The following is a 72089-nucleotide window of genomic DNA, read 5'->3' as shown; positions in this document are numbered from 1 at the left end:
AAAACTAATAAACTACCTACTAACTAAATCAATACATGTACTTGTAAAAGAAACATTATCTAACTACTTACATTTTACCGGATTACTACTAATTCTTTTGGAATAAATTCGGGTATTTTCGTTTTATTTCATCTTTGAGTTCCCATGAGACTTCTTCTATAGCATGATTCCTCTACAAAACTTTCATTAGCTGAATTTTTTTAGTACGCAGTTCTTGTGTTTTCCTGTCTAAAATATGTACCCGTGCCTCTTCATAAGCTAATGAATCTTTAAGCTCTATCTCTGCACAGCTGATTATGTAGAAGGGGTCTGGGACGTATTTCCTTAACATAGTAACATGAAATACATCATATATTCTAGACAGAGCTGGAGGCAAAGCTAGCCTATAGGTAATTGGTCCTACTTTCTTTAGTATCTTAAAAGGACCAATATACCTAGGGCTCAACTTGCCCTTTTTTCAAAATCTCATAATTCCTTTCAGGGGAGCTATCTTCAAGAATATTCGATCCCCCACATCAAACTCTAACTTCTAGCAGTGAGTGTTTGCATAGCTTTTCTGCCGACTCTGTACGATACTGATTCTTTCTTTAATTAGTCAGACCTTGTTGTATGCTTGTTGTACTATCTTTGGACCCAAAACTCGCATTTTACCTACTTCGTCCCATAAAAGAGGAGAACGGCATCTTCTACCATGTAGTGCCTCATAAGGTGTCATGCTGATACTAACCTGATAGCTGTTACTAACAGCATAAACTGGGTCCAGCTACCCCCAAAATCAAGCACGCAAGCACGAAACATATCTTCTAGTGTCTGGATCATCCTCTCGGTCTATCCATCTGTCTGGGGGTGAAAAGCAGTGCTGAAAGCTAACTGTGTACCCATAGTCTCCTGAAAATTTTTCCAAAATCGTGAAGTGAATTGAGGATCTCGGTCATAAACTATGGATACCGGTACACCATGGACACGAACTATCTCCTGAACATATATTTCTGCCAATTTGTCCATGGAATAACCGACTTTAATAGGGATGAAATAAGCGGTCTTAGTTAGACGATCAACAACCACCCAAATCTCATTCAACCCCTATCGCATTGGTGGTAACCTCGCAACAAAATCCATCGAAACGTGATCCTTTTTCCACTCTGGAATGAACAATGGCTGCAACTGCCCTACTGGTCTCTGGTGCTTAGCTTTAACCTACTGACACATCAAGCACTGCTGAACAAATTTGGCTATCTCCCTCTTCATTCCACTCCACTAGAAGTACTTTTCAGATCCCTGTACATTTTAGTACTGCCGGGATGAACCATATACAGTGATTTGTGAGCTTCTTCTAAAATCATTCTTTTGATTTCGTTATCTGCAGGCACACACAGTCTGGTGCAGAACCTCAGAGCTCCATCATCAGAGATATTGAACTCTTCTCCCTAACCATCTTGCACTCTTGCCATTACCTATACTAATTCTACATCCTCACCCTGAGCTGCTTTAATCTTCTCGTATAGTGTAGGCTGAACCACCAGGCTGGTGATAAATGCCTGAGGAACTCTATGCTGAGTCTCTCCAAATCCATCAAAACTGAATGCAAAATCTCCATGGCTGCAAGTGTTGGTCCCATTTATTTCCTGCTCAGAGCATCATCTACCACATTCGCTTTCCCTGAGTGGTAACTAATGGTGCAGTCATAATCTTTAATGAGTTCTAGCCACCTTTTTTGCCTCATATTTAGTTTTTTCTAGGTAAAGAAATACTTCAGGCTCTTGTGATCCATGAAAATCTCGCACTTCCTACCATATAAATAATGCCTCCAGATCTTTAAAACGTATACCACCGTAGCTAACTCCAAATCATGTACAGGATAATTCTTCTCATATTCTTTAAGTTGTCTAGATGCATAAGCAATGACTCTTCTATGCTACATCAACACACATCTAAGACCCTTCAAAGAAGCATCACTGTAAATCACAAATTCATCTCCTTCTGATGGAATAGCAAGAACCGGTGCCGAAACCAACCGCCGCTTTAATTCTTGGAAACTCTACTCACACTCACTGGTCCAATCAAACTTTACATTTTTCCTCGTAAGTCGTGTTAATGGACCTGATAACCTGGAGAAGCCATCTACAAAGCGCCGGTAATAACTTACTAAACCTAAAAAACTTCTGACCTCTTGAACATTCCCCAACATTTCCTAACTTATCACTGCCTCTATTTTACTCGAATCAACTGTTATACCTGCCCCAGAGATCACATGGCCAAGAAAGGTAACCTACCTTAACCATAACTCACATTTCTTGAATTTTGCATATAATTTTCTTTCCCTCAATATTTGCAACACCAACCTTAAGTGATGCTCGTGCTCCTCAAAACTTCTCGAATAGACCAGTATATCATCAATGATCACAACCACAAACTGATATAAATATTGGTGGAACACCCGATTCATTAAGTCCATGAATACTGTTGGTGCATTAGTCAACCCAAGCAGCATCACTAAGAACTCGTAATGCCCATATCTGGTTCGAAATGCGGTCTTCGAAATATCCTCTGCCCTAACTTTCACCTGATGGTAACCCGATCGCAGGTCCATTTTAGAGTAAACTTGGGTCCCCTGGAGCTGATTAAATAAATCATCGATTCTAAGGAGAGGATATTTATTTTCGATTGTCAGTTTTTTTATCTCCCTATAATCGATACACAACCTCACAGTCCCGTCCTTCTTTTTCATGAACAGAATTGGAGCTCCCCAAGGTGACACACTGAGCCTAATAAACCCCTTGTCCAATAATTCTTGTAACTGATCTTTCAATTCTTTCAACTCAAATAGAGCCATCCGGTATGGTGTTTTAGATACCGGTGCTGACTCCAGTAACAAATCTACAGTAAACTCAATCTCACGATTTGGTGGTAAGCCAAGCAATTCCTCTAGAAAGACGTCTGGAAATTCCCTCACCACTGGTATGTCGACTTGTTTCAATTCTTCATTTGGAAATTCTTTTATATATGCGACATACCCCTGGCAACCATTCTATAGTAATCTCCTCACCTAAATAGCCGACACCAATTGTGGTGAGGCACGTACACGTGAACCCATGAATCAGTATTCTTGCTCGCCCGGTGGTCTGAAAATTGCTTCTTTCTAAAGACAATCTATGTTGGCATGATGAGTGGCTAGCCAGTCCATGCCCAGTATCACATCAAACCCTTGCATATCTAGGACCACAAGGTCAGCTGGTAGTACTTTATCCTGAATACTTACTCGAAAATTTCGAAGTACCCTCCTGCATCTTACCACAGATCCTATCGGCGTACCCACAGACAATTTTACATCTAATGGCTATGTCTCCATGTCAATTATTCTCACAAATCCCGCCGATATAAAGGAGTGAGTGACACCTGTATCAATTAAAACAATAAATTTATATGGTAAAGCAATAAAGGTACCTATGACCACGTCTCCGACCATCTGGGCATCACCCAGCGTCAACACAAAGACTTTCGTCGAGGCAGTATTCCTCTGCTGACCTCCGTGGGGCGCCTGGTATCCACCCCAAAATGGTCTAGGAGCTGGTGCATAATTCAATGGCATCTAACACGATCGAGCCATATGACCAGGCCTCCTGCAACCATAGCAAACATTCTCCCCCAACCGACACTTCCCTGGATGCCTCCGTCCACATCTAAGACAAATGGCAGGAGGTTGTCCACCCTGAAATCCTCTGTGCTCTACCATATGTCTCTGACCTCTGCCAAATCTACCCCCTCTCCAAGGGCCTCGGCTGGGACCTGCCTGAAAACTCGAGGGTGCTGTCCTCTTCTTTTGACTATATATCTCAATCTCCCTCAGTAGACTCTCCTCTGTTATAATGGCCCTATCAACCAACTCTAAGAAATCCTGGATCCTCAGTACTACCACCTGCCTATAAATATATCGCCTAAGATTTCTCTTGAACATTCTGGCCTTCTTCACTTCATTTGGGACAATATAGGGACAGAAACGCGATAGCTCGATAAATCTCATCGTGTACTGTTGAACGGTCAATGGTCCCTAGGACAAACTCAAAAACTCTTGTACTTGAGCCTCTCTAACTAAGGCAGGATAATATCTATCAAAGAACACGTCCCTGAATCGGGCCCAAGTCATCGGCGCTGGAATTGCCCTCTGCTCCTCTAGTAATTTGGTAGCTGTCCACCACCTCTCGGCCTCCCCCTCCAGTTTATATGTAGCATATAAGACTCTCTACTCATCGGTGCAGTGAAGTACTTCAAAATCTTCTCTACCTCCTGCATCTAGTTTTCCACTACAGTAGGGTCAACCGCTCCTGAAAATTCCAGCGAGTTCATCTTCATAAATTTCTTTATAGTACATCCCTAAGCTGGACATGGACCTCCCTGCTCTCTAAAGCTTCGAGCAATCTCAGCCATAACTTGCTGAGCCACACTACGTAACACAACATATGAATTCCCGTCTCCCGTACCAGAAGATCCAGCTTCATCATCTCCACTAGCATGAGCACTATTACCCCCTAGGTCCATCCTACAAATACATAGAACACCATTTCAGGATCCTATTCCTCACACAGATCTAGCTTATCCTATTCAACTAAAACTTTAGATTCTCTATTATCAATCCCTCCTAATCCTGACCCCATATCAAATCCTTCAACCTAAACACATGACTCGTCGATAGTTTACTATGATTTTTCTAAAATCGTCACTCTAGGAAAAACACACAAACCACCACGAAAGTCCTGTATTCAAACCACAGAACAAAACTTCAAATTCTTTTTCCTATATTCTGGTATTGTTTTTCTGCTATACTTTAGAGTTTACGGAACCTAGCAACCTAGGCTCTGATACCAAAAATGTAACGACCCAAAATTTTTATCATTTTTTTATATAAAACTATATATTTTACTCTAATATCTATGTGTAATGGGCACCCCTATGCAGCGGAAAAGAAATATAAATCATATAACCATATATACAAATATACAATACCATAATTCTATATTTCCATACCACAGCTATATATTACATCTCTCTCCAGCATCACCTACCCCAAAAATACAAAACTCTTGCACAAACTTACCCTATGACTAGGGTAATCAAGAAATCTTTATCCGCGAGCCTGATATGCTCGCCTAACTGGTTCACCTGAAAAATGTTAGAATAATAGGGTGAGTCGACGCTCAGTAAGTGGAAATATGCTATTACTAGTGTGTGGCAACTAAGTCGCATAACTTTAATAACAACATTTGATACTATAAAATCTGGCAAATCAGTAGAAATATCTTATATTTATTGTAGCTTAAAATATAACTATGTCATCTAAACTGTCTATCAATCACACTGTTAATATCATACTATATATATATATATATAAAACTGTGCTTTTCGCTGGAATTCTGTATGTCATGATTTGACCCCTCATGACAGGGCTGTGCGGCTCGTAGGCAAAACTTAACTCTAGTTGGCCCACCAGGTAAGTCACTATACCCTACACTACCTCAGCTAAGCCAAACTACAACCTCTCCTAGGCACGGAGTTGGACTGCTGCCTTGTCAAACCGGTCCCCTCCACCCAGCGAACTGGGGAGCTGCATCCACTCCAAGTACAGTTTGACGGTACCCACACACTATTTGAGATATGTGGTTGCACTCTATTCTGTAAATAGCAAAGGTACCGTGCTCTGTAAACTATATTTTTCTATAATATTTCACAGGGATCTGATACTATATAAATATATATACTATAATTATCTTTATTATTTTCATCATGTTTCCAAAATGACCATAACACTATAATTATGTACTGTAAATAATGTAATATCATAATTGTAGCATCTTGATGTTATAACTATATATCTTTCTGTATAAACTGCCTGTATAATCTGTCTTTATAAACTGTTTGTATAAATTGAGTGTTATGGTATTAGGAAAACATGGCATTCTGTAAATACTGTATATACTGATCTGAAATAAAAACTGTGATATACTGATATGAATAAATATCTGCATATGTTGTATAACATAACATGCTGGAAAAAGTTGTATAAGTTCTATATCAGATAAATATCTACTTAGGCCACGCAAATATTTAAAACTTCTTATTCTGTAAAAAATGGATAATAAACAGGTATTTATATTCATAAAATCTCTATTAACATTATTAAAACTCTAGCATAGCATATTTCCCTTACCTAGTTTCTAAAAAGCCCCCACTAAACTCTGGCCCTACACCCACAGGATTCTCCACTCAACACCCTGAAAACCACATCTCCCAAAACAAAATATGGTTATTTCTTTGCATACAACATTTCTTATAATTGTAGGGAAATAAAATACTGAATAAATTGTCTTACTCTGAAATTGGGATGAATTTCAAACCATCTCCACCAACGATCCGCTCCAACAGACTTGTAGAGAACTTCCCTAGGAGCGTCATGGTGGCCTCTAATCGTCGATCCGGTGAGAAATGGGGCTGGGATCGAAGATAGAAGGAGATGGAGCGTTTAGGAGAGAGAGAGAGAGAGAGAGCTTCCTACACAAGTTTTTGCAAAAAAATTTGGATTTTAGCTATTTATTGCCCCAGATTCGTCGATGAGACACGTCATCTCGTCGATGAGTCCCTGAAGAAGTTCGTCAATAGCCCTTCTGTAATAACCCAAAAAATTATTTCAGGATTTGTCGACGAACACAGGGGTCTCGTTAACAAGGGTTCTTCAGTATCTCTTCGACAAAGTCCCATCTCATCGATGAGAAGATACAGAGAAAGGGTTTAAGGCTGACTGAAACTCGTCGACCAGGGTGCAAGTTCATCGACGAACCTTCTGTAGGACTCATCGATGAGGTGACGTGTCTCGACGACAAATCTGGCCCTATAAATAACGAAAACTCATATTTTTAATCAAAATTTTCAGTGCATAAACACTCCTCTCTCTCTCTCTCTCATGACCCCCTCCCCTTCTTTCTTCGATCCCGACCCCATTTCTCACCGGATTGAAGATCTGAAGCCACCACGATGCTCCTGGCGAAGTTCTCTGCAAGTCTGCCAGAGCTGATCGTGGGGAAAGTTGGTTTGAAATTCATCCCAAATCCAAGGTAAGGTGTTTTATTCAAAATATGTTTTCTCTATAGTTATAAAAAAACATTGTATGTAAGGAAATACTGATATTTTGTTTTAGGGGATATTGTTAGGATGTTGAGCTAAGAACCCTACGGGTATAGGGCCAGAATTTAGTAAGGGCTTTTCAGATTTAAGGTAAAGGAAATATGTTGTGCTAGCAATTTTTAATATGTATATAGAATATTATGAATACGTATATACAAGCATGCGGATCAGATTATTTTTCCAGAGAATTATGAATATTATCTTTATAGCATAATTACAGAAGTTGGGCATAAGATTATGTTTACTCAAATGTGTGGCATGAGTTTATTACAGTATAGTATGTAGATTTTTTAGTATTACAGATATTCAGATATTTCAGATTATTAGCAATGAAAGAGACTTACAGTATTTTTCAGAATAACATGATTTCTAAACCATAACACTCAGACAGATTTTATAGATATTATAGACAGATAATACAGATATTACAGACAGATTATTCAGTTATAGCATCAAAATGCTATAATGAGATTATACATAGATTACAGATATTATACACAGATTATAAATATATTATATACAAATATTTTATACAGTTATTACAGATACTACAGACAGAAATCACAGATGATACAGACAGATATTTTATATACACTTCAGTCAGATATTTCAAAGAATACAGTTCAGAACTATAGTGTTATGGTTGTTTTTGAAATCATGTTAAAAGTGGCAAGATGATTATATATTTATATATGTATACAGTATTACACGATATCATATCCCTGTGGAAATTACAAACAGATATATACAGCAGAGCACGACACCGTTGCTATTTTCAGACACGTGCAACCACATAACTTAGATAGTATATGGATTTCGTCTAACGTGCGAGAAGAGATTGCAGTCTCCCCAGCATGCTGGGTTGAGGTAGGCAGTTAGACGATGATAGAGGTTTGAGATGGCCCGAAGTGATTGCAGTGGGCTAGATTGATATAGAGTGGCGGATGATAGAGATTGACTTACCTGGACGGCCGACTAGGTTAAGTCCAGCCTATGGGCCGTACAACCCTATCATAAGGGGATATATCATGATATACAAATCCCAGGGGATAGCAGCAGTTCCTATGTATAGATATATCACACAATAGAAGTTTATATTATTATATAAGTAATATGTTCAGATAGCAAACTCAGATACACTGTTGTATTTTAAAGATATCATGATATATATTTTGTACAGTTTATCAGTTTTCTCATATTACAACATCAGTAGTATTTCAGTATCTTATATGATTAACTCAACCGCTCCACACTAGTAATAGCATATTTCCACTTACTGAACGTTATCTCATCCCAGTGACTTAATGTTTTTCAAGAGATCCAGCTAGGCGAGCAAATCAATCTCGCTGGTAGAGGTTATCTTGAGCTACCCTTATTGGAAGGGCAGGTATTTTTGAGATACTAGTGTTTTGAGATAGTTTTCAGATTATAGTGACATCACTGGGTATTTTGTGTTGTAAATATATTTCAGAATATTATAATTTTCTGGTATTGTATATAACAGTTCCCATCTTTGTACACCGCGGCCTAGTTATGTATGACAGACATAGTTTCCTCAGTGCTTTTTGAGCCTGAGTTATATTCAGTAATATTTCATACAATTGATATTTATGATATATATATATATATATATAATGTATATATAAGTAGCAGGTCGTTACACCTTCATTCCTCGTCGACGAGTTTCAGTCTACCTTAAAACCCCTCTCGGTATCTTCTTGTCGATGAGACGTGTCTTCGTCAACGAGATCCTCATGTTCCCTCGTCAACGAAACCTCTGTGTTCGTTAACAAAACCCTGACTAATTTTTTGGGTTATTACATAGGTGCACCATCCTGGTAAGGTGCGGTTGCAGGTTGAGGTCAGTCCTGTTAATTGATCTAGTTGTAACAGGTGCCGCTCCACTTGTTAAGTGAGCATTAGTGGAATCCTTGTGCTGGTGAGCCAAAGCGGGGACGTAGGCAGTATTGGCCAAACTTCGATAACATATTTGGTGTTAATTTTATTTTTCGAAATTTATTTTTTGCACCTATATGTTTATATTTATTGTTTGAATATTTGATTGGGTGTACGATTACATAGAAAGACCCTAGGTTTGTGTAAATACTGATTGTTAGATTAGTTGAACCTATGACAAAATTTTAAATACCCAATTCACCCCCCTCTTGGGAATACACCAAAGTTAACATGAATCTTTTATTAAAAGACTTCAACTCATTACTAAACCTAAGATTATGAGAACTAAATTGCATTTATCTGTTTGGGGACATGCTATTCTTCATGTTGCATGTTTAGTTCGTATAAGGTCAACTGCTTGTAATAATCTTTCACCCATGCAATTAGTTTTTGGGCAACAACTTGATATTTCTTATTTAAGAACTTTTGGTTGTGCAGTATATATTCCTATTGCCCCTCCTCAAAAAACTAAAATGGGTCCTCAACGTAAGCTTGGTATCTATGTTGGTTTTGATTCTCCTTCTATTATTAGATATCTTGAACTTTTAACAAGTGATTTGTTTAAAGCACGGTTTCAAGATTGTCATTTTGATGAAGTAGTATTCCCTACATTAAGGGGAGTTAAATCAGTTCCTGAAGCACAACATGAAATCATTTGCAATGCCATGAGTTTATCTCATTTTGATTTTCGCACAAATCAAAGTGAACTTGAAGTTCAGAGGATTATCCATTTGTAAAGAGTTGCAAATCAATTACCATATTCTTTTGCAGATACCAAGGCCATACTAAAATCTCATATACCTACTGCAAATATTCCAGTACGTATTGATGTTCCTGAAGGAGAACAACCGGCTAATGAACCTAAACCACAAGTTAAGCGTGGAAGGCCTGTTGGTGCAAAAGATAAAACTCCAAGAAGGAGAAGATTGAAATATATAAACACTCCAGAAGAGGTTATAGAGGTGGATAACCCATTCAACATTCACCAACCCATTTCTCTTGAAAATGAAATCCCTATTGTGGAACCTCCTAAAAAGGTACCTCTTGAAGAGGAATCTCCTGAAGAGAAAACTCCTGAAGAGACATCCCTTAAAAAGGGACAAGTACCTAAAAATAATAATGAGATCTCAATTCATTACACATGAGAAATGTGGGATATAAATAAATTTGTTGTCAACAACACATTTGCATATGCAGTAGCTATTGACATTATTAGAAGTAATGAGGATCTTGAACTTAAATCTATTAATGAATGTCGATATAGAAGTGAATGGCCAAAATGAAAAGAGGCTATCACATCAGAATTAAACTCTGTATCCAAAAGAGAAGTTTTTGGACCTGTAGTCCAGATACCAGAAGATGTCCAACTCGTTCAATATAAATGGGTATTTGTGCGCAAGCGAAATGAAAATAATGAAATTACTCGGTATAAAGAAAGACTTGTGGCACAAGGTTTCTCGTAGAAACTGATAATTGATTATGAGGATATATATTCTCCCGTAATAGATGGAATCACTTTAAGATTCTTAATTGGGCTAGCAGTCGCTGAATGACCGAGCATGTGTCTTATGGACGTAGTAACAACATACCTATATGGATTTTTGGATAATGAAATTTATATGAAAATCCCTAAAGGATTTAAATTGTCTGAAGCAAAACTTAGAAATTTATATTCAATTATACTCCAAAGTTCTTTATATGGATTAAATCAATCTGGCCACATGTGGTACAATCGATTAAGTGAGTGTCTTGTGAAAGAAGGTTTCATAAATGATCCAATTTATCCATCCATTTTTATTAAAAGATCAGAATCCATATTTTCTATAATTGTTGTTTATGTTGATGATTCAAATTTAGTTGGGACTCCTGAAGAGCTCACTAAAGCTACTAATTATTTAATGGCAGAATTTGAGATGAAAGATTTAGGAAAGACAAAATATTGTCTTGGCCTATAGATTGAATGTAACGACTCGGAAAAAATAATGATATTTAAATATTAAAAGAGAGGAAAAGGGAAGCAAAAATAGAACAAGCTCATAGTTGCACACAGGGCTTCATCGACGAACACAGAGAGTTCGTTGATGAGGGCATAAAGGATTTCGTCGACAAACACAGGGCTTCGTCGACGAAAAAGTACCGAGAGGAGTTATGAGGGTAGCCTGAATTTCGTCGATGAACACAGGGCTTCATCGATGAATTTAATGAAGGACTCGTCGACGAGGTGATGTGTCTCGTCGATGAATCTGGAAGTATAAATATTTGAAAATTGGAATTTTTATCCATTTACCAGCACCCCCCTCTCTCTCTCTCTTTACGAATCCTCTCCCTTCTCTCTTCGATTCCGGCCCCACCAGTCACTAGATCGACGATCCAAAGCTACCACGACGTTCCTGGCGGAATTCTCTACAAGTCTGCCGAAGTGGATCGTCAGGAAAACGAAGTTGGATTTCATCCCAAATTCAGGGTAAGGTCTTTTATCCAATTTTTGGCCTTATGACAGTTATAGGAAATGATGTAGGCAGGAAAATACTGATATTTTGTTCTAGGATATTGTGTTTTCAGGATGTTGAGTTAGGAATCTTGGTGGTATAGTGCTAGAATTGTTAAGGGACTTTTCAAAGTTGAGGTAAAGGAAATATGCTACACTAGAAGTTTTTATAATGTTAATAGAGATTTCATGGATGCATATTTATTCCAGTTTATTATACAGTATATACAGAATATGAATTTAAATGTTGTGTGGCCTGAGTGGATTTTCATGTGATGAAGAAATTTATATAGCTTTTATAATGTATCATACTAAACTGAATACACAGTTATTGACAGTATGTACGGTTTTAAATAGTTTTTCCAATATATGAGATTATACAGATATAGATATATATATATATATATATATTCACAGAGATTATACAGAGAATGTACATGCATATACAGTTTTTATATGAATAGTTTCATGAAACAGATATGTACATATATACATACACATGTTTACAATTACTCAGATCAGTATTTATATTACAGCTTTACACAGAACAGTAATACAGAGTTATAGCATGTCATGTTTCCTATTACCATAACATACAGAGTATACAGACAGAATATATAGACAGAGATACAGATATATATAGAGGTAGCATCAAGATGCTATGGATACAATATACAGAAATTACAGAATATACATAACACAAAGATAAAGTTATGGTAATTTTGGAAACATGACGGAAATAGTAAAAGAGTATATATGTATATATGTATATAGTATCAGACCCCTGTGGAAAGATTATAGACAGACACAGTACAGAGACAGTTTACAGAGTACGGTACCATTGCTATATTTAGATAGAGTGCAACCACACATCTCAGATAGTGTGTGGGTACCGTCTAACTATGCTCGGAGAGGATACAGCTCCCCAGTACGCTGGGTAGAGGGGGCCAGTTAGATGAGGTAGTAGCCAGTCCCGCGCCTAGGAGAGGATGCAGTTTGGCCGGGCTGAGGTAGTGTAGAGTATATTGACTTATCTGGAGGGCCGACCAGATAGAGTCCCGCCTACGGGCTGCACAACCCTGTTATGAGGGGTCAAATCATGACGTACGGAGTCCCAGGGAATAAGTACAGTTATATATATATATGTATACAGTTTTACCGTATATGATGAGTATAGTATGATATTATTAGTATGAAAAGTATAAAATATAGACGATACAGTACACTTTAAATTGAGAAAGAAAGATATGTTTTTTTTTACAGATTATTTATTGCATTACGGTTGAGTTGCTATTTTTATGTATTCTTAACTTAGTTGTCACACACTAGTAATAGCATATTTCCACTTACTGAGCGTCGACTCACCCCATTACTCTAACATTTTTCAGGTGAACCAGATAGGCGAGCAGATCAGGCTCGCGGATAGAGAGAGTGTTTGGTTACCCTGGTTTAGGGTGAGTTTTTGACAGAATTGGGTATATTTTTGAGTAGATGATGATAGAAGGGCATTTTGTACGACTATAGTCTGTATATCCTGGATTCTGGTATTGTATATTAAACATGTGAATGGTTGTATGATATATGTTTCCGCTGCTTAGGGATGGATGTGAATTCACAGATATATATGGTATGAATTTTGAGGTCGTTACATTGAACATGTAAATGGCAGAATTTTTATTCATCAATCTAAATATATTGAGAAGGTATTAAGCCAATTCTATATGGACAAAGTTCATCCTTTGGGATCACAAATGATGGTGTGATCACTTAATGTTAAGAAGGATCTATTTCGACCTTATGATGAGGGGGAAGAATTACTTGGTCCTGAATACCATATTTAAGTGCTATCGGCTTTCTAATGTATCTAACCAATTGTACAAGGCCTGACATTGCATTTGTTTTTAAATTTACTAGTAAGATATAACTCTACTCCTACTCAGAGGCACTGGAATGGAATTAAGCACATTCTACACTATTTGAGAGGTACATCAGATTTGGGTATATTATACTCATTTGATTCCAAATCTCAATTAGTAGGATATGCAGATGTTGGATATCTATCTGATTCTCACAATGCTAAATCTCAAATTGGATATGTATTTCTTTACAAAAAAACTGTTATATCTTGGAGATTAGAAAAGACAATTACACCAACATCTTCCAATCATTTTAAAATACTAGCTATCCATGAAACTAGTAGAGAATGTGTGTGGCTCAAATCAATGATTTCTCATATCCAAGCAAATTGTGGTCTTTAATCAATAAAGAATATTCCAACAGTTTTATATAAAGATAATGCTGCATGTATAACTCAACTAAGAGGATGATACATAAAGGGTGACAGAACAAAGCATATCTCTCCCAAATTCTTCTATACAAATGAACTCTAGAAGAATGGTGATATAGATGTTCAGTAGATCCAATCAAATGATAATCTTATAGATTTGTTCACCAAAATTTTGTCTACTACAACATTCAAGAAAATTGGTTTATCTGATCGGAATGAGACACCTTAAAGATTTTAGTAGAAGTAATTAATATATGGGTCACATTCTAGGGGAGTGTTATGAAAAATAGGTTATGGAAAATGTGGATATCACTCCATCTTCCACTAGCACATCTTCCACCACTTTGGTTTCCACCCTAATAAATGCATAGGCATCCATATTACCCTATAAAAGGGCACCCTACCTCTCTCATTTGGAAGATATATCCTTACATGCTTGTATAAACATTGTATGTTTGAATGCTCACTTGCATACTTAGAAGTAAGTAGGATATATTGATAGAAAAGGGAGAGATAAAGAGAAGATAAAAATATCTTGTACAAGACCAGTTTCATATCATATTGTAATTTCTCCTGTGATAGTGAAGTTTTGATCTCATTCGCCCGTGAAATAGGTATAGCCAAACCACGTAAATTTCTGTCTTCTCTCTATTTATTTATTTTTTTCTGTATTTTTATAATATATATCATTATATCACATCCCAAAATTTAAAGGGGAAGTAGGATGGCACTTGTACAAGGAAAAGCTATTAAAACTTTAATCTTCTAATCATATAGATTTAGTACATGTGAACGTATGCATTTAGAAAAGTAAAAGGAGAGCACCCTTTGGGCCTTCAATGAGGAAAAGAATGAGAAATTCCATGGGAGCTTAAGGGTTGGTTGAAAGACTTCGGTCCTCACCACAACTTGACCTAAAAGAACAACTATGATTGGACGATGCCACGTTCCTCTCACTTCTCATTGGACATTCTCCAAGTAAAAATCCAACCACAAATCACCCTAAAGAAATCCAATTCGCACTGCACCGAATTAAATCGGTCTCCCAAACACGGTCAGGGACGGGTAGTACTGTAAATAAACTCATAAAGGCAGGCATTTTGTGACCAAACCTTCTATAATAACCCAACCCTCCAGTGCTTACAATTTGCTATTTCCCAGAAATGGCGGGGAGTTGTCTGGGTACCACTTCTTCTTCGAAGCCGCCTCTTCCAATTTGCTTAGTGCTTCTGCTCCTCTCTCTCCAACTATCCTTTCTTGTTCCCTCTGTGCTCTCAGAAATCATCTTTGAAGAGCGATTCCAAGGTACTTGTGCTCGATGCTGCATTCCCTTTTCGCTCTGCTCTTCTTCTCGTCATGATTTTCCTGCAAAAGAAAAAGGAAAGAAAATAATTTAGGACCTTTAATTTGCGCTGTGGAGTTGTGTTCTTTCTTTTTGGATTTTGTTTTTCTTTCTTCAGTTCTAAAATTTTAGCTTCAGACAAGTGTTGGGTTGAGGAAGTAAAGGGCTGCAAATGTGAGGTTTCAAGAAATTTTTCCTCGTGAAGATGGAAGTTTGGGGGATCTTGCGGTGACCTGAACTGGAGGGATGGGGGGCGGTCGTGATTCGAAAGAAAAAGTTTACCCTTTTGATTTCTTACATTTTCTCAGCTACCAAATGGGGCATGAATAAAAATTAAGGTCCTTCGGGCTTGGGGTTACTTTAAGGCTTTAAGCTGACCTTTTATGGCATGGAAGCTTCTTTGTAGGATCAATCTAGTATATGTGGTTTGTTTTACTAAATGATGATATTGTTTTTTTTTTTTAGTGACTATTTCAGCTTTATTTTGCTCCCTATGCGTGCTTTTTAAATTTGAACTTCTGACTGAACTTACTCTTTAACCCTCCTTTCTCCTCTAATTTTATTATATTTCTTTTGATAATTATCTTGGTTTGGAGAAGATGGATGGCAGAGCCGTTGGGTTAAATCTGACTGGAAAAGAAGTGAAGGAAAGGCTGGTTCCTTCAAACACACAGCGGGAAAATGGCATGGTGACCCAGACGATAAAGGTATCATCCCAGTCGCAAATCAATCTGTGTGTCTCTGTGTGTGTGACAATGGCTTTCAGTTCAATTCTTTAGCAATGAACTTATAATTTTATATTAAAATTAGATTTATAATTTGCGAAATGGGCAGGAAGCTATGTGTTCGCAATTTTGTAGTGTCCCTTGACCGGTACCACGAGTGAAAATAGGTTCATTTTTTGATTTTTGGGTCTTTGGTGCAGTAGTACTTAATCCAGTGCAGACTTAGGATTTTTCCCCCTTTTTTTTTTCTTTGGGGGGGGGGGGGGGAGAGTGTAGTTTTTTCAGGCAAAAACTATTTATCACAAGAAAAGCATCATGAGCAAATCACTAGTGATGTGGCATCACATGATTTGTTAAATTTTATTGAGTGTGAAAAAGTCAGCTAATTTCAACAAACAAATGATGGAATGCCACATCACTTGTGATCCTTTCTTGTAATGAATAGCAAAGCTGTTTTCAGGCTTGGTACTTGTCAATCGAAGATAAAATTAATTGCACCAATTATAAAATAAATAAAAAAACCAATTCTAAACGTAAATTAGAAGGCCAATTTGGTTTAGATGGTGGCTTTTATGTGTTATCTGAAATTTTTTGTAGGGATTCAGACGACTACAGATGCCCGGCATTCTGCCATATCAGCAAAGATACCGGAATTCAGCAACAAGAACAGGACGTTGGTCCTCCAGTATTCTATAAGGTTTGAGCAGGACATTGAATGTGGTGGTGGTTATATAAAGCTTCTCTCTGGATTTGTCAATCAGAAGAAATTTGGTGGCGACACTCCTTACAGGTTGCTTTTTTCGTGTAAATTATGAGTTATGTGTAACCTCCATTTTTCTTTGAGTTTATTCGTGCTTTTCAAATTTAAACTTCCAATATGGTGCCTTCTGGTAGTAAAGGAACTTGAATTCCCTTCAGTTTTTTTGTTAAATTTCCCATTTCTTTCTGAAAGCTAATCTGGATTCTTTTTTAGGTTATCTTGCCATAACATGCTCATCTAGATTCCTAGGCTTGTGTTAGGGCCTCCTTGAGTTGCCTTGATGAATGATATAGCTGTTCCTAAACCTCAATGACAAGATGGCTTGTTAGTGTTGCATAAGAAAAGCTGAATGCTTATCTCACTGTTTACAAATACTCTGTATTAGACTATTTTTACACTGTATTTGTTGACTTTGGTCGCTAGGAGACATAATTTAATTGCTGTAATATGCTAATTTAGCTTGATGAAGAAAGAGAATAGAAAAAGGGTACTCATTGATTTAGGACCAACGTCCTATAACTTATTCTCAATTCAAGTCCCTAGAAACTAATACATATGTGCCCTCTATAGGCTTACAATGCTTGGAAGATAAGGGAACTGAATTCGAGAACAGAAAAAATACTAGTTTCCTCAAAGATAGTAACTTAGAATTTTGAATATATTATCCTAAAAAATTACCAAAAAAAAGGGCATCTTGGTGCACAAAGATCCTGAGTATGCATGGTTCGGGGAAAGGGCAGACCACGATGGGTCTATAGTAGGCAGTCTCACTTTGGATTTTGGCAAGAGGCTGTTTCCATGCCTCGAACCTGTGACCTCTAGATCACATGACAACAACTATACCATTGTGCCTAGGCTCCCCTTTACAAAAAAGAAAAGATGAAAACAAAAATAAAACCCTTGATGCTGGCTATATCAATTTCCCACAGTGGCAAAAAGAACTTGACCTCGAGTTAGGGCTGGCTCATGCTCTGTCTAAAATTACCCTCATCATTTTCACCCTCATAATATTCAACTGCATCTGCAATCTCATCATTAGTCCAAGTGCAAGCTTGGAGGTGGTTCATGCAGAGTGGACATTTTCTTACTAGTGTCCTTCCAATATTTACTGTTTGCTCAACATTCAAATGCAGTGGCATGATCAAATGATCAAAATCATAGGATTGAATCTTAGTGCATAATCCATAACGAAGTCCATCAAGGTACCAAATAATGCGTTGTTGTCCATCTTCATCAGAAGATCATTGGGCAACTAATTCATGAAACTCATTGTGTGTGTGCATCAACATCTTTATCTGATGGGTCAAGGCACACAACTTAAAGGTTTGTGTCACCCATAATTTATCGAGATGAATTTCTCCTCCATAGAGTAGAAATCATGAAGTTGAGAGAATCCAACTTCGCTCAAATTGGGAGACAATTTGATTTTGGAAAATAACAACTAGAGAATTGAGAGAAGATACATGAGGGGTTGGTTCCTTGATGTCCGTTGATCCTTTCCTCTCATACATTTGAGTTACTTTGTTAGTGACTCAATCAAATTGGTCCCTTTTCACCATCTTTCTTTTCTTTTCTTTTCTATTTTTTGGCTGGTTTGGTTCGGTGTGGCTGAAACTTTTTGGTTCGATCATATTGGACCTGCTCTGTTTGGATGAACTGGCTGGTATGAATCCTTCTAAAACTTATTTGAGCTACAATTCCCTTAGTTGTGCTAAGTTGATGACGGAGCCAATGAGCAAGAACCAACAAGGTTGCCTCAATGAACGACAACAACATTGACGATAGTTCTTTGATCAAGGCTTGTTGGCAGTGAGAATATCTTTTGACCACTACTACCAGTGTTGAAAATCAAAGACGGTGAGGCTTTGGGACAAAATGGCAGTGACACTTGTTCTGGCAACTGGTTAGAAAGCTTTGGTGATGATGGGTTTGGCATTATGGAAAGAAATGGAAATGATGAAGCTTGATAGAAACAAAGCTGTGTTCCAGTGAATGAGGCTTGTCGGCAGCAAGGATGAAAGTTGACTCTAGCATGGGTTCAATTTTGATAAAGTCAAATATTGGTGAAGCAATCAAAGATGATAATGGAAACTTGTGACCATTGGAGGCTTGTTTGCATCCATTTTGGGAGTACTAAGGAGCAGGGTCATTGTCATAGACTTATAGGTAGGCATTAAGTTTCAGTTTGGTTGCTACGATTTTCAGATGATGATGATGATGATGATGATGATGATTATTATTATTATAAAACAAATGAATGAAAAAAAGGATTGAAGGGGAGATTTAGATTCAGTCTGATGTGGTTAGTGATGAAGATGGTGGGAATGGGCTAATGCAATGCGATTTAAGTTGAAATCACAAACTCTACAAGTTTGAGTTAAGAATTGTTGGCAACCCTGTCAAACATTGACATAAATTGCAGTTTGAGTTAAAATTGTTAGCCGAAAAAAACAACTAAGTTGGATTAGTTTTCTTTGATACCACTTGATGCAGGACCAACATCCAATAACTTATCTCAAGTCCCTAAGGAGCAATAAAAGGGGCCTTTTATATGCTTACAGCTCGGAAGATAAGGAAACTGTTATCATTAGGGAATCTTAACATGGGCTTTGATATACATGGGCGAGCACTAGCTTGACCCAAAACTTAGGCCCATCCATGCTGGCTGCATTGCTCACCCTCCTTTTTTCTCTTCATTTTTCATTTAGTTTATTGACCAAAAAATAGAATAGGACAATACCCAAAAAAAATACAGCAACATGGAGCAGGAAACTCTCAATAGAAACCAGGGGAAAAACTCTTCTAAAAGATGTTGTGTTGTGGAGTTGTCGTCTCTTTGTAATTTTTCTCTTCCTCCTTTGTCATCATTTTTTTTGCCTTCTTCTTTTAGTTTAAACCGCAGTTGAGATTTCATTTGGGGTTTAGTAGCTTGGAATTGGGCAATGCAACTATTTTGGCTGAAAATGCTAAGCATTCTATAGACAACAAGGGCTATAGGTGAACAGTGTTGATTCCATGGAAAGTTTTGCACACGTATTCATAGCTATAGTGTGACCAGGCAAATAGAAAGGGGCCATGGCTGACATTGCAATTGGAAAGTATTGGTTGAAGAACTGTCTGTGAAGTGATTTGATCAATCTAGAAAACTTGGCCTAGAAAAAATACTGAAGCTAAATACATATTTTGGTCAAATTGGTTGGCATGCAATTCAGCCATGCATGGCCAAATAATAGGATGGGAACATTTTTATTTGCCAATATTATACATGTATTGTGCAAGTGACCTTGATCATGATGCACTACATATTGAGGATATGCATGGGCTAGTTGATATATTTGGCATGCTGTACTGGTTGGGCTGCATAGTGGAAGAATGGCTATGCTAAGTTCCTTAATTGGATAAACAATTATGCACTTTGAAACCACCTTTGCTCTGTAGCCATAGAAGTGGTTGAGTGCAAAGTAACACTTGAATTGATGCTCAACTAACAATCTAGAATGATCTCCTCGAAATTCGGATGATTGATTGGAATGTAGGCGTAAGATGAAGCCCTGAAATTTGTGCAGATAACCTGCAATGGGATTTATTGCAGTCGAGAAAATTAGATATGAATGATGAAGACCCTCTAGGATCTCGGGTGACAAGAGCAATGACTAATAGATGTGAAGGAGCATATGAGCTTGAATAACAAAGGAAGTTACCAATGCACATAATGGTAAAGAAAGAGGACTAGAATAAAGGGATTTGAAAATATCTTGAAAGATTGGTTCTAGGGTATAAAATAGAAGAAGAAAAAGGAAGAAGGGATCTTTCACCATCTTGAATAGTTTATTTTCATCTTATCTTCTATTTATTTCTAGTTTGCAATTTACTTCTTTTAATTCTTCCTTTGAAGTTCCATATTTCATTTCCATTGAATTAGATTAGCTTGCCAATGTTATCTTCTTTTTTTCCGTTGTAATCTCCATTTGTTAGAATTTAGTACTCAAAAATATGATATTTTCATCCTTCACTTGCATTTCTAACGAGGGTGGCCTACCCTAAGTCTTTGAGTCTCATCCTTCTATACTCATTTTAAATGTAGTTTGCATTTTTTTTTTTGGTAAACAAGAGCATGGCTGGAAACATTCTCCACTATAAATTTAATCAAGATAGATAGATAGATAGATAGATGGATAGATAGAGGGCTTCTGTTTTGACTTTGAGACTTCATGGGATGCAGCCAAAAACATTCAGAATATGAAGAACTAAAAACTAAACTGATGCCAAATGGAACCTTGAACAGTAGTGATGAGTATGCCCTTATATGATAAAGTAATATTATTAAAATGTAGATTTAAAGAAATTTTTTCTTAAAAAATTCTTAAAAAATTCCCTTAGAAAATTTGCTTTTGTTCTTGGATGACTAGTTCTAAATATTGATTTGAGATTTTTCTACCTTCAAGCACAACTGTTCAATGTTTTGCTGTCTATAGTTTAGTAACTTTAGTTTGTTACACATAGGATTTTCTCACTTTATGTACTTACAATCTTGCATCTCTTTCACAGTTTAATCAAATTATTTACAATTAGGTTCAAAAGCTCAACAGTACCTTGAAGTAACTGTATGTGTGTAGTTCTAACTAGTACCAGAAAATTGAGATACTAACTTGTAATATGTACTAGATCACATTGTGTACAATGTGTTGATGTGAGGTGCAGCAGATGGGTCCACATAATTCAGGCGAAGTTATGTTGAATGCCATTTAGTTATGTTGAATGTCACTTAATGGCATGTCATTCAGCTTGTTGTGCAAATGAGCAGATCAGAAAAATAAACATAAGAAATAATGTTAGATCGAAGAATGTGCTTTTGCCATCTTTAGGACAGTTTGAGCACTTTGCAGGACCTGGATTTGGGATGAATATCTTTCTACATAAATTTTAACTTATTTCATTTTATTTTTTGCTTGTTCCCAACTCCCAAGTGAGGTAAAGGAGAAGGTTTGCATGAGGTAACTAACAACTAGCGTAAAATTTGTTAGATCTCTAAGGTTTGAATTATTACCAATTATTTGTTGGGCATCCCCTATGAATGACACGTTGCACTTATATCATCTGGGTATTGTGAAAAATGGGCAAGGTTGGGCTAAATAAAGTTGAGTGCCATGTCTTTGCCTGGCTACAGTGTTAAATATATGAGAGAGTTCTTGCACCATTTTGGACGTGGGCGGGTAAAGAAGTTAGTTTAGGGCGAGACTAGCAATAAATTAGCAACTAGGAATATAGGGACATTTATGGGTAAAAGCATGTGATAGTGAACACAATGATTAGAAGAAAAATTAATGTAATTTGCCTTCAAGAAACTAAGTGGGTTGGGGAGAAAGCTAGAGAAATTGAAAAATCATGATTCAAACTTTAGTACAGTGGAAAAGAAAAACTCAAGAGCAAGGTAGGAATAATTGTAGATAGAGTCTTTAAGAGATAGTGTTGTAGATGCCAAAAGAGTAGGGATAAAATCATAAAAATCATGATGGTCTTAGGTCAAGAGATAATAAATGTCATTAGTGCTTATGCTTCTCAAATAGGCTTAGTACCTTAACTCTATGTTTGGAGAGGTCTTGGATTTGGATTTGTATTGGATTTAGATAAGATGTAATATAAAATTGTATTGAAATTTGTCCAAATCCGTCCAAATACAAATCCAAGGTTTGAAATCCATGCTCTCCATGCTCCCAAATACAGCATAAGAGTCTATTTTTGGAAGATATGGATAGCATTATACAAGGGATGTGAGGGATTGAGACAATTCGTAAGAGTTGATTTGAATGGATAACAATGGAAAGAATAATAAAGGTTATGAGAGGATGCATGGAAGACATGGTTATTGAGATGAAAATGAGTCTGATGTGATTTTAGACTTTGCCATGTCATATGATCCTATTACAGTGAATACTTGCTTTAAAAGAGAGAAGAACACTTAAACCTTCAAGAGTGGACAAAATGAAAGTCAATAAATTTTTTTCTTAACAAGGAGGGCAGATCGTTTATCGAGTAAGAATTGTAAAGTTATCCCTAGTGAAAGCTTAATTATACAACCTAGAGCTTTAGTATTGGCTATATGTATTGAAAAATGAAAGTCAAATGGTAATTTAAATCAATGCAAGAGAATTCAATGGTGGAATCTAAAGGGCGAAAATGTAATAAAATTTAAAGATAAAACAATCAAAGACGATGATTGAACAATAGAGGATGGTGTAGACACAAACACTATTTGGAGTAAGATAGTATGCTCTATTAAGAAGATATCAAAAATGATTTTAGGTGAATTGAGAGGAAGATTTGGATTATAAAGAAAGTTGATGATGGGATCAAGATGTCCAAAAAGTTGCAAAGACAAAAGAATTTGGTATAAAATATGGCAAAAATGTAGAAACATGGCAAGGACTTAAGGTAATTAAAATCTATAAAAGTGAGGTTGATATTTTCTTGGTTAAGGAAGAAGGCATAAAAAAAAGATGGTGAAGTTACTTTAGTAAGCTATTTAACGAAATCCAAGTAGAAGACTTAAACCTAGACTTGACAAATGTGGAAAAGGCTTAAAATATGAAATTATTTGCAAAAAAAATGAAGTTTAGTTTGCATTAAAAAATATTAAAAATGTTGTAGGATTGGATAATATCTCGGTTGAAGTTTGGAAATGCCTAGGTAATAATGGAATTACATGGTTACTTTTTTATTTAACACAAATATGAAAATTAAGAAAATGTTAGATGAATGGAGGAAAAACACTTTAATACCTATATAAAAAAATAAAAGAGATATCCAAAATTGTAATAACTATCATGGAATTAAACTTAATGAGTCATACAATAAAATTGTGAGCAAAGGTAGGTGAACAATGATTAAGGTTAGAAATGAGAATCTAAAAAAATAAATTTGGTTTTATGCGTTGGAGATCTACTACAGAAGTTATATATCTTTCGAGAAGATCAATGGAAAAGTTTAAGGAAAAGAAGAGAGACTTGCATATGATTTTTATTGACTTAGAGAAAGTCTATGATAGGGTACCTAGGGAAATTCTATGGTAGGATTTAGAAAAAGCAAAGTGTATGTAGTAGGTATTCTAATGTCATTAAAGATACGTGTGATGAAGTAATGACTAGTGTTAGGACTACATGTGGAGAGGTTAGGGAATTCCAATCGCAATAGGTGTGCCCCAAAGATCTGATTTAAGCCCTTACCTTTTTGCTTTGCTGATTGATGAACTTACTATGAGTATCCAAAATGAGTTTCATGGCGTATGTTGTTTAGAAAGGATATTCCCTTGACTGATGAAACTAGGGGTGTAGTAGAATCCGTGATAGAATTATGGAGAGAAGGTTTAGAATCTAGAGGTTTTAGGATAAGTGGAAATAAGATAAAATACATGAAATGTAATTTTGGTCATGGTAGGAGGAATATTGGAGAAAAGATTAATTTGATGGTCAAGAAATCAATAGCACTAGTAGATTTTAATATATTGGATTTATTATGAAAGTTGAAGGAGAAATTGAAAAAAAAAATGTAATACATAGAGTTAAAGTAGGTTGGGTAAAATGGAGAAGTACCCTTAAATTAAAGTGAAATTCTATAGGATGACTGTAAGATTAGCTATGCTTTACCGATCTGAATGTTGGGCAACTAAGAAACAACATATCTAAAAAGTAAAAGTTGTCGGGATGAGAAAGTTAAGGTGGATGAGTGGTATAATATTAAAAGATAATGAGGAACCAACATATTTGTAGTAAGTTAGTTGTAACTCCTATTAGAAGGATAAGATAAGGTAGGGACAACTCAGATGGATTAGGCATCTATAACATAGGTCAAATAGTGCACCAGTGAGGAGGAGTGAGCTAGTTACTTTGAGGTAGTAGAAGGGGTAGGGGTAGACTTTAATTAACTTGGAATGAGATAGTGAGTAAGTATTTAATTGTCTCGAATAAATTGCTTATGATTGTGTAAATTGGCGAAAAAGGATTCATGTAGCTGATTGCACCTAGCGGGACCTAAGGTTTGGTTTGTTGTTGTTGGGGGAGGGGGGGGGGGGGACGGGGGGGGTAGGGGACTAGGTAAAAAAATTGTTAAGAAGAGTCACCTTTAAATTATAATAAACAGCTGCCATTTGCAATCTGCTGAGTTGCCTTTTCTTATTGACCTAATCAACAGCATTAGCTTAAACCTTATTGCTCATATATGTTTTCTTTTGTCCATTTGTTGCCTGCTTTGTATGTGCAGTAACACCACAAGTTTTTAGTTTAAGAAGATTTGAAAATTTTGCAATTAAAATATAGTATAATTGTTGTTCCCATATTATATTTTCTCACATCAGCTTTTGCTGCACATAGTTTGATGGGATTGATTTTAGCTACTATATTATTATTATTATTATTTTAGTTCAGCTACTCAGTCCCTTCTGCTCGCAGATGTCATTTTCAATTCCTTTTTTCTGAACCTCCTTGTTTAAGTAACATATCTGATTGATTAAGAATTTTTGTTTGTGTAGCTTAATGTTTGGACCAGATATATGTGGCACACAGACGAAGAAGCTTCATCTTATTCTCTCCTATCAGGGCCAGAATTATCCCATAAAAAAGGACTTGCAGTGTGAGACAGACAAGCTCACACATTTCTACACATTTATTCTCAGACCTGATGCAAGTTATAGCATCTTGGTTGACAATCGGGAAAAAGAATCTGGAAGCATGTATACAGACTGGGACATCCTTCCTCCTCGGAAAATTAAACATGTCAAAGCAAAAAAGGTTTCATCTTGAGCTTAGAAATTAAAGAAAATCTATCCAATTATACTGAATTGGTTTCATGATGTTCCAAATCCCAATTGAATCTTTCTGTTGCCAAGGATAACGATTTGGGTCCATAATGTTCCTAATCTAGAACTATAGTTTTGCATGCTGCAGATTTCAACCAACCCCCAACCCAAAACCACGATACACACGTGCACACAAGAAAGGATGTTGAGTATAGTTCTTTTTCGTTGTTAGAATAACTTTTGAGAGCATGCCTTCTATTCATGATCATGTTCTTAATTTCCACTTTCCACCACACTGGAAAGCAAAAATGGCAGTTCACCCAAAATTTATCAAAATCTTAAAATTTCAGCTACATTTTTTGAAATTTTAAACATAGAATAAAATTTCCTAGAACTTCAAATTTGAGATTTAAAACCCAAATTGAAAATTGTCTTAGTTTATCTTCTTTTCTAATTGAAACCAAAGATTATCATAATAAGGATATAAATAACTTTTTAGACATTTGAAAATATATGAAAATTTAAAAATGGATATTAGCTATGACACTTTATTTGGCCATTTTTGTCTACAGTATCTGCATTTGTATAATTAATAATATTTGACTGATTTATAAATTTCTTTATGTTAATTGAATATGTTTAATATCATTATGATACAGTTCTGGCACCTTAGACGTTACAAACATATTCTTAATGTATATCTATAATATTTTACTTCTAAATCTTGCATTATTATATCTATTTATAATTTTGAAAGTGTCATTAAAGAGTTTCACCCTTTTTCCATCATTTTTTAAAATAAAAAATCAAAATTGATATTGACATCAAAATTTATGTATTTTTGTAGCCTCAAATTTTAGTCGAAATTGAAATTTAAGACCTTGTTCATGATATTTGTGTTTCTATAGTTTCAAAATTGGTGTTTTTAATGTATCTATTTACCATCATTCACAGCCTGCAGATTGGGATGATAGAGAATATATTGATGATCTTAATGATGCCAAACCTGAGGTATCATAATTTTCTGTTCCCTCATGATTTTCGATGTTTTTTTATTTGTCAACATATAATTCCCTTTCTGTATTTTTCCAAAGCAGGGATATGATTCAATTCCAGCAGAAATTCCTGATCCAAAAGCTAAAGAGGTTAGTTGAATATTGCTTACAGAGTGCTCTCCGCTGAAGAGTGTGTTTCTGTTCTTAAAATTCTGCTAATATGTTGGCATTCTTTTTGTTAAACAAATGGGAAAAGGGAGTTCTGTGTTTCTGCTCTTAAGGTTCTGCTAATATATTTCTGTTTTTGTTGTTAATTAAATGGGAAAAGTTTCATTTTTCTCCGCAGTGGTATATGGGATTTATGTCCCATAAAGGGCTATTTTATGTTCTAGTTTGCCAGAAAATTTCTAGCATGTACCTGTGCAAAGATTTGTTTATATCAAATGCCAACATGATAATTAAAATTACTGTACATTTACCCCTAAACCTTACCCTGAGCAATGGAATTTTTGTATTTGAATTAATAAATATAAATAAATAACAAATAACATAATTATTATATATGAACTATTTGTATATAAATAAAATGGTAGGGCAGAGGACACTGACTTGGGTTTGGTGAAAAGATGTGGACCTCCCATTGACCTCCTTGTTTGGCAAAAAGGTGCGAACCTCATTGAGGTTTCAAAAATCCAAGTCTCTTGAGTTTTGGCAAAAGACACTAACCTCTTCTAATATTTGGCAAAGTGACAAGTTAGGAGGGTATGCAAGTGCCCCAAAAATCAATGTCAAGCAGGTTTGTGTCTGTCAAACCTCAGGAGAGGTTCATGAGATTGTTGAAAGTGAGGTCTGTATTTTTGCCCGACCTCAGGGAAGGTCTTTTGTCCAAAATAATTTAATATAAATACACCTTTTATTGAACAAGCCAATTGAATGTAATCAAGGCGGGATTAGAAAAGAATCGTGAAAATACAAATTTTATTATTTAAATAACTAAATAACAATTTTTCTTTTGTTGGAGGAGTTTTATTTTGATAAATATGGATCAACAAAGTAGCTTAAAATGCACTATGCAAGAATTCATTCTCTTTTTTTTTTTTTGTTCTTCGCATTCCAACAAAAGAAAAAAGAAAAAAGCCTCTATGTCAGAAGGAAATAGTCCTTATTGTTTTCATTGCGTCAACAATAGGTATTTTGTGCCTCAAGCCACTCCTTGGATGCCTATCAAACACTTAATTATAACATATACAATTTTCTAATATATTTTGAATTTCAAACACTTAACTTCTTTGTCACTTCAATACTTCTTTGTTATTCTTTGAAAATTTTCATATGATTATTATTTTGTTTTTTCTCAAAAAAAAAATTTCTAAACTCTTGTTGTTTTAATGCAAACGTCTTTAGATACAAAATATAGGTAGCCTTTCCCCCACTCATGTAGGATCCACCCCCTCCCTAAACAGGATAAAGAAAAGAAAAGAATTCCTCGTAATGCAGGACTTGATCTTGAGTTTCTAATAACAATCCCGATAGACTTTACCGGCAAGATGGTTGGAATGCTCAAATTGGTTTTTTTTTTTTAAAGAAGGGCACCTCCATTTATTTATTGATAAACCCTCACTTTTGGCGGAGGAATGCCGTGGTTACAAGACAATCAATGGGAGAAATAAAAAACAAAACTTTAAAGGCCTCTCAAAAAACAACACCAACATCCAGCCAAAATAGGATTACAAGTCCAAACAAAACAAAACAAAACAAGGACTTACAAAACAAATCTCACGCAACAAAACAAACAAAAGATAAATAACATAAAACATAAACCAAAACCAATAGGAAATCAGCTAAACATACCTCATACAAGCCGTACCCATCTTCACCAGTTTATACAACCTATAGATAACTTTAGGGAATTGACTACTATTTGTAAACAAACTATTCCTCCCCATAGCACCTTGTCGAGCCAAGGCATCTGCCACTTTGTTCCCTTCTCTATACCAATGCTCAAATTGGTTACATCAACAATACGATAAGTAATATATTGAGATCTCTCGTAGGAACATGGGTAAGAAGCATAGCATATTTATTGGATTTTTAATAGATAGTGTCATAGAAATTTAAAAACTTAATATAAAAAGCTTAATGCTTGTTATATGTAATGGTTTTATTACACGCATAATGTGTGCACACATTTATTTAGTTATTGTCATGTTCTTATTCAATTGTGAAATACTTTTCTATGATTTCGTTTCTTCTCTTTCATTTCTGCCTTCTTTTTTAAATAAATAAACAAGTAAATTTTTTACCCACCCTTTCTTGCTCAAAATGTCTCATTGAGGCAAGATAAAGAGGAATTGTTTATTCATCTTATGATTCAATACTTACAAGTTAAAACAGTTACGGCAAAGGGTTTACATGCCATCTCCTTCTTGTTTCTGATTAGCCTGAGAATTGGGATGAAGAAGAGGATGGCCTATGGAAGCCACCAATGATACCAAATCCAGCTTACAAAGGAAAGTGGAAGCGCAAGGTATGCCAATGAATCCTTGGAAAACAAATAACAGAAATAGCCTAAGCTTAGCTCCTTATTTTAATTTTAATGACATATTTTTGTGCATAACAGAAAATCAAGAACCCTAACTATAAGGGAAAATGGAAAATTCCATTGATTGACAATCCAGGTTCTCCTCTCTCTCCCTCTCTCTCTCTTGGCTGTGCTTTTATGTGAATTTCTGTTTGTTGATCTAAAGAAAGTGCATACTTAAATGGTTTTCTTCCCTACTCCAGAGTTTGAAGATGATCCTGACCTTTATGTGCTGAAGTCCATTAAATACATAGGCATTGAAGTTTGGCAGGTAGATTAATATCTATGGTGCTGAGTTGTAAGCATCATAATATTATACTGCTTCTGGAATGATTGGATGCAATTCTGGGGTGGAATGCAGGTAAAGGCTGGTTCAGTTTTTGACAACATTTTGATATGTGATGAACCAGATTATGCAAAACAAGTCGTGGAAGAAATTTTTGCCAATAGAGAGGTGTGCACCTTTCTCTCAACTGTTAAGAGGGTTCCACTTGAGTACATCCGTATAATTTTTGTTTAAAATTTTGAATTCAGGCTGAAAAAGAGGCCTTTGAGGAAGCGGAGAAAGTGAGGAAAGCGCAGGAGGAAGAGGTGATTCCTTGCTTGTACTGCTGTTAACAAATTCTGTTAAATATTTGAATGCAGCAATAATGACGACAATCATTGGTGACTTGGTGTTTTTTGGAGATCTTTGAAATTGATTAGGCTGTGATGTGTGCAGGAGGCTCAAAGAGCAAGAGAGGAGGGTGAAAGAAGGCGTAAAGATAGGGATCGTGATCGACGATACCGAGACCGCTACAGAGACAGATACAGAAGGGTATTTTCCCTACAGCCAAATGTTCTATACTTAATTACTATTCTCTAGTTTCTTTATATTCTCAACATACCAATCTATGTTTCTAGAGTAAAGGTCACTTTTCTTGTAGTATATCGTCAAGATTAATTAGACTTGCAACCAAATAATCAAAACAACTTAACCTACCCTCCTCCCAGCCCCTTCAACTTTCATCCTTGGTGCTTCAAAGATTTTGATTTTGTGGTGTTTAGTTATTTTCGCCATTACTGCATCATGCTATTCAGAATTTCTGACAAGTGCTGTTTTGCAGCGTGATCACCGTGACTACTTGGACGATTATCATGTAAGCCTAAAATCTGTTGCAACTCAATTTTTCCTATTATCTGCAAAATTTTATGTTACACCATGTCATGCACTCCATGGGAACACGAGGTTATCCTTTGTATTTTGCATCATCTCAAGTATTAAAGCCACAACATTGTAAAAGGGCTTATCTTAAATGTTCATTGCTTTCCCCATTTTGTTTCTTTTCAAATAGTTTTGTTAAGATATTAGGTGAAAATCAACACCATAATAACCTTACTAACTCACGCTTACCAATATTACACTAGCACATACTCATAATGCTGAATTACCAAAATAGCCATTAACACTCCCCTTGAAGATGAAGCATATATATCATATGCTTCTAGCTTGTTACAAATGAACTTAACACGAGCAGCTCCAAGGCTTTAGTGAATAAATTAGCAGTCTGCAAATCAGACTTCACATGAGTGATTGTAATGAGCTTCTGCACAAGTTTCTCTCGAACAAAGTGGCAATCAACTTCAATGTGTTTTGTTCTCTCATGAAAGATCAAGTTTGAGGCAATATGAATAGCATACTGATGATTCACACATCATATCCATAGATTGAGAATGTGAAAAACTCAGTTTTTCGAGCATGTTCTTCAACCAAACAAGTTTACATGTAGAATGAGCCATGACCCTATACTCTAACACAACACTTGACCTAGTCATTGTAGTCTGTTTCTTACTCTTCCTAGAACCAAACTACCACCAACAAAGATATAGTACTTGACCGTGGATCTTCTGTTGGAAGGTGAGCGAGCTCAATCTGCATCTATATATTTTTGAATGAGTGCAACCCCAATCCAAATATAAGAGACTTCTCCTAGTTGCACCTTTGAGATGTCTCAAGAGGCGAATTACTGCATCCAAGTGACTTGTTCTTGGAGCATCGAGAGATTGACTCATAACACTGTTGCGAAATATCTTATTTGAGTGACTGAGATAATTCAACTTTCCAACAAGTCCTTAGTACCATGTTGGGTTAGGCAACAAATCACCCATGTTTGGAACTTAGTGTTTGAATCCATGGGTGTATCAACAGGCTTGGATCCCAACAGTCTAGTCTAATCTAAAAGATTAAGAACATACTTTCTCTGCGGCAAGACGATTTCCATATAAGATCTCGATACTTCTATACCCACGAAGTGCTTCAATGGTCCCCAATCCTTGGTCTAAAACTTAGTTTTTTGGAAAAGTCCTATGCTTTGGATACCTTGATCATCATCACCACTAATCACAATATCCTACCAAGTGGAGTATGATGATAAAATACAAAATTATCTACAGCACACTGTTATAGGCCAAACTCAAGTATTATAGCACTGAATCAACCAAACCATGCTCTAGGAGACTTTCATATAATGATTTCTTGAGCCAATACACTAGGCTTGGCTCCCTCTGAGCAGAAAATCCTAGTGGTTGCTTCATATAGACCTCCTAAAGATCACCATTTAGGAAAGCAGTTTTTAAATCTAATTGATGTAGAGGCCAATGACTGGTGGTGTCTAAGGAAACGAACAAATGTACTGGCAATCAAGGAGAATATCTTTGAATAATCTAAACCATACACCTAAGTATATCCCTTAGCAACAATGTGGTCCTTTAATAAAGCCACAGAATCATGTGGCTTGACTTTCATGATGTACACCCTGTGCCAACCACAGATTTATCAGGAGAAAGAGGCACCAACTCCTAAGTATCATGATCTTGTAGCTCGATGATCTTGTGGCGCATGCATCTCTTCCATCATTGCAGTATTCCACCTAAGATGGGATAGGGATTAAGAAATAGATTTTGGGAGAGCAACAGAACGCAGAGTATTAACAAAATAAGTTTTATGGCTTCTATCAATGCTCTCCAAATCCAAAAAATGAAGACTATATTTTGTGGCATTGTGAAATTCCTATTTTTCCCTAGATTATGAAATTCGCCCATGTTGAAATTGTTGATTATCTTATGGTTGCGCCTTTGCAGGAGGTCAAGTTGGCAGAGCATGCTAGGTTTATTGGTTGTGGAGGTGTGGCAGGATCTGGATGTTCTGTATAGTCTTGGCTTTATGGGCTTGAATTAGGGTTTGTTAAGGGAAGTTGTTATCCTTTTCCAAGGCCATGTGTGTGTTGTGACTTTGTATCCCTTTTTCTTCTCCCACTTTCTCATTGGGGGGTGACAGCTCACACATGTTTCTCCCTCTCCTTACAAATAAACATCATTGGGGGTACTCTCTCTCTCTCCCTCTCTCTCTCTCTCTCTCTCTCTTTCTCTCTTATGGAATCGCTCTCTTAGTGATCTTCCCAAATTTGGAATGCCTCTAATCTAAATATTCCCTCCAACCATCAGAATCCTCTCTCTTGTGACCCTCAGGCCTGAGCTTCCGAGGTATTGTTCTGTCTAGGACCTCTCTACATCAGCTATTACTTGTGTGAAATAAGCCCGTCCCATTCTCAAGAACCCTTTCTACATTTTAGCAATGCCACAATGGTGGGTGTAATTTTGCTAGGTAATGGTTAAGAGAAACTTTGGTACTGAATCATTAGCTTCTTACACTCGAACCTATTCAAGACATGTAGAATAGAGCAGGCTCAAGTGATCATCTTATTAGCGTTTTGAATACATAGCTTCCTGCATGGCCCAAAATGAGACAAATGTTGCAGTCTTAACAAAAAGAGGTGTTCGGTGTTTCTTGATGACAATATTGAAATCCTTAATGCCGGCTGTTCCTGCATCCACCTCAGTTTCGCTATTTTAATACTTTAGCATCTTCAGTAAATTTAAGGAAGGATTTGATGGACTGTGTGGAATGCTTCCATGAGCGCCTGAGAGAGGAGTTTGGCATCCAAGACAACATGGAAGAGTGAGCTTGTGAGGGACATCTTCAATGAACACCCCCTGGATGCAAGCCTTCTTAACCCTCACAAGACACATAAGAACACCATCCTCCTAAATGGAATACATACTTTTTTATGCAGAAACGCATAGAAACTGCGCCTTTAATTCCTTTGGGTGCATGCGTAACACAAAATGGTGAATGCCTTGAGAAGTTCTGCATTTAAAAGTACACCTTGATGACGCTTCATGCCTGCCTCAGATGTGCCTTCTAAAACATTGTTTGGAATGGTTGTAGATGGCAGGGGAAGGGCTTTTGGCAATAGCGATTGCAAATATCATGGGTAATATTGGCTGCGATGGCCGTGGTAGGTAATGTTTATCACTGATCTTGCAGTAACATGCAGAAAAACCAAGAGATGTGACTGGATTTGCATTCAGGGGAGGAAAATAAAGTGCACATTTGCAACCTTGCGTGCATATGCGTTTGTTGCACTGTTGTGCTGGCTGTGTGCTAGTGTTTTTAGAAGTCGTGCATAATACATGCTTGCGGGCATCTGCCTCTCGCCCTTACATTGGAGAATTTATTTAAGATTCTCTTGAATTGCTCTTTTCATTGTTATTATTATTATTATTATTATTATTATTATTATTATTATTATTATTATTTTTATAGCTTGTGGAGCTGGAAAAAGGTATATCTATTTTCAAAATCCATTCCTAGAAAGGTACATGTAAAAGCCTATGTTTTTTGAGAGCTAGCTGCTACTCTTGTTGCCATGTCGTGTTGGGGAGTGCATCTGTCATGCATGAAAGTACTGTTAATACTTTAATCTCTTACCACATTGCTGTATATTTTACAATAACTCTCCGGTTTTGCAGGACGAGCTTTAATGGGGACACCTCTCTCTCTCTCTCTCTCTCTCTCTCTCTCTCTCGTGTTAAATCAGTTTTCCATGGCCTTTTTAGTGTTGTAGCGTCAATTGTTGAACAATTTCTGATCACGAGTTATTTTCCATTGCACCTTGCTCTGCTTTATGCATGGAAATTGAACGGATATCATATTGTTAGCTTATGAAAATTTTTGAACTATTAAATTTGAAACATGCTTGGATGGTTTTTCCTATCTGTGAATCTATATTCATTAAAAACTTTGTTTTGGTCGGAATTGAAATTTTATTTATTTATTTTTCCTATCCCTTTTTGGAGAACGTTGTCATTGTAAAATTTAATTTCAATGATAGATAAGAAATATTGGAAATAAAGTTAAACTTGATGTTGTAAAAATAAATAGCACATGTCGATTTTGATACTTTAGATCTTATGCAAGCTTTAGGAGAAATTGAAAAGGATGTAATGTATAGAGTTAAAGCAGGTTGGGTAAAATGAAAAAGTTGATTAAGTGTGCATAGCGCTCCAGTAAGAAAGAGTGAATTATGTTGTGCAAATTAATGCAAGCGGAATTTAATTGTGCAATGTAACAATTAATGATGAACAATACGGAAACACAATCACACAAATAATAAGGGAAGCAGTAAAAACAATGACACAAGAATTAACATGGTTCGGTAGAATGCCTATGTCCATGGGAGCAAACAGCAGTTAAAATTTACTATTTATCAAAATTAGGGTTACAAAATTGTATATATGCTAATCTTACACTTACAGAAGGATTTGAAATTTCCTAAATGCCCCTATATCAATTTCTCGAGGATTTGTTTTTGAATTCCTAATCTATTGATCTTCCCAATTCAAAATTTAAAAGCAGTACTGAACAAAATTGTCAACGATTTCTTCTGGAAATTGAAATCGTCAATGTAACCATCGATGATATTCATAAAATCGTCGACGACTTCCTCTTGAGACTAAAACCGTCGATGGTCTTCAGAAAACCGTCGATGGTTTCTTCCTAACTTGGCCTTTGGAAAATACTATCAATGTATTTGTCGACTCACTCTGTAAATAGTTGACGATTTTTTTCAGTAGTCTAGCTTCCTTATTTTTCCTCAGCATGCTTTCTATGTGCATGTGTTCCACTCAATATAAGTCACATACTACAATAATCCCCACGTTGGTAAATATTCACCCCTTAGGAGAAAATGAAAACATAACCCGCAACTCTACCTGGGATAATAGGTTGGGATACTCCCCCATCTAGCATATAGAGACATTAATCAAGTCTAAGCAATGCTTGAACTTATTTGTAGTAACATGCTTTCTTAACATATTTGCTGCATTCCCAGAAGTGTGAACTTTTTCAAGCAGTAGTTCACCAAAAAAGACAAATTCTCTGATCCTATGAAACCTCACATCTGTGTGCTTGGTTCTTGCATGATACACCTAGTTCTTTGCCAAATAAAAGGCACTGTGACTATCACAATACAATTGAATTCTACCTTACTGAATACACAGCTCCTTGACCAATCTTGTAAACCACAACGCTTCCTTGGCAGCCTTAGCCATTGTCATATACTCCGATTCAATTGTAGATGGTGCAACAAGAGATTGAATCATAGACCTCCAACAAATAGGTCCTCCTACAAGAGTGAATACATACCCTGTGGTATACCTCCTATCATCCAAATCCCCTGCATAGAATGCATCCACATACCCACAACTGAAGGATCATCTTGTAGTTTGCCAAACGTGATGCCATAGTTTGTAGTACCCCTCAAGTATATGAAAATCCACTTGATCGCATCACAATGTCGTCGTCCCTGATTTGAAAGAAACTTGCTCACCACACTGACAACTTGTGTCAGATCCAGTATTGTATAGACCATAGCATACATCAAAGACCCCACTGCACTAGCATATGAGACCTTTGACATGTCATGAACTTCATCATTTGTCTTTGAGCACTGGGCGGTAGACAATCTAAAATGATTCGCCAACGGTGTACTCACTGGTTTTGCATTATCCTTACTAAACCTCCCCAACACCCTCTCAACATAGCTACGTTGAGATAACCACAATCTCTTGGAAGCTTTGTTCCTACAAATCTCCATCCCAAGAATCTTCTTGGACGCACCCAAATCCTTCATGTCAAATTCTTTGCTCAACAAGGTTTTCAAATTGTTGACCTCAGTTAAATTCTTCTCAACAATCAACATGTCACCACATAAAGCAACAAAAAAATAAGTGAACTATCATCAAGGCTCTTCACATAAGCACAAAAATTATACTCACATCTCCTGTAGCCAATTCGGATCATATAAGAGTCCAACCACTTGTACCACTGCCTCGGAGACTACTTCAGTCCGTAAAGTGATTTTCTTAATTTATAGACCAAGTGTTTCTATCCAAGTTGACTGAACCCTTCTAGTTGTAACATTTAAATCAGCTCCTCCAAATCACCATGGAGAAACGTTGTCTTTACGTCCATCTGCTTCAAATGCATATTGAAATGTGTCATCAATCCTGTTGGAAGTCCTAACCTGGAGTGTATAGTCTAGAGGGGAGGTGAATAGACTCTTTTTGCGGAATATGTATTTTTCTACAAAATAAGAACTCTTGACAAGATACAAGAAATTATATCGCAATATAAATATAAATCATGCACAAGATATAAAATAAGAGTGTAAGGGAGAGAAAGAACAACACCGGCGTTCTTACATGGTTCGACACCAAGCCTACGTCCATGCCTTATCTCCAAGCCAAGGATTCCACAATCCACTAAAGATACTCCTTCACCGGTGAAGAAGCCTTACAACTCGAGAACAAATCTCTACACTTGGGAATAAATCCCTATCGCGCTCACCAAGAGCCTTCGCTTCGGTTCACAAAGAACCTTACAACAATGGTTAACAAAGAACCTTACAAGAGATTGGAAATACAATTTAATGCTCCTTAAATGAGCCAGTATGAAATACAACCAAATCCTCACTCTATTCTCTCAAGGAAGGAATCTTACAAGATAAGTGAGCAAGAGGGGATTGAGCACTTTTGAAGAATAACTAAAATGCAAAGTACAAAGTGCTTAGGTTTTGGATAAAATGATATTTTTCACAAATATGATCAACAATGCTCAAAACCATGTTAATACAAGTCTAATAGCTTATATTTATAGCCCAAGAGCCAAAGGAGCCATTAACTAACTGTTGGGGGGAGTAAAAATTATTTTATTTGGTAAACTAGCTGTTTTTCGCTTGTTAGAGCGGTTCTGCCCCGTTGGACTCGTCGATGAGCCCCTGCTCTCATCGACTAATCACACACTGCAACTTGTCGACAAATCCTCTATGTTCGTCGACGAGTGCCCTGAATTAGAAAAAGTCATCAACATGAAAGTTGTGGCTTTTTGTCTTAGCTTTCTAGGGACACCAAGATCATCCCATTTGGACTTTTCTAGAAAATGTTATACCCCAAATACCGAAAGATGTTCAAGACTCAAGGTTGCACTACGTTAGTGATGATTACTTTGTTTTCCCTTGTCAAAAAGCATTTTAATGACTTAAAACATTCTTGGACAAAATTATATGAAATATATTAAGCCTAGTGAAGATCAATACTTGTACAAATGATTTTTTCTTGAATATAAGATATCTTGTTTTATGAAAACACACTTAAAACTTATTTTGATATCTTATATGCTTAATATGTCTTTTATAGAAATATGCTTGACTTTTAGGACTTTAGAACATACAACTAGTTTTACAAAACCGGGACCAAGTTATGAAAATGTTTATAACTTATATATTACTTAACACTTGTCCCATTTTGAAAACTTAATTAAGTATATGATTATTTTGACAAACTCTTTGTTTTTACTTTGAAAACTATGAAATGTGAGTTTGTTACTTTTGTGCAAATCCTATATACTCATGTGTCCTAGTATGCTTATGCAATGGCTTAACTCCTACTCAGGAATCATGCAAGACACACATCGTAAGAGTTACAATATGCACTCACTCACACAACCCTTATTACAATTAATTTATACACAATAAAAACTCTGGGATGTGCTTTGGTGCTTCCGAGTCAGCATCCTTCTGATCTTTCCTATTTGATGTCTACTCGGTCCGATCTTTGTTTCTGATTTGGTACCTCCGCGTATCTGACACTTTGTACATGTACTAGATAAGATCTGCAAGGATGGAAAATACTAAGAACAACAAATAGGTTAATATTATCAAAACATATAAACCAAGATAGTGTAACTGTCAAGGCTAACATTCTCCCCATTTTTTATGATGTCTAACCTATTAAAAATCTACTTAATCTTTGCATTTGTGTTTGTTCTTACTAAGGCTTATTGTGCAAAGATAAGCTTACTTAGAACCACTAATGGGTTGTTATCATCAAAATAAGACAATTAAGCTTACGTAACCTCTAAGGCTAACATTCTCCCCTTTTTTGATGATGACAAACCATTGGTGTTCTCCTATTGGGTATATTTTAAAAATCCCCCTCAATTTATGCATATTCTTAGATAAGACTAACATTTGCTCCCCCTTACTATATGCATATAAGGTAAAAATATTTATTTATATTTTTCATATCTATTAGAGCTTTAAACATGCATACCATAAAATAGTTCATTGAAGATAAAACTATAAGAAAAATGAACTTATCATATCACCATATGCATTTTACCCCCATATGCATTTCACTTCTCCCCCACACATAACATCAAACATCTTATTCCTAACATATAGGACACCAAAAATCTTCTCCCCCTTTGACCATCATCAAAAAGAGAGATGCTATTCATTTTAGCTAAAAATGATTTCTCCCCCTTAATATAAGATTCCATGGTGGTGAGGTGAGTATGTGCTAAACACATAAGCCAATTGTTGGTGTTAAACTATAACATGTGAAATGCCTAGATTGGCTTCCTTACTTACTCATGAATGATGATTTCTAAGGTTTATTACCACTTGATGTTGAATCAATCATTCAATGATCATTCAAAAATGAACATTTTCAAAATAAGTACAAAATATTTATGCTCGTAATTTAAGTATGGTAAATATGTCCTAACAACTTGGCAAAGAGCATGTAGATGTAAACTTGGCTTTATTTGACAATGCTCTTTAGAAAATAGGAGACATGTTCTCATAATTTGTCACTAATGGGAAAGTATTATTCAAACATAAGATACTACAAATAAATGCTTCATTTTATAATACCACTTGTTGTTATGATTATTTTTACTAAAATTCAATTTTTAAGAATGTTATGTTTTAGATATCCAAACTAAAGCATATATCATCAAAACAATTCACATGAGAAAAACAAGGTTTTTCATTTATCACCTATAAAATTTATTTCTAACTAACAAGTTTTGCATGCTATTTCATCCCCTAAATAACAATCAATAATAGGAAATAAACCAATTTTCAAGATGAATACAATTCAAGAAATCATATTAGTTTTAGTATTTTCATTCATCAATATTGGCTTGATCATCAAGAATTCCCAATAAAGTAATTTAACAATTTAGAATGCATAAATTGGGATTTTATCCTTTAAGCACATCTTAGTCATCATATTCTTTTTACCTAGGTAAAGTAAAGTCTACGTAAAACTAATTCCTAAACCTAGTTTCTAAGGAAAGAAGAATTCAAAGATCACGTGTTTCCTTGGGTACCCATTCTTCCTTGGGTGCCAATGGGATTTTCTTCACTATCCATTCTAACTTTTTTTGTTTATCTCTATTTCCTCTATAAGGGCAAAAATATCTTATGTGACCATTTCTTTCACAATATAAACAAATTTTATTTTCATGTGAGGGTCTTGACTTATTTGTATTATTTTTGCTTGTTGAGACATGTTCATGCGGTTTAAAATTATTTTTGCAAAAATTATTTTTCTTAACTCCAAAAAATGCTTTGGAGTTTTCTTTTCCTTTAATGGTTTTGTTATGATCTTCCTTTTTCTTTTTCAAGAGAGTCTTTTCTTTCATAATATTTCCAATTTGATTTTTCAAAATTTCAACTTGCTCTTGAAAAATTTTAGAGTCTTTTTGAGTTTTTTCATTAAGCTCCTCATTTTCTTTTCTAATGGAAGCATTTTCATCTTTCAAGGAGGAACCAAGGTAAGGTTCTTTTCCTTTGTATTTTGACAATTTTTCCTCCAAGTTTTCTATCTTTACTTGCTCCTTTTGAGAATTTAAAACAAGTTCCTCATTCTTCTTTTTAAAAGAATTATTTTCTTCTATCAATGAAGATTCCCTATGTTTTGACAAAACAAATTCTTTATCCATATTTTTGTTCCTTCTTTTTACTAAAACTAATTCATCACATAATTTAGCACAATTTTCTATTACTTCATCATAAGAGGCTGCATAATTCTCCTCATCCGAACTTATTTCATCTTCTTGTTTGTTAGCCATTAAGCATGGATGTGTGTTTTTTTTTTTTCTCATTTTTGCTTATTTCTTCTTTCCAAAAGTGTTGTTTTTTTTCAAGGAATTTTCTAAAGTCTTTTATGAGTGATTGCATATCATCCTTACTATCCTCATCATTTTCTAGCATTTCTTTTAATTTTGGACTAGATGATTTAAGAGCAACACATTTATCCTTCCTAGGCTTTTGAGGATCCAAAGTCATATTTTTCTTAAGTTCATAAGTCATAAGTAATCCAATAAGTTCATTAAGTGTAACTTTGGTTAAATCCTTTGCCTCCTTAATGGCGGTAGATTTAGCATGCCATGACTCGGGTAAAGATCATAAAATTTTTTGAACATTATCCTCCATAGAATAAGTTCTACCGAGTGTTTTTAATTCATTTATGACATGTGTGAACCGAGTGAACATAGACGTGATGGATTCTCCCCCATCCATTTTAAACATTTCATATTCATTGACTAACATGTAAATTTTGGACTTCTTAACTTGTGAAGTACACTCATATGTGACTTCAAGTTTTTCCCATATTTCTTTACCGATATCACAACCACAAACACGATTGTATTCATTATCACTTAAAGCACAATAAAGAAAATTTTTAGTTTGAAAGTTAAGCTCAACTAACCTTATTTCGGTATGTGACATCTCATCAAATTTTTTTGTTCACCCTTGGTAGTTTTGAATTCGTAATTTCCCTCTGAGATGACACGCCACATTTTGAGATTGTGTGCTTGGATGAAGATGGTTATTCGATTTTTCCAAGTCGGGTAGTTCGAACCGTTGAACAATGGCGGTCTTGCCATGGATTGTCCTTGGGAGGAGGTATTCGCCAAATACTCCATTTGATCTTTACGCTTTGAATTTTACTCTGAAAATACAAATGCCTCGCTCTAATACCACTTGTTGGAAGTCCTAGCTCAGAGTATATAGTCTTAAGGGGGGTCAATAGACTCTTTTCGCAGAATATGTATTTTTCTATAAAATAAAAACTCTTGGTAAGATACAAGAAATTATATCGCAATATAAATATAAATCATGCACAAGATATAAAATAAAGAGTGTAAGGGAGAGAAAGAACAACACCGGTATTTTTACGTGGTTCGGCACCAAGCCTACGTTCACACCTTAGCACCAAGCCAAGGATTCTACAATCCACTAAAGATACTCCTTCACCGGCGGAGAAGCCTTACATCTTAAGAACAAATCCCTACACTTGGGAACAAATCCCTACCGCGCTCTCCAAGAGCCTTCGCTTCGGTTCACAAAGAACCTTACAACAATGGTTCACAAAGAACCTTATAAGAGATTGGAAATACAATTTAATGCTCCTTAAATGAACCAATATGAAATACAACCAAATACTCACTCTATCCTCTCAAGTAATGAATCTTACAAGATAAGTGAGCAAGAGAGGATTGAGCACTTGTGAAGAATAACTAAAATGCAGAGCGCAAAGTGCTTAGGTTTTGGGTAAAATGATATTTTTTACAAATATGATCAACAATGCTCAAAACCATGCTAATACAAGTCTAATAGCTTGTATTTATAGTCCAAGAGCCAAAGGAGCCATTAACTAACCGTTGGGGGGAATAAAAATTATTTTATTTGGTAAACTAGTTGTTTTCCGCCCGTTGGACTTGTCGACGAGCCCCTGCTCTCGTCGACTAATCACATACTACAACTCGTCGACAAATCTCTTATGTTCGTCGCCGAAGGCCCTGAATTAGAAAAAGTCATCAACATCAAAGTTGTGGCTTTTTATCTTAACTTTCCAAGGACACCAAGATCGTCCCATTTGGACCTTTCTAGAAAACGTTATGCCCCAACTACCGAAAGGTGTTCAGGACTCAAGGCTGCACTACGTTAGTGACGATTGCTTTGTTTTTCCTTGTCAAAACATTTTAATAACTTAAAACATTCTTGAACAAAAGTATATGAAATATATTAAGCCTAATGAAGATCAATACTTGTACAAATGATTTTTTCTTGAATATAAGATATCTTGTTTTATGAAAACATACTTAAGACTTATTTTGATATCTTATATGCTTAATATGTCCTTTATAGAAATATGCTTGACTTTTAGGACTTTAAAACATACAGCTAGTTTTGCAAAACCAGGACCAAGTTATGAAAATTTTTATAACTCATATATTACTTAACACTTGTCCCCTTTTGAAAACTTAATTGAGTATAGGATTATTTTGACAAACTCTTTTTTTTTTTTTACTTTGAAAACTATGAATTGTGAGTTTGCTACTTTTGTGCAGATCTTATATGCTCATGTATCCTAGTATGCTTATGCAATGGCTCAACTCTTACTCAGAAATCATGCAAGACACACACCGCAAGAGTTACAATATGCACTCACTCACATAACCCTTATTACAATTAATTTATACACAATAAAAACTTCAGGATGTGCTTTGGTGCTTCTAAGTCAGCGTCCTTCTGATCTTTCCTATTTGATGTCTACTCGGCCCAATCTTTGCTTCTGATTTGGTACCTCTGTATATCCGACACTTTGTACCTGTACTAGATAAGATCTGCAAGGATGGAAAACACTAGGAACAACAAATAGGTTAATATCATCAAAACATATAAACCAAGATAGTGTAGTTGTCAGGGCTAACAAATCTCAATACTACCATAATGGAAGTGTGTCTGACTACAGGGGAGAAGATCTCATCATAATCAACCCCTTTCTTCTGTGAGTAACCCTATTCCACTAGACAAGCCTAGAATTTTTCTCTTTCCTTTTCTAATACTATTTTTTCTTCCTATAAACTCATTTGCATCCTATCACTCTTTTCCCATCTAGAAGCTCCACCAACTCCTATGTCTAGTTCTTATGCAGAGACTCCATATCTTCCACCAAAGCACTCGTCCATGTACTTTTCTCTTGGCTATGCACCGCCTCTTGAAAAGTAGTAGGATCCCCGTTACTAATAATGAGTGCATAAGAAACCAGATCATCAAATCCATACTTGGGGGTGGCCTGATAGTGCGTCTGGGCCTTTCTATAGCTATATTATGATGTTGCTGACCTCCTGTGTTAGAACTCCCTGCATATCAAACATTGTCATCTCTACGTTGAGTCTTTAGCTCCACCTGTACCACATGATCATTGCTGCTGTAGTTTTTTTGGCACATGTTTCTTTTCTTCCTAAGTAATATACAACATGGTTTTCTTATCAAAAACCACATCTCTACTCATCACCACATTGTTTGCCTTCGAATCCCATAGTTTGAATCCTTTCACCCCTTTCTGATAACCCAAAAAGATGCACTGTCTAGACTTTGCATCATGCTTCAATATCTCCTCACTAGAAATATGCACATAGGTTGGACATCCAAACACTCTCAAACTAGAGTAGTCTACCGCGCTGCTTGTCCACACCTCCTCTACCACTTTCCCATCTAGTGCTACTCTTGATGATTTGTTAATCAAGAAACACACCATATTTACTGCCTCTACCTCGAAGTTCTTTGCAAGCCCTGCATTCAACATAAGACACCGAACTCTTTCTGCTATTATTCGGTTCATCCTTTCCTCCACACCATTCTCTTGTGGTGTTTTGCGTACTGTAAAGTGTCTCCTTATGCCATGCTACTCGCACAACTCCATGAACTTTGAATTTGTGTACTCAGTACCAATTTCAAACTTGAGGCATTTGATCTTCCTCTCAGTTTAGTTTTTCAGTTCAACTTTCCACAATTTGAACTTGGCAAATGTCTCTGACTTGTGTCACATAAAGTACACCCAGACCTTTCATGAGTAGTCATTGATAAAACTCAAAAAATACATATGTCCTCCCCGTGATGCTACCCTTACCGGCCCCTAAACATCTGAATGAATATAGTCAAGAATTCCTTCCATATTGTGTGTGACTATCTTGAGTTGCACCCTATTCTGTTTCCCAAGAACACAATACCTATACAAATTCATCTTGCATGTTTTAACACCTTTCAAAAGATTTCTCTTACGAAGCTTCATCATCCCACACTCACCCATATTCTTTAACCGCATATGCCACAAGATAGTAATAACTGACTCAGACTCTGTAGCTGCAGCTCCACCTACAACTGTGGTACCTAGTAGTGTATAGATATTCTCTGGTAATTTCTACCTCTTCATCATAGTTAGGACACCTTTACTCACCTTCATTATCCCACTTGCATACTAGTAACTAAACCTATTACACTTTAAAGTGTCCAATGAAATCAGTTTCTTCCTTAACTACGGTATATGCCTAACATCACACACTGTTCTCACAGCACCATCAAACATTTTAATTCTGATATTCCTTATTCCAATAGTTTTGCATAAAGCATCATTTCCAATTAGAATAGAACCAGAATTTACCAACCTATAGGTGGTGAACCAATCTTTATTTGGTGTCATATGATAGGAGCACGCCGAATCCAAGATTAAAGAATCTGTGAGACGATTTGAACCAGATGAAATCGAAATCATATCACCATCATTGCTATCTAAGTCTCCTTTTTCCACTATATTTGTAGATTTTTATGACCTTCTTTATTTTTTGCATTCTCCTTCTTCCTCACTAGACAATCTAGTTTTATGTGCCCCTTTTTCACGCACTTAAAACACCGTACATTCTTCCTCTTCTTGGAATTGGATCAAGATTTAGTTTTACTGGGCCTGCTCCAAACTTGCTTCTCCCATGTTCCTGGTTGCCCTTCACCACAAGCCCTTCACCTTGTGAATTCTCATTGTTGACTTTCTTTCTTTAATGAAAACCCAAAAGAGCACTTGTGATCTTCTCCAATTCGAGAGTTTCCTTTCCCCACATTAGAGTTGTAACCAAATTCTCATACATAGGAGACGTAGGTAGGGAATTTAGCAACATCAACGCCTTGTCTTCGTCTTCAAACTTCACATTAACTAGCTTCAGATCACTGATGAATAGATTGAACACGTTGATGTGTTGGTTCAAATACGAACCTTCTAACATCTTAAGCTCATTTAGTTTTTGCTTAAGATAAAGCTTGTTTGTCAACGACTTGGACATATACCAACTCTCCAATTTAGGATAAACTGCCGCCGGCGATTCCTCATCCATAACGTGATACATCATATCATCATCCAGAAAAAGCCTAATAGTCATCCATGCCTTCCACCTGTCTTCCGTATAGTGCCTTCACCATATCCTGTTGCACTAACAAATCCTTAACCCTCCTCAGTCATAGTCCTAAATTTCTCGATCAGTCAAACTTGACAATGTCGAACTTTGCAAAAGAAATCTTAGTCATTGTAACCAATTACTCTATACCAAATTGTTGTGCAAATTAATACGTGCAGAATTGGATCGTGCAATGTAGCAACTAGCGATGAACAATACGAAAACACAGTCACACATATAATAATTAAAGCAATAAAAACAATAACACTAGAATTAATGTGGTTCGAAAGAATGCCTACATCGCGGCAGCTGAAATTCGCTATCTATCAAAATCAGGATTACAACATTGTATATATGCTAACCCTACACGTACAAAGGGATTATAAAATTTCATAAATACATATGTATCAATCCCCGGAGGGTTTGCCTCCGAATCCCCAATTTATTGATCTTCCCAATTCAAAATTCAAACAGTTCTGAACAAAATCGTCAACGGTTTTAGAAAACCATTAAAGGTTTCTTCGTGAGACTGAACCATCGATGCTCTTCAGAAATTCGTCGACGGTTTCTTCTTGACTTGGCCTCTGGAAAATATTGTCAATGTAACCATCAACTCACTCCGTAAAGAGTCAACGATTTTCTTCTGCAGACCAACTTCCTTATTTTTCCTCAACATGCTTTCTCTATACATGTGTTCCACTCAATATGAGTCACATACTACAACGAGTTAATTGTTATAAGGGGTGGTAGAAGGGGTAGAGTTAGATCTAAAATAACTTAAAATTAGATAGTTAGTAAGGATTTAATAGCCTTGAATTTGTCGAAAGAAATTGTCCATGATAGCATAAATTGGCAAAAAAGGATTCATGTAATCGTCCCCACCTAATAGGACTTAAGACTTGATTTTGTTGTTGTATCTAAACTTTATTAAGAATTACAAACATCTTTTACATAATACTATTCACAAACAATCACGTGTAATGTACGTGACACATTTAGTAGTATATGCATATATATAAATAGGTGTTTGTGTTTATATATATATAAAATAAAATTTATAAAAATATTCTTGTAGGGAAATACTTTGTTGCAATAACTATTCTTTAAACTCCATTAGGTGGAACTGATTTTTAAGTCTATGTGAAGGAGTTAGCCCTAGTGGCTAAGGTTCCTCTTTCCAGCTTGTTTTGATGATAACAACCCATTAGTGGGTCTTAGGTTAGCTAACATTTTTCCTCAAGTTCAATTCAAATAAACAGGACAATACCAAAGCAAGCATAAAGTTCAGAAGTTTATCAAAGAAGTAATGAGAAAAGGGTTATAACCAAGGTATATTCATGAAATACCCAAAGCATAACCAATAGGAGCATTTGCGAAAGCTTGTATTCTTTATATACTTGTTGGGTTGTGTGAGGTAGGATTTATGTTGTAACTCTTGTGCGTATGATGTGTATGAGAATATCTTGCAAGAGCTGAGAAATTGCATATGTATTTAGTTCATATCAGTTTAAAACATTAAAATCAAGTTTTACACATGCATACCGAGTCACATAATTGCATAAGATGTCAAAACGACTTCCAAACATGTTTTATCAATCAAAACATCTTATACTTGGTCAAAATTACTTTTGGACAAGGTTGGATTTTAATTAGAACAAAACCACTTTACTTGAACCTGTCCTAGTACATTTAGGTCTTTCTTTAAGTAGTAAAACAAAGGGACTCGTCGACGAATATAGGGGATTCGTCGACTAGTCTATTAAGGGGATTCGTCAACTAGGAGATCCCGAGACAACCTGAGATTGTAGAGGGGACTCGTCGACTAATACAGGGGATTCCTCGACTAGTGTATAAAGATAACTCGTCGACTAGGGCAGGGGACTCGTCGACGAAGAGATACCGAGACCTGTCTGAGACCTGCAGTGAAGACTCATCGACAATATCAGGGCACTCGTCGACTAGTGCATATGTGTGAATCGTTGACTAGTCAATGGACTGGTCAACGAGGGGCTCGAGTTGACTATAATTGTAACACCCAAAACCCATCATGTGGGGTCCAGAGTGTTATGAGACCAGACACACTTCTTTGATACCATTCATGCAGCGGAATTAATTAATTATATAACCTCAAACAAAATACTAGAGTTCTATATTTACATCTGCAAACCCATAAAATACAAATTCATCCTTCATATTACAAAACCAGAATAAAATACATTAAGCATAAATCTGAATACATATCTGTTCTGATATCCAACTCACAAAAACTAACCCTGCCCTGGAGCTATCTAAGCTCGATCACCTGGAAGACTTGAAAAGATTAAATCATCGTCGGGGTGAGACACTTCTCAGTAAGGAAGAAATAATTTACAACAGTGTGTGGCTGAAGTGTTTAATATACAATTACAAAATATACAGACAGTTGTATTCCACTATCCATAGCATCCAAATAAAATGCATTCATAATCATACCATTGTCAACTTCTCTTTCACCCAATCACTTATGCACATACATAATTATTTTTTTACTGATAATTCCTGAGAATAGGGAAGTCTACCTGCCCATACAAGTAGATTCCCTCTGCTCTAGTTCTAACACTAGGTCACTCACCTTTCTCAATAAGCCCTTGGGTTATGTATCGAGGTAAATTCTCTGAGAATAGAGAAGGTCACCTGCCTATACAAGTGACTTCCCTCTACTCTAGTATCCACAAATAATTACCAGAGTACTCGCCTTCCTCAGCAAGCTCTCGAGCGGAGTATCCTACTTTACCATAAATACTTAAGTAATTAAAGTCACACGCAACCAATAATAACCATTTTACAAAGTTCCACATGTACACACATAACACAATCAATCCACACAGGATTTACACTTTCTACATTCTCACCCATATAGAGTCCATATTCACACAGAATACAATGTCCACACAAGATTCTAATCCATATAAAATACGTGTCCACATAGGACTGGTCCACACATGACTATCAAACATATAGCATACATGTCCACACAGGAATGGTCCACACAGGACTATCAACCACACAGGTTTCACGGTCCATACAAGACAAACCAACGTACAGATTACAGCACAAACCACCCTGTTCATGGTAAATAGGTAAACAAACTCCTCATACCACTGCGAATGTTTACCCCCCCCCCAATATAAACGCCCATATAACGACCTCCTCATACCACTACCAGCGTTATATGACGGTTATACCAGGTACGATATAACGACCTCCTTATATCACTTCCAATGCCATATCACAATTTACATTAACCACAACACAAATCAAAAGCAAATCCAACCACTCAAACACATCCACACCATCCAACCACAGTATACACAATCAAACCGTATCCACAACCAACCAATATTTCCAACCAAATAGAAATTGCAGCCTAAATAGTATTCATAATCACAATGATTCATCACCCCACAGTACTCGCAATCATTTAATTTTCAAAGCTATTTTCATGCCACACAATTTTTCCCAATATATTATATATACAAAAATAGTATTTCCAATACTTGCATGTTCAAAAAATTATACATAAATATATAGGATTTATGCCCAAAATTAGCCAGTTTAAAATTAATAAAAATGTTGTTACAAAATATTTCTCCTTACCTACTCCTCGAGATTTCTGCCTAAACTGAACAAAATGAGACCCTGTATTCCAAAAATTCCAACTTACTCAAATCTTAGAAAAATACCCATTTAATACTTCTTAGGCTCCAAATATCAATATTTGTTAAGAAAATTCCAAAATAACTCACTTACCCTGATGTTGGGATGTTTTCGAAACCTTTCAAATCAAAATTCTGCTTAGTTTATGTTGTAGAGAATCTTCTCAGGAGTCTCATGATAGCTTCCGATTGTCAAACTGAGGAGAAACGAGGCCAGAAACCTAGAGAGAAAGTGAGTGGTCGATTTTCTAAAGAGAGAGAGAGAGAGAGACCACATGCAAAAAATTTCTGTTGAAAATGAAAGGATTCACTATTTATAGGCAGGGATTCGTCGACAAGACACGTGGACTCGTCAACGAGTCCAAGCACACCATTCGTCGACGAAACAGGAAACTCGTCGACGAATTTCAATCATATGAAAACCCCTCTCGGTAATTCCTCATCGATGAGACATGTGCCCTCGATGACGAGCCAAGGTAGAACTCTCGTCGACGAGACCAGTTGGTTTGTCGACGATTCCTTGCTGATACCATTTGAAATATTTCTTTTTCTTCCCCTTTTCTCTTCTTTTATTATTTTTATTAATTTATTTTTTGGGGTCGTTATATTCTCCTCTCCTTAAAAGAATTTTGTCATTGAAATTCGTTAATTACCCATTTACACAACTAAAAAGCTAACTAACCACATTCATATATTTCAACCAATTCAAATATATACAGCATTGAATCATGTAAATTTAAACAAAATTAATACACATACTAACATAAACATATTACTTAGGCCTTTAGTGTTGTCTTCCTTAGGTGTACCCAACATATAGACACGTGTCGGGGCACCGCCGCCGTAAGGCACCGGGTTGTTCCTCTGGTTCTAGTTCAAAGCTGGTGCATTGTTTGGCAATTCTTGACATTCTCGGGCTATGTGATCATGTTTGCTGCATCTGTAGCATACGACACCCCTACTTCGGCATTCTCCCCAATTCCGCTGATTACATTTAGGGCAGTGACGAATCGCCTTGTCGTCCCTGATCATTCCTTTCCAACCCCTGACCTACAGCATCTCTATCTCCTCTCCACGACCCTTGTCTGACATTTGCTTGGGAACGAGGAGACGCAGGCCTTTTCCTTCATTCTGATGCCTTTGTACCTCTCTGCAGACTCGACTCTACAACAGTAGCTTTCTCCACCGATTCCTCGAAATCCTAAATCTGCAAACACGTCATATGTTCGTGAATCCTCTAATTCAGGCCCCTTTCAAACCACCTCACCTTTTGGTATTCATATGAATCCATAGAAGGTGCAAAGAGAGATAGTTCCAGAAATTTAGCAGCATACTGCTGAACAGTGAGGCGTCCTTGAGTCAAGCTGAAAAATTCCTCCTCCTTCGCATTTCTAGTGGTGGCGAGAAAGTATTGGTCTTAGAAGACCTGCTTGAAATGACCCTAGGTCATCGCTATAGGTACCGCTCGCTGTTCCTCCAACAGCTTCATTGTATGCCACCACTGTTCAGTTTCTCCGGCTAGTTTGAAGGGGGTGAAAAGAACCTTCTGCTCCTCGGTGCAGTTCAACACTGCCAGTATCTTTTCCATTTCTTGCATTCACATTTCAGCCTTAATCAAGTCAGTGCCACCCTCAAAGGATAAGGGTTTCAGACGGGTGAATTGATCAATTGTGCAACCCTGGTGCACTAGTGGGTAGCTTGATCCCACCGAAATCTCGTCTCATCTCTTCCCTAACCTGACAAGCTATTCCTCATAACAGTCAAAAGGTGTCAATCTCATCCTCGCTAGAAGCTCCCAACTCGCTTCCTCCTCCTTAATCTACGCCTTTGCCTTTAGGGTCCATCCCTGAATATAAATATACAACTGAGGCAATTTAGAATCTCTACATCTTAATATATCTGACATAATCATAAAACATAAAACCAATTCAATATCCAAGTCCTCAATTAAATATCCAACATCCATTTATCTGCAATCATCTTAACTTTCAAATTCAAATTCCAAATTCCAGTTTCTCCATTGAGAAACATCACTGTGAATGGATTTATCGTGGTTTTCTGAAACCGTCGACTGATTCAGAAAATCACAGAAGTCCGCCAAGGGATTTCTGCCTCCAAGTTACAAAACAAACTAAAACTCCTAACAACGCCCTAATCTACCCATTCCTACCCTTATTCAACTCAAACCTATACTCTGGTATTAATCCTCCTAAGTCTGCAAGACCGTTATACTCTGATACCAACTATAACACCCCACACCTTCTATGTGGGGTCCGGAGTGTTATAAGACCAAACACGCGTCTCTGATACCATTCATGCAACGGAATTAATTAATTATATAACCTCAAGAAAAATACTAGAGTTCTATATTTATATCTGCAAACCCATAAAATACAAATTCATCCTTCATATTACAAAACCATAATAAAATACATTAAACATAAATCTAAATACATATTCATTTTGATATCCAACTCACAAAAACTAACCCCGCCCTAGAGCTATCTAAGCTCGTTCACCTAGAAGACTTGAAAAGATTAAATCATCATCGAGGTAAGACACTTTTCAGTAAGGAAGAAATAATTTACAACAATGTGTGGCTGAAGTGTTTAATATACAATTACAAAATATACATACAGTTGTATTTCACTATCCATAGCAACCATGTAAAACGCATTCACAATCATACCACTGTCAACTTCTCTGTCACTCAATCACATACGCACTTACATAATTATTTTTTTACTGATAATTCCCTAGAATAGGGAAGTCTACCTACCCATACAAGTAGATTCCCTCTGCTCTAGTTCTAACACTAGGGCACTCACCTTTCTCAGTTAGCCCTCATGTATCCAAGTAAAGTCTCCGAGAATAGGGAAGGTCACCTGCCCATACAAGTGGCTTCCCTCTACTCTAGTATCCACAAATAATTATCAAAGTACTCGCCTTCCTCAGCAAGCTCTCGGGCGGAGTATCCTACTTTACCATAAATACTTAAGTAATAAAGTCACACGCAGCCAATAATAACCATTTCACAAAGTTTCACATGTACACACATTACACAATCAATCCACATAGGATTTACACATTCCACATTCTCACCCACATAGATTCCATATTCACACAGAATACAATGTCCACATAGGACTCTAATCCATATAAAATACGTGTTCACACAGGACTGGTCCACATAGGACTATCAACCACACAGGTTTCATGGTCCACATAAGACAAACCAACACACAGATCACAGCACAAACCACCCTGTTCATGGTAAATAGGTAAACAAACTCCTCATACCACTGCCAATGTTTACCCCCTCCAATATAAACGCCCATATAACAACCTCCTCATGCCACTGCCAACATTATATAACGGTTATACTAGGTACGATATAACGACCTCCTTATACCACTGCCAACGCCATATCGCAATTTACATGAACCACAACACAAATCAAAATTTACCCCCTCCAATATAAATGCCCATATAACAACTTGCTCATGCCACTGCCAACGTTATATGACGGTTATACTAGGTACGATATAACGACCTCCTCATACCACTGCCAACACCATATTGCAATTTACATGAACCAAAGCACAAATCAAAAGCAAATCCAACCTCTCAAACACATCCATACAATCCAACCACAGTATACACAATCAAACAATATCCACAACTAACCAATATTTCCAACCAAATAGAAATCACAGCCTAAACAGTATTCACAATCACAATGATTCATCATCCCACAGTACTCGCAATCATTTAATTTTCAAAACTATTTTCATGCCACGCAAATTTTCCCAATATATTATATATACCAAAATAGTATTTCCAATACCTGCATGTTTAGAAAATTATACCTAAATATGTAGAATTTATCAGTTTAAAATTAATAAAAATGCTATTATAAAATATTTCCCCTTACCCGCTCCTCGGGATTCCTGCCTAAACTGAACAAAACGAGACCCTGTATTCCAAAAATTCCAACTTACTCAAATCTAAGAAAAATACCCATTTAATACTTCTTAGGCTCCAAATATCAATATTTGTTAAGAAAACTCCAAAATAACTCACTTACCCTGATGTTAGGATGTTTCCCAAACCTCTCAAATCAAAATTCTACTCTGCTTATGTTATAGAGAATCTTCCCAAGAGTCTCGTGATAGCTTCTGATCGTCGAATCGAGGAGAAGCGGAGCTAGAAACTTAGAGAGAATGTGAGAGGGCGATTTTCTAGAGAGAGAGAGAGACCACATGTAGAAAATTTTCGCTGAAAATGAAAGGATTCCCTATTTATAGGCAGAGATTCGTTGAAGAGACACATGGACTCGTCAACAAGTCCAAACACACCATTCATCGACGAAACAGGAAACTCGTCAACAAATTTCAGTCATCTGAAAACCCCTCTCGGTAATTCCTCGTTGACAAGACATGTGCCCTCGTCGGCGAGCCAAGGTAGAACTCTCGTCGATGAGACCAGTTGATTCGTCGACGATTCCTTGCTGACATCCTATGAAATATTTCTTTTTCTTCCCTTTTTCTCTTATTTTATTATTTTTATTTATTAATTTTTCTGGGTCGTTATAGTAATAAATGCGTGATAATGGCTAGTTTTGGCCTTGTCTTTGCTCCATTAATGCCCAACGACAATCTAGCGTGTTGCTCGTCCTCTTGGCCATAAGTATAAGCCTTTAGCATACATTGAAAATTAATTTAGCATTTTGGTTGTTGAGAATATTCATTGAGCATTCATTTTAAGTTTTCATTTTTGCTCCCAAGCTCTCTTGCTCCTTACTCTTGTCTACACATCATTTGCAAAAGAGAGTAGTGTGAGATTTAAACTTGTATTATTAGATCAAGAAGGAGCACCTTGTATTGTATCTACTTGCTTTGATCCATTGCATTGGGAGGTTCTTTGTGAGCCATTGAAAGGTGCTTCTTGGTGAACACCTTGGTGTAGCTATTGGTGAGCAGCTAGGTCGTGTACCCTTGTTGTAAAGGCTTCTCCGTCTTGAAGGGGATTGCTTAGTGGATTTGGGAATCCTTGAGTTGGACTCAAGGCCTGGACGTAGGCTTGATGCCGAACCACGTTAACATCGTTGTGTCAAGTTTCTCTTTCCCTATCTCCCTTACTTTTCTTGCTTGTGTTTGCTTGCTTTGAAATATATTGTGGTATTTCACTCGTGTCTTGCCAAGAATTTTTTGTGTTTGTAGAAAAATTCATTGTCCGCGAAGAACGTCTATTCACTCCCCTCTAGATGCACACCCAGGCCAACAACAACAACAACAACAACAACAACAACAACAATAATAATAATAATAAATTATTATTAGTAGTAGTAGTAGTAGTTTAAGAGTGGTGTTAAATTTTATTTATTATCGGTCTGTCTTATTTTACGTTTAACCTTTTTATTGCGACCAACAATTATTAGCTCACTAACACAACATTCATACTTAAATTATGTAAAGTGTCAGATTCTTTTCTTAAAAAGATATATTTATTAGTATACTCGATTTATGTAAAGTGTCTGATTCTTTTCTTCTAGAAAAAAGAATATTTATTAGTATAGAAAGGAAAATATAAAATTTAAATTCGAATTTATAATATATATGCTAATTTTTGTATTTATTTTCCAGAGTTATATAATTTATTGATTTTGGATAAATTGCTTCTTCATTAACAAAAAATCTAATTTAATTTATATAGTAATGGTCGTTTTGTGTCACTGTAAAAAAATTATGAAAAATATCAAAATTTAAATTTAAAAGTTAAAAAATATAAAAAATTAAAAGCTAGCAAAATGTTCGGCTCATATTTTCACGATTTAAACAAACTAAAACCTAATTGAACTTATCTTTATATTTGTCTTTAAATCAAATAACAATTCAGTGGGTGGTTGGGTATAGGGTTATTAGCTTGCTTGTCCCAACGGAGCCTTGTATATAAGTAAATATATATGTGTCACGATGTCCTGGAGAAGGGCCCCGGAACAGCGAGGTAACAACAATATTGAAATTCGATGAAGTCACCACTAACCTATTTTTTACCTAAATACGATTAGAATACCTAACTACTAATTTGATTGTTTACTAGACTAAACCTAGGCCAAGGAACCAATAGTCTCAGTTTGCTTTTACCAGATTCAAGATCGGTAGTTCAGTTATGCGAGAAAAATGTATTTGCACCCCCTACACACCCGTTCAACGAATAATACTTAATTAATTATGAATTATCTCCAAATTGAATTTAATAACCTTAAATTAACTCCTTTAAAAATAAATAAATAAACGAACAAAGTTAAAAGGAGGTTAAAATTTCCAATGTGATTTAAAAATGTCTGATAAGACCTCTAAACGAGAGAATCTTGTTAGATAAACCTCCTTCAGAGCTAATACATGTGAGATTTAAAATGTGTCATTGCTCTTTTCTAAATTATAGGGACACACGCAAGCAAAAACTGGGGAAAATGTAAAATTTTAAGTAAAAGAATCTTTAAAAACATCCCCATATTTTTCAAAATTTTTGTAGAATTTTTTTGAAAATTTTCAACATTTCTTTTAAATTTTTATGGAATTTAAAAAAAAATTTCCTTATTTTTTTCGGCTTGAAACAAAAATTTTTTTTTTTTCTATTTTTCTAACTTTAAAAATATTTTTCAGATTTTTTTGAATTTTTTTCCCTTTTTTTAGAATTTATTATTATTATTTTAATTAGAAAACTAATTAAAAATTAAATTAATAAAATAAAATAATATAAAAACGTTTCAGGAAATAGACCGATTCGACCGGTCTAAACTGGGTTAACTGGTTCAGAAAGTGGGGGCCACGTGTCAACTTAGAGTGGTGACATGTGGCAAACTTATATATATATATATATATATATATATATAGATATATATATTCAATTAACTAGTGATGTCACCCTACCATGTGGCATCACTTGATTCCTTCTTTTTTTTTTTTGAATTACTATAGTAGGTTGACGTCACCCTGTCACATGGCGGCTTTTAAGTGGCTCTAGGAGAGTGACAGGAATTGCTGACGTGGTAGCATATCCAACCATCCAAAGAAACACAAATCGGGCGGTCCAAATGTGGCCACGTCACCCATAAAAAGCTTGGACCAGAATGTGCCACATGTCATCGTGCAGTGGTGACACGTGGCCCATTAACCCTCCATATAAAAATATTTCTTCTCTATCTCATTTCTCCCGAGTTCTCTCTCTCTCTCTCTCTCTCTCTCTCTCTCTCTCTCTCTCTCTCTCTCTCTTATTCTTCTTCTTCCTTTTCCCTCTTTTTCTTGCTCTGAAACTCTTTGATTTTCATCTTTTGTGTTTGTTTTGCAGGTATTAAAATTGGAGTTGGGGAGATTCGAAGGCTTCGATGAAAGATAGTCACCCCCCATTTTTTTTTTTCATTTTTCTTTGTTTTTGTTCAAATTGAACGAATCATTAGTGTTTTGATTTGATTGGGTTCTGGAGTCTATTTTGGGGGTATCTGAGTCAACCCATTGAGTTGGGTTTGGGTTGATTCGAGGTGAGTCAACCCATAGGTTTGGGTTGATTCGAGGTGAGTCAACCCATAAGATGGGGTTGCCAGTTGATTGAGGGTGAGTTAACTCACTGGGTGAGGGTTTGGTTTTGGTTCAGGGTGAGTCAACTCACCGAGTTAGGTTTTGGTTTTTTAGAAATTGGACCCTAGGCCTTTTGTTTTTTTAAAAAATGGCCGCATGTTTAAAAATGGGCCTGAGCCCTTTGTTCAAAAAAAAAAAAAAAAAAGGCCAGGTGTTTAAAAAATGGGCCTAGGCCCTTTCATTTAAAAAATGAACAATGAGCTTAATTGAAAGAAATGGGCTTGGCGCCCGTCATTTTTTTTTTAAAATGAATTATTAAATTAATAATAAAAGATACTTGAGAATAATGAAAAGAAAACCTATATGTTGTCTTCCCCTTCTTCAATCATTGGATTAGGGCTAGTGATGCTTTTTGACTTTTTCCCACAATATGTCTTTGTATGCCTCTAAATGATTTAGCATATGAATCCTTTGGTGATTGCTATTTCCTCTGCTACTCTACTTTATATTGCTCTACACTATGAATTGCTTGATATTGCTTTTCTGATATTATCTCTTTGACTTTTTTCTGACTATTACTCTTACCCGATATTCCTCCCTTCTCTGACAATTGCTCTTACTTCATATTATCTTTTTTTTTCCCTTTGAACCTCAATTTATAGGTTGAGGGATGCATTTAATTTCAACCACTAATCCTCCATTAACTACTGCTCAATTTCCTTTGTGCAGGCGTGCAAGCAATGTTCCAAGACTCATGTCTTCTATTTATTTGCATTTATTTTTATTATATTGTATTTCAATTTTTTTTTTATTTGTTCACTCTATAAGTCCAATCCAGTTTTGATAATGACAAATCACTTGGTATTTGATCTGTGTATTGAGATTGTGAACATGAATAATGTTGACCGTATTGGTCACGTCTGGTTTTGATTATGATAAATACTCATTGTATCTAATGAGTGTTTGAGATTTTGTGCAGGAACTAAGGGTGATAAGATCAAGATGCGCACAAAGCAAGAAAAACTTGAAGACCAAATCATATTCATTGTAATATATTTATATTGGTCTGTAATAGTAAGTAGGTATTGGGTTTGTAATAAGCTCACACACATCACATGTATGATTTACTATATAAGCTAAAACCAAACCATGAATGAGAAAGGACCTTAGAAAGACCTTAGGGTGTACCCCTCGGTCGACCGACACCGGACTTTTTCGGTGTCTTCAATTTGGACCTCAAGTGCCCATAGGAAACACACATTTACACATATGTTTGTTAGGCACTTGAATAGGACTTGTTTGGTTCAATACAGGACCGAAATGCACACTTGGTGCACTTTTGGTTGACCGGCCAACACAGTTCAATTTGGCCTGGTCGACCGAGCCGGCCTTGGGTCAACAGTTTGACCAAGGCCCGGTCGACCGAACTTCATAGTTCATTTCTTGCCGGTCGACCGAACCACATGAAAGTCAACATTTTGACCTCTCGGTCGACCGACCACTTTTGTACTCCAACTACCTGGTTGACCGGAGGGTCCTCGGGAAAATTCCCAGCGGTCTGGTCGACCGAACCATGCAGTTCAGAAAGGCCCGGTCGACCGAACCTCAAAAATTTGAAAAATCACCTTGCCCCGGTCGACTGACCATTCAGTTCAAAAGTCCTCTAGTCGACCGAGCCATTTGAGTCCTGGTCGACCGAACCATTTATGGTCGACCGTACCTCTCGAATTGCCCTTGTTTTTTACAGCAGTTAATATTTTTTAAACAGGGTTAAAACGCTTTAAACATCATTAAACTTTTCTAATAATACCCAATAGGTCCCCAACGGTCATATTTTCTCCCTTGCCTATATATATGAGTTCATTTGAGAAAATTAAGAGAGATTAGCCACTTTGATTAGGGAAAATTCTTTAAAAAACCAAAACCCTATAATACTCATTTCCAAGCTTCACACACTCAATCTTACCTTCCCATATTGCCTACATCATTTGTAAGTCGGTTTTGAGTGTTTGTCTTGATTGGTTTGCTCTCCTATCTTTGGATTGATTAACTTATTTTTGGGAGCTAAAACCTTAAGTATTCTTAGGGGACTTTGGTAATAAGTCTCTCCTAAGAAAACCTATATAAAACTTCTGAGTATTGCATATTCATTGCAATATCTTAAGAAGTTTGTATTTGTATTTTGGTTGCAAAAACATTTTCAAATATCTACTGTGTTTATATCTTGAAAATATTTGATAAGATATTTGCTTATGTGATAAAATCTTTGTTGCAATATTCGTTAACTCATATATCCTTTGCTGAATACAAAGATTGAATATCCTTTTGCAAACCAAACATATACACTTCAAGAGCATCTTACAATTGAGAAAACCCGCTCTTTGAAATATACACATATATTGCTTAGCTAGTATCTTTGTGTGAACATCTTACCTGAATATCTTTTGATACAAAAATCATACTGTTTGCACTCTCACGCACTCATTACAATGATAGTAAATCTATTTGAGAGTTGACATCTTAGACCACATTAAGCTTACATATTGAATCATACTGTGGTGTTTGTAATTGCGCGTATTTTGGTACACATCTGCTTTACTTGAAAGCTTATTCATTGTACCATTTGATTGTATTTCAAATACTGTTGTATTTCCAGGCACGGGCCTGAAGAGGGAGACTAGCCCTGGAATAGTTCCGGATTGGCTTAGACCCAGTTAGAAAAGCTAGGTGCGTCGTCCTGTTAAGGCGTGTAGGTTGAGGTCAGCCCCGCTAATTGACTTAGTTAAGGTTGAGGTCAGTCCTGTGTTAATTTGACCTGATTGTAAACGGTGCCGCTCCACCCTTAAGTGAGTTATTAGTAAAATCCTCCTACTTGCAAGCTAGAGGCGGGGATGTAGGCATAGTTGGCCGAACCCCGATAACATATCGTGTGTTCATTTACATTTCCGCACTTTATATTTACCGCACATGTATGTTATGGGTGAATGATGCGTATGACTTAAATTCCATATTATATTTATCTAAGCATTCAGAAATTGAATAGACTAACCCTAGGTTTTGTATATACTGCTGTTCATTTGGTTTAACCTAGGCGATAAATTTTAAATTCCAATTCACCCCCCCTCTTGGTAATACACCAATTCTAACAAATAATATTTGGCATGCACGGAAGGATAGAAAGTCATGGAAGCCATAAAGACTAAAGTATATACAACTTGGCAAACTCCATGGAACTAAAAGAGTTGAAGAATGAAGATGCAAGCGGCAAGTTCAAGAGCGTCATGGAAATGGGTATTTAGAACTGAATGTATTCATATCTTTCATATGATTTAATTTGAGGCTCAACATATACCCTAAACTGACCTTAGGAATCACGCATCTCATGAACATCATTAGGGGATATTTATGGACTTAGAGATATTTTTGAACCCCGAAAAATATTTTATACAAGAGCAAAGAAAAGAAGCAAAAACAGATTTTTGAAAATAAAAAGGAAAAATTCAGAAAATGAACAGTTTAGAAGACCGAACTCCACGTTCAGTCGTCTGAAGATGTAACTTTAGAAGACCGAAGTTAAGTTTAGTCGTCTGAAAAATTTCTTCAGAAGACTAAAAATTAAGTTCAGTCGTATGAAAAATTAATGGTGAAACACAGAATTTGGCAGAAGCACATCAGAAGACTGAACTCAGACTTCAGTCGTCTGAACCCAACACTTCAGCAGACTGAACCCCAACTTTAATCGTCTGACCCTGTGTCCAGGTTAATTTTTTGAAACTCTAAGGAACGTTAGTCATCTGAGCCTTAACCCTTAGTCGTCTGAACTTGTAGGAAATGTTGGCCTTACAAGGCTTAAAATCTTGTTATCTTGTTTTGATGCTAACAAACACGTGGAATTTAACGTATTTATGTGAGTAATGTTATTTCAGGGCTCATATATGAGAAAACAAGGTCAAAGTACTCACAAGGATCAAATGAAGTTTAAAAGAGTCAAAACATGGATTTAAAGATGATATATTAAACCTTGAAGAATATGAGGACATGAATGAGTTATTGAAAGCCAAGGAATATTAAAGTCAAAAGAGCCAAAGAAAGGCAAAGTGAGAAAGCTCAAAGAATATGAAATCTTGAAGAAAATATGGACTCAATCCAAGGACAAAGCATGAAAACTCAAGAACCTAAAATGAGAAAAGTCTTAGAAGTCTTTATGTAAGTACTTTAATGTTTAAATATCGTTTGAAATATTATGAAGCTCTTAAGTTAACTTCTTGGACCTAGATACCTTTTAAAATAATTGAAAAATATTTTCATAAGGTCAAAATATATTTCAAAAAGGTTAAAATTATTTTTGGAATGAAAATCACCAAAAGGAGGTTTTTCCAAATGTTGTCAGTTTTTATACATCCGCATTGAGGTGCATTTTTCTCTATCTAAAACTCCTTATTGTAAAAAGTGTTCAACATGAAAGTTGTAGACGTTTCTCTTAGCTTTCTTTTGACACCAGGAACACCTAATTTGGATTTATATAAAAAAAATTTATGAGCAAAATACTAAAGCGGGGTCACAGCTGTCAACCAACTGAACACTATTCACGGGAGGAACTTCAGTTGACTGAACAGCAGATAGAGCCACTTCAGACGACCGAAGTGTAACTTCAGATGTCTGAAGAATAACTTCAAATGACTGAAGATTAAGTTTACTCATCTGAAGATTTTTTCCTTAATTTTTTTTAGAGGTAGAACCACCTCGGATGACTGAACCCGAGACTTCAGTCATCTGAACACTATTAACGGGCAGAAATTTTAAAAATTTTATTTTTTAAATATTATTTGTTTGAGCTCCAAACTTTTAAAAAATTTGGGAAACACTCCAAAGAAACTTTAGCAACATGGAAACAAGTCTAATTGCCTATAAATTGTGGTTTTCCAAATCAAAACTTAACCATGAATTGAAAAATCTGTTTTAGAAGCTGAAAGCACTCTTGTTCTTCCAAAGTTCTCCTGTTCACTCATTGCAAATCTCTTTTGCTAAGATATTCTGAAGTGCTAATCCTTCCTTCTCTGAATTCCTACTGCTAATCCTCATCTAAGAAGGATATTGGTGAATTCTATACTTAAGCTTCATTGTATTTCATATTGATACTTTACGTTGAAGTATATAGTGCTGAACTTGTACTAACTTGCTCATTGTGAGAGTATATTTGTACACATATTATATCTTGTTTCTTGTAGTTTTTTGACGTTCCAAGGATTGTTTGGATCGTTAGCTAAGCAAGGGGATATTGCATAGAGAGGCGGGCTCTAACTTAAAGAGTGATCGAACGAGGGGACATCGTTTGGAGAGGCGGGCTCTAGCCTAGTGAAGGAGTGTTTGAGCGTGGGGTATCGCTTGTAAAGGTTTTGTTCCACCCATCAACGGAACAAGTTTAGTGAATCCTTTGGTGGTTTGCCAAGGGCGAGGACGTAGGCTGGGTATAAGCTGAACCTCGTAAAAATCTCCGTCTCACTCACTTTTTCCCTATTCTTTATTTTCAGTGCATATTTAAATTGCGTGGATGGTTTAAATTTGAAAATCATATAAACTACGTATATTTAAAAATCAAACAAACTTAAGGTTTAATTTTGATTTGGGTTGCAAAAACCGAAAGGGAGTACGTTGGTTGAACCATTCTTTGCGGAAACCATAAGGGAGTACGTTACTTGGTTAAACACCCAAAGATAAATTAACTGAGAGTTTATTTGGATTCTGAATATTTGAAAAGAGTGATTGGATGATGCATTGAATATTGTATTGAAGGAACAAATTCATATATACAGGGCTTGGTTCAAATTCATATTAAAAACAGGGCTACACACAAACTGAGAATTCTTATGATTGTTTGGTTTGATCATCATGGTAAATTGATTGGTTTGGTTGAAAAGTTGATTACTTGTTTGGTTAAGCAATAAGTGTTGTGGTTGAAGATTGAATGTTTACTTAGTTCTTGTTTGATTGACAAAATAGATAAACAAGTAAAAGAATTGGTTAAATATTAAAAGAAGTTAAGGACTTTAAAAAGAACTAAAAAGAAATTTTTAAAAGCCAATTCACCCCCCCCAACTCTTGAGAAGCTATTCCTAATTTCAGGAAAGTTTAAAATTTTAATTTTTAATGAGAGAACTTGCGAATTATTTTTGATCCAACGGTTAAGATTGATTCTAAGGGAAAGGTACCTATATAATGAACATCTAAACCCTAGTGCTAAAAGGAAGATCAACTAGGACAAGAAGAACAATAAAAAACAACCACAAGAAGAAGAAAATCAAACATTTGGTATACAATTGAGCATATTAGCACAGCTTGGGAGATCACACTACTGAGGTTGTGATTGGGATTTCAAATCTTATACTACACTTCTGAGCTAAAGCTACTTTGATCCTCAAAAGGTTTTCTTGTGATTATTGTACAAGTATTTTGATATTGAGGTTTGGTAAATCACACTACTTGTTAATATTTAGTCTCATAGAGTTCTTCATATAAACTTATCTACTTGTTGATATTTAGTTTTCAGAGAACTTTTCATCTCAAAATCTATTATTGAATATAAGCTGTGTGATTGATCTTGAGTGTACTTACTTATAGATTATTTTGATAAGATCAATACTTGAGAAAAGTTTTCTTCATTGGTTAAACGGTTTTGATTCAAGTGTGTATTCAGTTAAAGGCTCTATATCTTTGATATCTTAAAACCACTTGATTAATTATCCTTAGTGTTCATCACTATATATATTATTGAGGGATATTTTATGGAAAACATTATATTTAGTTTTTGATCTTTGGAAATCATATTTTATATATATATATATATATATATATATGTATGTATATTATAAAGATCGTATTGTGATTGAATATTTGATTGAAAGCTTTTTGATTTTGATCGATATAATATTCAAGACAAAGCTTTTGATAAGTTCACATTTGATATTCGTGCATTTTCCCAAAGTGAACTAGAACCCTAATTTTCTCCAAAGCTTTTATTTATATCATTATTTTGGGAGATTTGATAAAAAAGGGAAATTGGGTGTTGAAGCATATCATTCATCTAACGATTATATCATTACATACATACTGAGCTTCAAGTTTCATCATATGGATATGTGTTAGGATTTCAAGTGTACTCACTAGCTTTGTTAGAAGTAAATCTTGAGTTGTTTTGCAGATTAGAAATTATATTGTAATCACGGTTCAGATTGTGAACCAGGTGAGGAGAAAGTTGTGCCTCTTGTAAGCAGCGGATGTAAGGAAGCTCCATCCCGGTTAAAGGAGCAGGGAATTAGTAGAATCCTTGAGTGGGTTTGTGACGCCTCGATTTTCGTATACTTTTTTTTTATAAATAATAATAAATAATTTACACGTCATCGGCAACATCCATAAATCAGTCACGTCAACAATCAACTGAATAGTATTGGGTAAAAAGTCATTTTATTTATAAAACCTAACAGCGGAATAATACATGCTTAACAACCAAAATACATTACCCAAATTATCAACATACATATACAAATACATCACCATCCCATACTCAAAAACAACTCAACTCTAGGGGAATTACAGCTCCCTTAGTCCAAAACTCATCATGTGTGTCAAGGTCTCAGCTCCCTAAGGTCTCGGAGCTCTATTGCCTGGTCTATCTCTGTTCCCTAAAAAATTTAGATAAATTGTGTGAGACACATCTCAGTAAGAAGGAATAAATTATTTACAGTGTGTGGTCATATGAGTTCAGTTATAACATGCTATACTTTTTAAAACAACATTTCATTTGAGAAAAGTACATTGATAAATATATTCTCATAATCATATAGGTATACAACGCAAGCTTTTATAAGTTTTAAAATCATTTCTCAAGTTCAATTATTTTCAACACATATTTACCCATGAAATTCCTGAGAATAGGGAAGATTACCCACCCATACAGGTAGCTTCCCTATGCCCTAACACGTTATATAGCCAAATGTGACCACATCTGATACCTATCAGGGCACTCACCTTACTCAGTAAGCCCTCAGGTGGAGAGTTTCATTTCGGCTTAATTATTTATGTTATTAACTCACACGGTTCATTTCTCAATTTTATCATTCTTTATTTCTTAATTACCATTATTTCTTTCATTTCTCATTTTAGCCAATTTTATCATTTTTTCACTTTCCATTCCATTTTACTATCTAGCTCATGAGTATCCTTGGTACCTAGTACCAACATCGCGTCTGTAACTCATGGCTACCTTAAGGATCTTTCTTTCCATGTCATGCTTCCCCCCATGATAAGAGTTGTGCAGCACGAAGGTTGGATCTAACCACGGTTGGCCGACCCGGTTAGATCAAATATCATATCACATATCGCGTCCGTAGTACGACTGATCGGCCTATAACCCTGATCCGGACTCAGGGGGCCCAACAAACCTACAAAATGGCACAGTCGACTATCACGCCACATGCTCCAAGAGTCCGTGTGGTTGCATTAAACCACTAGCAACTGTATCGTGCTCAATATCATAACCATCTATTAGGGTTCACTACCACATACCTGCAATCATTATGTGATATTGACATTTCATCAGTCATATTTCAGTATATCACAATTCAGTTCAATATAAATATTCTCATCATTTTCTGTACACATTTCATCATCTCATAATAATATTTATCGTGTTTCACGTATTTCAACATTTCTTCAAATACTCATATCAGTAATTCACAAAATCTCATTTTTCATGCAAAATCATTTCTACTCACACATAAATACCATATTTCATTATTTTCTACTAATTACATCTGTCACACCCCAAATCCGAAAATGGGACCCAAGGGTGAATTAGTAACATAACATGTCCATGTATCATACAAATAACAATGATACAACATAATGAATGAGGGTCCGACCCCATGGGGTTACCAGGCACCCTATACACATCCATACACAATCATATACACAGTAGAAAAGGTCATTTTATATAAGTACTGTACCATACTAAAGTCTATACAAAACCAAAACGGAGTCCAGGCTCCATACATACAAAACGTACATCCGGGTGCCAATATACCCCAAGACTTCAACCCGCAAAACAAAAGTCCTAGCACTTACCCAAGCGCTACCTGCAGTACATTGGCCACTACGCTCCCAACTTTAGGACACTAGTTTTGGTTACTCGAAGGACCTGTAAAAATGCATGTACAGCAGGGGTGAGACATATCTCAGTAAGGCAAACACAGGTTATATTAGTGTGTGACATTCAAGTGTTATCATGACAACAAATAAACACAGTTAATGCAATTTCGGTATTCTCACAATAAAGTTCCATTATAGTGCATACACGCACGCACACACATATGCACGCCCATGATCTACACTGTGTCGTCACACCCCTCGGCCTGTTAGCCGGTTCACAACATACGACGTTGGCTCGTAGCCAACCCACGAAACACAGCGCCACCGGCACATGGCTAGTCCTAGACTCCCATGGCATCGTACTGGCGCTAACTGGTGGATCCACACCCTTTGGTGATCATCCGGTATAGGCTCACGCCCTTGGATATAGAGTCGAATACACTTACTAACATGGCAGGTGATAAACACACGCCCTTGGATATAGAGCCGGACACTCTTTCAGTACTTGGAACAATTCAGAACCCAGTTCCTATTGCATTTCAACATAACACATTCATGCATGCTCATATAACCAAACATACCACACCCATTTGGTAATTCGAAATCATGTTTTCCAATCACATACAGTTTAAAATAAAGTCAAGGCACGGTCATCCCTAATACACAGTATAAATCACAATATACTAACGATTTTCAACAAAACTAGGGATGCAACCCAATACCCCCTTTTTCCCAAAAATGTAACATGAAAAACTCGTAATTTTACCCATCAGATTTCCCCAAATGAGTAACCCAAACGCACACAAGACCGTGAACCACAGTTCTACTGAGTTCAATTTCAAAAATAACCAATATGAATTGTATTCCCTTACCTTTCCCCCAAATACCAATCCCGAACTCTACGGCTCCTAAACAGCGAACCGAGTTCTCAAAATCTACAAAACACAGTACAGAAAATACTCACGACTCCGTCCTCTACCAAACTACGGGATCAGAAAAAAAATTGAGTCTTACCTCGATTTTAAGCCAAAACCCAAAAATTTCAGAAATGGGATTCCGATCCGTAGGTTTTGTAGAGAATCCTTCCCTGATCCTCAAGGTAACATCAGATCGTCGATCCCATCAACAAACGACGAAAAAATCTAGAGAAAGAGAGAGTAGGATGAGTTCTAGAGAGAGAGGGAGAGAAAAGTTACTAACTTAGCAATTAAGCAACCCAAAATATCCTTTATAACACCTTTGACTTGGTTGCCCTCATCGACGAAATGGCGACCTCGTCGAAAAGGCCCTATAGTCATTTCGTCGACGAGATGGTGATCTCGTTGATGAGCCTGAGATCCTCGATTTCCCAAAATCTCTCGGCTTCTCCTCGTCAACGAGCCTCTGAACTTCGTCGATGAATAGAACAAAGCCTTCGTCGACGAAATCTGGCTTCGTCGACGAAGCCTGCTCAAATTCCAATTTTACCCTTCTCTTTATTATTTAAACCCACATATCACAATTCGGGTTCTTACAACCTCCCCTCCTTACAAAAATTTCGTCCTCAAAATTTGTCATCTCTTTTTCACAAACTCATTCATATAATCAACCATATATACACAACCCTAGAAAGAACCTGGCGACTACTACACGCACCCCCATCATAATATATATACAACATACCCTCACTTGTGGTGGAGGAATACCATGGTTATATACACATCATGTCATAAGAGTTCTCAAGTACACACACTCCCAAGGACAAACCACCTATCCCAACCCAAAGCAGGATGAGGTACACGCACTCAAAACAACTGTGGATACTTCTGGTGTATTTCCATTTCCAGTTCCCAAGAAGCTTCCTCAACCTCGTGGTTCCGCCACAATACCTTCACTAACGGTATATCTTTGGTATGAAATTTCTGAACTTTACGGTCCAGAACCTAAACAGGTATCTCCTCATACGCTAAAGTATCCCCAATTTCCAAACCATCATAACTGATAACATGTGATGGATCCAGCACGTATCTCCTCAACATGGACACGTGAAACACATCATGGACCCTCAAGAGTGCTGGGGGTAGTGCAATCCTGTAGGCTACTAGACCCACTCGCTCAAGAACCTCGAATGGTCCAATGTACCTCAGGCTCAGCTTGCCCTTCTTCCCAAATCTTATCACCCCTTTTATCGAAGCAACTCTCAGAAATACCTTACCCCGCACCTCGAACTCTAACTCACAGCGGCTAACATTTGCGTAACTCTTCTGCCGACTTTGAGCTAATTTAATCCTCTCCCGGATCAAACCCACCTTCTCAGATGCCTGTTGCATAAGTTTAGGTCCTAACACCTGACGTTCACTAACCTCATCCCAACATAAAGGAGATCGACACCTCCGATCATACAAAGTCTCGAACGGTGCCATCTCGATACTAGTCTGGAAGCTGTTATTATAAGCAAACTCTACTAATGGCATAAACTGTAACCAGTTACCACCAAAGTCTAACATACAGGCTCGCAACATATCTTCCAAGATTTGTATCGCCCTCTCTGACTGTCCATCTATCTGGGGTGGAACACTGTACTGAAAGTAAGCTTCGTCCCCAGTGCCTCTTACATGCTTCTCCAGAATCGAGAAGTAAACCTCGGGTCTCAATCTGACACAATGGGCACCGGTACTCTGTGCATTCTCATAATCTCATGCACATACATATCTACTAACCTACTCAAAGGATAGAAAAATTTCATCGGTATGAAATGAAGAGATTTCGTCAATTTGTCCACGATCACCCAAATAGCATTCTGCCCGTGAAGTGTTGGCGGCAATTCGATCACAAAATCCATGGAAATATGCTCCCATTTCCACATCGAAATAGGCAAGGGCTGCAACGGCCCTACTGGCCTCTGATGTTCAGCTTTCACCTACTGACACGTTAGACACTACTCCATGAACTGAGCAATCTGTCTCTTTATACCAGACCACCAGAAGGTCTCGCGCAAGTCACGATACATCTTTGTACTACCAGGATGTACCGTATACAACGAATGATGCACTTCCTCTAGAATCACCCTTCTGATCTCATCGTCGTTCGGAACACATAACCTGGTCCCAAACCTCAGCACACCTCCCTCGGAGATGTTGAACTCTGTAGCCAATCTTTGTTGTACCTTTTCCCTAACCTTTTCCAACTCCGCATCACTAGCCTACGCGGCCTTTACGCTCAAACAAAGTCGGCTAGATCACCAAGCTAGCAATGAAAGCCTGATGATCACTAGACACCAACTCTATGCCAAGGCTTTCCAGATTCCATCTAACATGATGTAGAGCTACAACTGCAGATACTGCTGCATGCTCTGACTTCCGACTCAACGCATCTGTTACCACATCAGCCTTTCCCGGGTGATAACTAATCGTGCAATCGTAGTCCTTGATTAACTCTAGCCACCACCTCTGCCTTATATTCAACTCCTTCTACGTGAAAAAGTACCTGAAGCTCTTGTGGTCAGTAAAGATCTCGCATTGCACACCATATAGATAGTGTCGCCAGATCTTCAGTGCATATACAACAGCAGCCAACTCCAGATCATGCGTAGGGTAATTCTTCTCATACTCCTTAAGTTGTCGAGAAGCATAAGCTACTACCTTACCCTGTTGCATAAGCACACATCCCAAACCCTTCAAGGACGTATCGCTATAAATCACAACACTGCCATCCCCCGAACGAATGGTTAAAATTGGAACAGTAACCAACCGGTGCTTCAACTCCTGAAAACATTGCTCTCAATCACTAATCCAGTCAAACTTCACCCCCTTTCTGGTCAATCGTGTTAGAGGTCGAGACAATTTAGAGAAACCCTCTACGAACCGACGATAGTAACCCACAAATCCTAGAAAACTCCGAACCTCCTGCACACTCTTCGGTCTTACCCAGTCGACCACCGTTTCAATCTTGTTAGGATCAACTGAGATACCGCCCTTAGACACCACATGGCCTAAGAACGCGACCCGACTCAACCAGAATTCAAACTTCTTCAGCTTGGCGTACAACTTCATTTCCTGAAGAATCTGTAGCACCAACCTCAGATGGTGTTCATGCTCTTCCGAACTCCTCAAGTATACTAGAATGTCATCGATAAACACCACTACGAACTGGTCTAGGTACTCATGGAAAACCTTGTTCATCAAATCCATGAACACTGTCGGGGCATTGGTCAAACCAAACGGCATAACCAAGAACTCATAGTGGTCATATCTGGTTCAAATAGCAGTCTTCGCAACATCCTCAGATCGAACCCTCACCTGATGATATCCTTACCATAAATCGATTTTCGAAAAGACCTGCATCTCCTGCAGTTAGTCAAAAAGATCATCAATACGAGGCAATGGGTAACGGTTCTTCATAGTCACCTTGTTGATCTCACGGTAATCAATGCACATACGCATCGATCTGTCCTTCTTCTTCACAAACAATACTAGAGCTCCCCAGGGCGAAACACTCAGTCGAATGAAACCCCTGTCCAGTAATTCCTGCAACTGCTCCTTTAACTCCCGAAGTTCCGCTGGAGCCATTCGGTACGGAGCTTTAGAGATCGATGCTTTACCAGGCAGTAACTCTATAGCGAACTACACCTCACGATCCGGAGGTAAATCGGGTAAATCATCTAGAAACACATCCGAGAACTCACTGACTACCCGACTATCCTTGAGTCTCGACTCATCCCGCTGCGGTTCCTTCACACAAGTTAGGTACTCTTGACACCCGTCCAAGAGTAACCTCCTCGCCTGCAATGCCGATAGAACCTGTGGTGTCAAATACACACACGATCCTACAAACTCATACTCATGCTTCCCAGGAGGTCTGAAAACTACTACCTTCCTACGATAGATGATCACAACATAACTGGAGAACAACCAATCCATCCCCAGAATGACATCGAACCCCAACATATCATATACCATAACATTCACCGGTAGCAACCTTCCTTGAATTATCACTGGGAAGTTTGCTAACATCCTACTACAAACTGATATACTCCCAGATGGTGTAACAACAGATAATACCTCGTTCATGACTTGGGTCTCAACCCCACATAGTTTAACAAAACTCACAGATACAAAAGAATGGGTCGCACCCGAATCAAACAAAACAGAAGCTTTATTTGAAAGCAATAGTAAGGTACCCGTCACTACGTTCTCTGCATGTTCAGCATCCGCTAGAGTAAGAGAGTATACTCTGGCCGGAGCTGTATTCATATGAACGGTTCCCCGAGGTATCTGATTATTACCCCGGTTCACACTAGATGCAGGCATATCTCTCTTCGGTGCGTGATAGTCATGAGCCATGTGGCCTGACCAGCCACAGTTGTAGCAATTGCCCCCAAATGACCAGCACTTACCCTCGTGCCATCTGAGGCACTTAGTACAACGATCCTGCATCTGACTCGCCTGAGTACTCTGGCGCTCAGTATTCTGACGGTAACCCGAGCCCTTATTCCTCTTTTTCCACGATCCGTGACGAGATCCCAACTGAGAACCAGAAGGTACTGTCCTCTTCTTCGATTCTTGATCCACCTCATCCTCTTGGATGCCAGTCTCGATCACCGTGGCTTTATCTACCAAAACCAAAAACTCGCGGATCTGAAGCATACCCACCAACCTGCGGATATTCTTCCTCAAACCCTTCTTGAACCTCCGAGTCTTCACGTACTCGCTCAGATCAGACACGGCGCAAAGCGGGATAACTCTATAGACCGAGCAGCATACCCATGCACCGTCATATCTTCCTATGACAGAGCAGAAAACTCATCCGCCTTCGCATCACGAGTGGAGGCCGGGTAGTGTTTCTCAAAGAACACCTCCTTGAAATGGCTCCAATACATCTTTGAAACACCAGCTCTCTGCTTTTCCAGCAGATTCACGGCAGTCCACCAACGCCCCGCCTCCCCAGACAGCTGGAAGGTAGCGTATAGGACTCTTGCTCATTTGTATAGTGGAGGACTTCTAAAATCCTCTCAAACTTCTCAACCCAGTCCTCCACCATAATCGGGTCGGTTCCCCCTACAAACGTTGGCGAGTGCATGCGTGTGAACCTCTCGATGGTACACCCCGTAGTAGTAGGAGAGCGTTCGC

At 36.8% G+C, this 72089-nt stretch overlaps 1 protein-coding gene and 1 long non-coding RNA gene across 3 annotated transcripts; both read left to right on the top strand.

Annotated features, from left to right (window-relative positions):
- Positions 1 to 14967: 14967 nt before the first annotated feature.
- Positions 14968 to 34193, top strand: LOC131152980 (calreticulin-3). Of its 2 annotated transcripts, XM_058104970.1 has the most exons (14): positions 15014 to 15209; positions 15846 to 15953; positions 16569 to 16761; positions 25256 to 25514; positions 26477 to 26533; positions 26620 to 26667; positions 28958 to 29044; positions 29138 to 29195; positions 29302 to 29369; positions 29460 to 29552; positions 29633 to 29689; positions 29820 to 29915; positions 30205 to 30237; positions 33950 to 34193. In XM_058104970.1, the coding sequence occupies exons 1-14, from the start codon at positions 15068 to 15070 to the stop codon at positions 33959 to 33961; spliced, it is 1311 nt and encodes a 436-aa protein (XP_057960953.1). In that variant the 5' UTR covers positions 15014 to 15067; the 3' UTR covers positions 33962 to 34193. The 2 variants fall into 2 exon arrangements, with proteins under 2 accessions (XP_057960952.1, XP_057960953.1); XM_058104969.1 differs by lacking the exon at positions 33950 to 34193 and having other exon boundaries at positions 14968 to 15209; positions 30205 to 30402.
- Positions 34194 to 56614: 22421 nt separating this feature from the next.
- On the top strand, positions 56615 to 58523 carry LOC131152979 (uncharacterized). Its single transcript, XR_009136137.1, has 2 exons — positions 56615 to 56801; positions 56835 to 58523. It is a non-coding gene; the product is annotated as an uncharacterized LOC131152979 (long non-coding RNA).
- Positions 58524 to 72089: the final 13566 nt, after the last annotated feature.

This window comes from Malania oleifera, chromosome 4 (assembly GCF_029873635.1).
Source record: "Malania oleifera isolate guangnan ecotype guangnan chromosome 4, ASM2987363v1, whole genome shotgun sequence".
In the NCBI taxonomy this organism is placed as follows: Eukaryota; Viridiplantae; Streptophyta; class Magnoliopsida; order Santalales; family Ximeniaceae; genus Malania; species Malania oleifera.
The sequence above is the reverse complement of the archived record's forward strand: the minus strand, read 5'-3'. Positions and strand labels throughout refer to the sequence as shown.

Bases quoted from the DNA above. Each gene is read 5' to 3' on its own strand.
- LOC131152980 (XM_058104969.1), top strand. From the start codon at position 15,068: ATGGCGGGGAGTTGTCTGGGTACCACTTCTTCTTCGAAGCCGCCTCTT. The intron at 16,762-25,255 runs GTTGCTTTTTTC...TTGTTTGTGTAG, and splicing joins GGTGGCGACACTCCTTACAG to CTTAATGTTTGGACCAGATA. The intron at 29,553-29,632 runs GTGTGCACCTTT...TTTTGAATTCAG, and splicing joins AAATTTTTGCCAATAGAGAG to GCTGAAAAAGAGGCCTTTGA.